Source organism: Scyliorhinus torazame, chromosome 5, assembly GCF_047496885.1.
Source record: "Scyliorhinus torazame isolate Kashiwa2021f chromosome 5, sScyTor2.1, whole genome shotgun sequence".
Lineage (NCBI taxonomy): Eukaryota > Metazoa > Chordata > Chondrichthyes > Carcharhiniformes > Scyliorhinidae > Scyliorhinus > Scyliorhinus torazame.
Genome location: NC_092711.1, coordinates 70,045,968 through 70,118,056, shown reverse-complemented (window position 1 = coordinate 70,118,056; position 72,089 = coordinate 70,045,968). Strand labels below are relative to the sequence as shown.

Genomic DNA, 72,089 nt, shown 5'->3' with positions numbered 1-72,089 from the left:
TGTGGAATATAAAAGAGGCCGAACTTAATGTAATATAATCCAATGTATGGTTTTAGCATTGTATTAATTGAGTGTAGCACAAACAGAACAGTGTAGCATAGACAAGGGCAGGGTTTACTTAAATATAAACAAGGACAGGGTCTCATTCAACATGAGGATAAACAGATTTGATGTAATACAGTGCATAGAAAATAGAGCAGGAGTGGACCATTCTGCCCTTCGAGCCTGCTCTGCTATTCACTCTGATCATGGCTGATCATCCACCTCAGTAACCTGTTCCCACTTTCCCCCATATCATTTGGTCCCTACAGAATTTTGATCCCCAAGAGCTTTATCGAACTTCCTCTTGCAAACATACGATACTTTGGACATAACTTCGTTCTCTGGTACAGGATACCACAGATTCACGACTCCCAGGGTGAAGATATTGCTCCTCATCTCAGTCCTAAATGGTTTACCCCGTATCCTGAGACTATGACCCCTGGTTCTAGCTCCCCCCCCCCCCCCCCCCCCCCCCCCATCGGGAAGATTCTTTCTGCATCCACCCTGTCTAACCCTGTTACAATTTGATAGCTTTATAATCATAGGGGGGAAATTAATATTTCAGAAAATAGTATCTGCTGATTTCTGACCCTCCTGCCTTTGAACGACGTTTCTTCCTAATTAATCAAACAAAATCCTTCAGAATTTTGTACGTCTTTAATCTATGATTGATCTAGGACAAAGGTTCGGCACAACATCGTGGGCCGAAGGGCCTGTTCTGTGCTGTATTTTCTATGTTCTATGTACCACGCCTGCCCATAAACTGCTAGGTTCTTAAGAAAACAATCCCAGCTTCCAACCGCTCTGACCGTGCAGTTCATGCAGTGGGAAGATCAAGTTGTATATATTTTTCTGCCTTGCTTGTTTTTAGATGCTATTTTTGGAATTATTGACATTTTATATGGAGCCAGTGGAATTCCCATTCACCATTACCATCGTGTCAGAATAATACACAAGACTAATAAAAGACCAGCCTCTGAAAATTAAATTAAAGAGTTTGAACTTTAGATACACTAAGCAATATTTCAGAATGTAATGTCAAAATGCAAACCATGATAGGTTAACAGTGTTCTTTTAGTAGAATCAATATCACCTCTGTCGTCTTTTAAAATCTTTCCTCCTTCAAGACTGTGAAAAAAACAACTTTACACCTTGGTTTCGATAAAACTAACTTCGTCTTTATTGACCAAAGTCTGCATGTAGATGGCTACAGGTTAGAGAGAGAGAGAGCTGTTAAGGTAAACCTGCTCATTCTTTCTCAAGCTCGCAAAGACATGGAGAAAACGTTCAATATTTATACAAAAGCTGTATCATTTTACAAAAACAGACCTTGTTCAAAAATGTCAATACAGTCATAATTTCTGATCAAACATGTTGTCATGGAAAGACCCTGACTCGGCTTATTTGCAGTATTTTGTCTTTAGAGGATTTAAGACGTGGTCCTATTTTGTTTTTCACCTCTGCCCTCATGATGCCTTGACGCAGATGGACCTAGGTCATGAGGAGGTTGTGTTATTAGGACATTCCTAGATCGTGGCTTTGTTATCAGGTTTTAATAAGGTCAGGCACTATTTTCCCTCTTCTGGCCTTGTATGATACGATTATGTGGATTCTTAGCTTTGTCTAGATTGTCAGGGTCTGATCTTGGCACTTAGCTGACACAGCTGTCTTACACTTGGTTACATAAGTTGGCTATTTTTCCCATCATGCTATTGCTGAGTTTGTACTCTTTTACATTCCCTCCTGTTGTCCCATCAGGACAACCACTCAATTTGTTCAAATAGGGATATTCAGGAGACAGTTGTAAATACATTGACACAAGCATCCAAGCAATCCTATTGCTAATAGTAATAATAGTAATAATATGAAGGCCTTAAAGATCCAATCGAACAATCCGTGTCCCAGCCAACCTAACCAACCTGGTGGGTTATAATCGTGAAATTCTTGGCCAATTTCTTGAAGTTGATCCGCCTGTCTTCTTATATGGCCAGCTAGGTTGGTAATATTTTCAGAGGCATCTGGGATATAAGTACAGCATTCCTGACCTATAATGGCACACGTTCCTCCCTGCGAGGCTAACAGATAATCCAGAGCCATTCGATTTTGTAATGCCACAGTCCGGACAGCCACCAGCTCAGCCGAGACCTCGGCTAGTGCCCGTCTGGTTGCCCTGGATTCTGCTGCTGTTATGTTCGACAGTTGTTCCAATGCCGAGGCCATAAGGATCAATTCGTTTGCTGACTTGCCTGTTCCGTATTGTGGAAAGGCGATCATAAAGAACTCCTCGGTTTTACTAATGGTCCTCCTGATTCGTGAGGAGTGTTGTTTAAGGGAGAGTAGGTGGTGCATGCAGGGTACGACATATCCTAGATAACAGGACCCTGTCCAATTTCTGGGAAGCCAGGAGTATGCTTTAGTGCCACATATGAAATAGGTCCCGTTATAGGCCGTAAAATTCTCAGCCATTGTCATCCAGGGTACCTGGGAATTATGCGTCCATGAGCTATTTGATGTTTTATTCCACACCCTGGACCAATCAAGAACAAACATACCCTTGTTGGAGAGGTTTGGTATCGGTCCCTGTCATTCGGTTGTAAGATTACACCTACTCTGCCCCATTGATGGTCCTTCTCCTGATTTACTAAAACATAGGGATCCTTGTGCAGTGCTCAATGGGATGGTAAGGGCAGGGGGATTCGAGACATGGGGATATCCAGGTTGATACCAGGCTGAAAATCTAGTCATCCCATAGCCAGCCGATCTCCAAATTTTCATATCTCCACCGAACCCCTGTGTTCGGTTTTGACGCAGTATCCACTCAACTGTTTCTGCTAAGTGGAATGGGAGTGATTGGAGAGGTAGCCCCTCCTTGGAATGGATGGGGATACGGGTACAAACCCAACAGTTACTTACATTCAATCTGTCAGCATAAATATATGACATATATAGAAAGCTATTAGCACGCAGCTCTTTGTCAGTTTGTTCGCTTACTGTCGAATGGCCATTAAGACCAATTAGTCCAAATAGTCCAAATGTGATAATGAAAATCCTCATTCTGCGTCCTCGTTGGGGCTGGAACCAATCTTCTTACAATCCGATAGGTGTACCCAACTCGAACGTCCTTCGTGTTTAACGGCAGTCGGTGTAGTCAGCAATACTTGAAAAGGGCCGCTCCAGCGTTGCCCTAACTTCTCTCTGTCCCAATTCTTTATCAGCACGTAGTCTCCTGTTTTGACTACTGGATATCGAGGGATCTTTGTTCCGGCTGCTGCTGGGAGATGGGCCTGTTTTACCTGCGAGTGGAGAAACTTCAAAGAAAATGTTAATTGCTTCAAATAACTCAGCATTTTATCTCCCATAACGTGGAGGTCTACTCCCTCTAGGGGTTCTTCATGGGCATCCCAGGGAGTCCTCATTGGCCGACCGTAGACTATCTCTGCAGCTGACAGTCCGGACCGCGAATGTGGAGTAACCCTCATGTGAAACAGTGCCAAAGGCAATACCTTTAGCCAATTTAATCCAGTTTCTTCGGTCAATTCAGATAATTTTTCTTTTAAGGTCCCATGTGCTCTTTCTACAATTCCTGCTGCCTGTGGATGATACGTGCAGTGCAGTTGTTGTTTAATTTTGAGTGCTTCGCATAATTCAGAATTGATTCGAGCCACAAAATGTGTTCACTTGTCTGAGCTCATCATTCTGGGAATCCCAAATCGGGGAATAATTTCTGTCAATAGTAATTTTACCACCGTATGTGCAGTACAGTTGGTGGTGGGGAAGGCTTCAATCCATTTACTAAATACATCAATGATCACTAAACAATATTTATAGCATTGTACTTTAGGTAATTCAATAAAATCAAGCTGTATGCAGGCAAAAGGACCATCTGGCAAGGGGGTTGTTCCGGGAGGGCATTTAATGCCTTTACCCTTATTATTTTTCATGCAAATAAGACATCGATCCAGCCGCATTTGTGCTGCTGTATTCAGATCTGGGCGCCACCAAGTTTTCAAAAGTAGCTGTACCATTCCCTCCTTGCCAAGATGTGTACAAGAATGCAAATAATCAATAAGTATCGGCAATAACGAATCTGGAACACAAACTTGACCTACTGGGGTAAGCCAGAGGTTTTGTGTCAACGAGTGCGAACACCCCATTGACTTCCATAGTGTGTGCTCAGAATCAGAGGCGTCCCTCTGTAACCTTTGAATTTCAGCTAACTCTGGCATGCCCTTTTTTGCGAGAATACGTAGCTGATTTAAAGCCTGTGTACCCCCTGCGGGAACAATCAGAGGGGCTGATGCAGACGCTGCCTTAGCGGCTGAATCAGCACGGGCGTTTCCTAATTGCACAGGAGTACCCCCGGAAGTGTGCGCAGCACATTTAATGATAGCCAATTGACGAGGAAGTTGAATAGCAATAAGGAGATTTTTAACCCAAAGAGCATTTAGAATGGGAGAGCCTGCAGAGGTAAGGAATCCACGTTGCTGCCAGAGGCGGCCAAAATCGTGGGCGACACCAAAAGTGTACAAAGTGTACACATTCGCACTTTGGTCTTTGGCCAGAACACAAGCTCTAGTAAGGGCGAATAGCTCAGCTTTCTGCGCCGAGACTGGAATCTGGAAAGCAGCTGCTTCCAGAATGTCAGTGTCTGTAACAATGGCATATCCCGATTGCGGGACACCCATTTGGGAAATAGAAGAACTGCCATCAATATAAAAAGTGAGATCAGGATTATCAAGAGGGCCAGTTAAATCGGGACGAGGTGCGGTAAGGAAGTGATTCCTAAGCAAACAATCATGTGGTGGATCAACAAGTACATCAGGGGGATGTTCGAGGAATGCTGCGGGATTTAAAGTGGAACAGTAATGGAAAGACAGATATGGGTTCTGTAATAGTGAGACCTCATATCGGCTCAAGCGGGCCTGTGTCAGATGCTGGGTCTGCTGAGATGTAAGGAGAGCCACAACAGAGTGTGAGGTATACACATGCACGGGCTGATGAAGGGTTAGATTAGAGGCTGCCTGAGCTAACACATGTACAGCAGTGAGAATTTGAGTGCAGAGGGGCAAACCACAAGCTACTGGATCCAATTTAGTAGAATAATAGGCAACCGGATGGCGTTGGTCACCATGTTCCTGTGTCAAGACACCCGTGGCACATAGGTCAAGGACATTAACATACAACTGGAAGGGCCTGTCGTAAAGAGGTCGTCCTAAAGCCAGGGCGGAAGCCAGCGCGTTCTTAAGAGTAACAAAAGATTGCTGTGCTAAATCGGGTAGTTCAAACTTAAGGGGTGAATTCTGGGAGGAATAAGGAGTAAGCTCCTTAGTATGAGCAGTAACATTCGGAATCCATTGTCTGCAAAAGTTCACTAAACCTAAAAAGGCTCTCATCTGCTTTGGCGAGGTAGGAAGTGCGGTTTGCAAAATGGGAGTAATACGATCCTGCGTAAGGGAACGTTCAGTAGCGCTTATCAGAACGCCCAGAAATTTAACCTGCCTCTGTCCTTTGTGTACTTTATTAGGTGGTATTACATATCCCCAGGAATGGAGACGGGTGAGCAGATAAATGGAGTCGCGTTCGTTAGAAGCAAAGTCAGGGCTAGCAAGGAGTAAGTCATCGACATACTGTATAATAGTAGATCCCCCCGGGGGTGTCAAAGTAGCTAATTGGGAGTGCAGTGCCTGTGAGAAGAGTGTCGGTGAATGAATGAAACCTTGCGGTAGCCTAGTCCAAGTGTACTGGTGCCCTTTGAATGTGAAGGCAAACAAATACTGGGATTCAGCGGCAAGGGGTATCGCAAAAAAGGCATGTTGTAAGTCCACAAGGGTAAAGACAGCTGCCTCAGGCGGGATATTACTGAGGATTGTAGCCGGGTTAGGGACCAGGGGATGCAAGGGTTCAACGATCTGTTTGATATGGCGGAGGTCCTGGACCAAACGCCATTCAGACGGCCGCCCAACCTTAGGAACGGGAAGAATAGGAGTGTTACAGGGCGATTGGCACAGAACCAAAATTCCCTGTTGAAGGAAGGATTGTATCATGCTGGAGATTCCTTCCTCAGCGTCAGGGCGAATAGGGTACTGAGAAATGGAGGGCAGGGGCACACCGGACTTAACCTTAATGAGAACTGGAGGCACATTAGTAAGACCAACTTCGTGTTTGGCCGCAGCCCATAAGTCTGCAGGAATCTCTGGGGATGGGGAATGGTTGGACCGATGGTGGTTCAATGTACCATCAACACAAAAGGGCTGTGAAAAATACTGTAACGTGCCTTCAGGGAAGCTCTGTCGTCCAGTATAAAAAGGATCACATTTTCCTTGGAGGGTAGCAACCAGAAAGTCCAGTGACCTGGCACTGTAGCCTGCATTGACAGTGAGGGTAACGTGAGGTGCCACTAGTCCAGACTGTTTCCAGAATACGAGGGGCACTTCAACAAGAAATGCAGAGCCCTCTTTTCCCTCAGCATGAGCGATGAAAGTAACTGCCACCGTGGACCCGAGGGAGTCCCGGTAGATGGTCTCCAAATCGGGCGAGCACCCCGTGTGGTCATAGCAAAGGGTCACGTATGGATGAGGAACATGCAAGGGAGGTGAAAAATTGGAGGGATCAAAATCAACGGACCACCATTGGGGAGTGAAAAAAAGGGGTAAATTTCGAGGCTGGACTTGTGGAGCCGTGGAGATCGTGACGCCGTCGTCAAGGCAAACAATCTCAACTTGTAAGGGACATAACAGATCACGGCCAGCAAGATTAACACCGAGGGTACGCGTGACAGTGAAGGGAATACAACATTGACGGTCATTAAATTGAACCAGAAGGGGTTTCGTGAGTTGGTATGTAGCCCCCTCACCCATAAAACCAGAAAGTTCCACATATTCGTCTGAGAGAGGAAAACAATACTGTTTAACTAACGTCAAATTCAACGTAGAAGCAGTTGCCCCTGTATCAATGAGGAAGGGGACGGGAATACCCTCAATGTGAATTGTAGCTGTGGGTTCCTCAGAGTGGTCGCCAGAGAGAACCGGGAAATTGGAGCGGGCCAGTCAATAGGGGTGGGAGTCAGTGAAGGGAGCATACCGCCATGGAGGGGGTGTCCTGTCTCTGCGTGATGCAAGGCAATCCCGAGCGTAGTGACCCGTCCGTCTGCAATTAAAGCAAGTGACACTGTCTCGGGTTGGAGGACAAGGCCGGGGAGGGCCTTGGTGACGTTCATAAGGTGGGGGGTTCCTGCGAGGGGGTCGCTGGACAAACTCCAACTTTATTTTGGGTGTAGTAGGGTCCCTTCCGAAAGCTTCGCGGTCCCGGCCATTGCTCCAGTAATAAGAGATAGCACGTCGCATGTGGGATTTGGAGCTATCAGACCAATCCATATTATTAGTTTTAATACTGGTCGCTATGCGGTCAGGCACGACCTGCATAAGCAGCACATTGAACTGGGGAGATTTCAAGCCCGCATTAAAAGTCTCATCACCGGAATAAAGAGTGTAAATTCCACAAAAGCGGTCAAAAAATTCAGGACCCTCCTCCTTAGGAGTGGGTGTACAACCAAGAATTTTGGAGATATCTACAGGTTTACGGAGAGTACGCTTAAGTGCTGGGAACATTAAAGTGAGTTGAGCCTCATCTGATGGATTGTTGGTTTTAAATGCATCCCATGTGGTTCCATGATCCCCTAATTCTCGTTTCCATTTCTCACCTAAATCTGGGGGAAGGGATGAAAAAATAAGGGAATACTGCTCCCTAGGGGTAGCACCATACACAGTCGCAGTTCTCCTCAGGTATTCAGTAAAGCCCTCTGTGTCCGTTTTATGTGACGGACAGTGAGCCATGATCAAACAGAGCTCCTGAGGTTTAAAAGCCTGCCATGTCTCAATAAATTGGTCGTCGTCATCAGTCGCTCGAGGGTTAACGAGACGTCGGATTGGAAAATTTGCAGGGGGAGGCGGTGGTGGAAAAGGCTCCTCTACCGGTGCTGTGCGGATAGTTAATTCTTGGAAAGCCTGACTAACAGAGGTAATGGGCTGATCAAGGAAGGGGGTTGGTGCTTTTGAGCGAGTGCATGTTGCAATGGGAGTAATAGGAGCAGGGAGATTATCGGCAGCAAGGTTGTTACAAGGGGGAGGGTGAGAACGGGGCTGCCGCACCGTGTAACTGGGAAGATGTGGCCATGGGGGCATCGTGGGATTTAATTCCTCCTCCTCTGTATCAATCAAATAGGGAAACAACGGCATGCCAGAGGTAGTGGGAGGATCCTCCTGATTTTTAATCTGATGGGCTATTCCGAACTGCTTACCACCCGATGCAGTATTATCCCCCCCCCCCCCCCTGATTCTTAGGATCTTTCCTGTCCCATAGTTCACATTCGAATTTCAACGTTTCCCAGTCTTTGGTTTCTCCGTCTATATAATCAGCAATCCCTCTCCTACGGGCATTGTCCCTCCAACTCATTAACAAGGACAGTTTGTGTCGTCTGTCTGATTCTTTTTGCCATTTGGTAAGTAATTTCTTCCATTTGGCTCCGGCATTCCGAGACCAAATGGCTGTCTCTGCCGCGGTGCAGTTTTCTCAATTCCAGGTACCACCTAGTGGCCAAATTTCAGATCCGAATTTCTTATTTAAAGCTGAAGACAAGAGGCGTAAATTGCGTTCCTTATCAGGGAACATGGTGCACATAAAAAGCAAGGGAGAATTGTCCTCCGTTTTGTCCAGGCTCTGGCCCATGACTTTTAAGGAGTGGAAAAAAAATTAAAAGAGAGAGAGAAGAGAAAAAAAATGGGGAAAAACTGCCTTGTAAATTTAAAAGTCAAAAATCCAAATCTGGTCCCTGACCTAGCCAAGCCTGTGTATCCCTGTCCTGGGGGGAAAAAAACAAGAGCAGGGGGTCCCTGACTTTAGGCTTTGAACGACAACCGAGTCCCAGACCCTAAGAACATTACTCACAGTCAAATTTAGATTCGAACACCGTCACCTGTCAGCGTTATCTGTCAGGGACGAGGGGTCACAGCACCGATCCGAGAGAGAGAGAGAGACCAAGGTTAAAGCTTACCTTGTTGCGCCGTCCGTCTCCGCTCTCCGGGTTCGTGCTCGATCACTTGTTTGGTCCCCCACGGAAGCCACTCAGAGTATTGGTGAGGGCTCGCAGCGCCACTGTCGTCTTTTAAAATCTTTCCTACTTCAAGACTGTGAAAAAAACAACTTTACACCTTGGTTTCGATAAAACTAACTTCGTCTTTATTGACCAAAGTCTGCATGCAGATGGCTACAGGTTAGAGAGAGAGAGAGCTGTTAAGGTAAACCTACTCATTCTTTCTCAAGCTCGCAAAGACATGGAGAAAACGTTCAATATTTATACAAAAGCTGTATCATTTTACAAAAACAGACCTTGTTCAAAAATGTCAATACAGTCATAACTTCTGATCAAACATGTTGTCATGGAAAGACCCTGACTCGGCTTATTTGCAGTATTTTGTCTTTAGAGGATTTAAGACGTGGTCCTATTTTGTTTTTCACCTCTGCCCTCATGATGCCTTGACGCAGATGGACCTAGGTCATGAGGAGGTTGTGTTATTAGGACATTCCTAGATCGTGGCTTTGTTATCAGGTTTTACTAAGGTCAGGCACTATTTTCCCTCTTCTGGCCTTGTATGATACGATTATGTGGATTCTTAGCACTTAGCTGACACAGCTGTCTTACACTTGGTTACATAAGTTGGCTATTTTTCCCATCATGCTATTGCTGAGTTTGTACACTTTCACACCTCTCACAACAGGTACTTGAGACCATGATCCAGACCTGTGGTCCAAAGCAGAAGGAGCGTTTTATGTTCAGTTGCTCCATCTTTTGGATGTGATGATATTACAATCTTAGAGATGCTTCGCAATATTATTACCAGACTGGTAATCTGGAGACCTGAGCTATTACTCCACAGGCAGGAGTACAAATTTCACCAGGGTATACTGCAATGATTTGAGCAGTTTTGGACTCCTTACCTAAGGATAGATATTTTGGAGGCAGTCCAGGGAAGGTTCTTTAGGTTAATCTCGAATACGGATGGATTTTCATATGCAGCTGGAATTTCACAGCACAGAAAGGGGTCCTTCGGCCCATCATTACTGCGCCTGTCATCAAACAGAGAAGAATCCGGCCCTAGATGGTTTGAAGCACAGACCTTTCGGTTTACAGCCAAACACGTTGACCAATTGCACCAAAGTGACTGACAGGAGGAGAGGTTAAGTAGTAAGGCCTACACGCATTGGAGTTTAGAAGAATGAGAGGCGAACTTACTGAGATATTTGGTATTCTCAGGGCACTTGACAGTGTGGATGCTAGAGGCTGTTTCTGCTTGTGGGAGAGTCTAGGGCCATAGGGCACAATCTCAGAGTAAGGTGTCACTCATTTCAGAAGAGGATGAAGAGGAATTTATTCTCTCAGAGGGGAGTGATTCTATGGAATTCTTTCCACAGAGAATTGGAGAGGCCGGGTCAATAAATATGTTCAAGGCTGAGACAGTCAGATTTTTCATCAGTAAGGTAATCAAGGGTTATGCGGATAAGGCGGAAACGTGGAGTTGAGGATTTTATCAGATCAGCCACGATCTCATTGAATGCTAGATCAGATTCCATGGGCCGAAAGGCCAACTGAACATATAACATCCAGTGCAGAAGGAGACCATTCGGCCCATCGAGTCTGCACCGACCCATATTAAGACCTCACTTCCACTCTATCCCCGTAACCCAATAACCCCTCCTCACCTTTTTTGGACACTATGGACAATTTAGCATGGCCAATCCACCTAACCTGCACGTCTTTGGACTTTAGGAGGAAACCAGAGCACCCGGAGTAAACCCACGCAGACACGGGGAGAACGTGCAAACTCCGCACAGACAGTGACCCAGAGGGGAATCAGACCTGGGACCCTGGCGCTGTGAAGCCACAATGCTATCCACGTGTGCTACCGTGATGTCCCAACTGCTGCTCCTCCCTCTTATGGTTTTATGGCACCTGGGGGAACTTTCAATTAAATGAATTAATAAATCAGAAATAAAAATCGTCGTGTCATTCATAATGCTCATGAAGTTATCGAAATTTCCCAAAGCTCAGCAGGTTCACCAACATCCTTCAGGAGAAGAAATCTTCCCTCCTTACCCTGTCTGGCCTATATCTGACTAGTTCAGCAGTGATGTGGTTGACGCTTATCTACCTCTGGTATTGCCGAACAAGCAAGTCAGCCGAAGAGAAGCTGCTACATAAAGTCAAATGTGAATTCAACCGTCCAATGTGCCCCTTATCTAAAAGGTGGTTCACATCCGGCTTCTCAGGATGGACAGTAAATGCTGACTTTACCAGTAACAGTCATAGGCCGAGAATGGATGTTAAAAACTGTGCAAAGTGATGCAGATTCCGGAAATCTAAAACAAAAACAACAAAAAAGGCTGCTCAGCAGGTCAGTGAGCATCAGCAGAGAGAGAAACAGATTCACATTTCAGGTGGACCACCTCATTGACATAATTCTAAAGAGTCGAGCTGATTTTCCCGGTATCCTCGATCAATGTCCGTTCTTGAACATAAATCACAGATTAGCTGGTCACTTATTACATCTCAGTTTGTGGGAGCTTGCTGTGCACACATTCCCTGCTCCGTTTACAACATTCCAGCAGTGACTAAATTCAGCAAAATATATCAGTGGGGTTTAAGGGCGTTGGGATGTCCTGAGGTCGGGTAAAGGGTTTTATAAAAGCAAGCTCTTCCCAAATGTTAACATTTTAAAATGCAGGTTGTAATATGTTGAAAGATCTGAGATTACTGTGACTATCGGTCACTCCTCTGCCTGATGTTTTAATTTATCTAGTTTAAATCGGTTACTATTTCAATCAAATTAACATTCAGTGGAATAACAGCCTGGTTAAAGATGCTTCATTAATTGAGGCATCAGAACTTTCAGAATGAATACTTAATTTCAATGTATTTTTTATTTCAATTAAGTAACATCTGTTCTAACGGAAGTTTCTATACATTTTAACCAACTGTCAATATTCTTTAAATTAACCACTATTTTGAGTTGAAACTAATCAATGTGACTGTGTTTATCTCGTTTTGCTGACATGAACATTTCATTGTGACCAGTGAGGTGTTTATGTAAATAAACACAGAAATAGAAGTCTCAGATTAGATGATAGACGGACAAAAACATAACAACTATTTCCCCACCGACATAGCACAGAAATAGAGGCAAAGATGTAAATAGATCAACGGATTCCAGTAGTGATTGTTTTTGGACATTTGTTTCTTTATCAGCTTTATGAGAAAAAATTCATGATGACATCCATGTTCACAATTAGGAAAGTGTCCTTCTAATCTCGAAATATAATGACATGCGAAATGTGTTCGTAGAGTTTTCCTGTATCTGATATCTGTGCCTTTCTCCTAACTGGTTCTGTCTCATGTCTCTCCACGATGGGACATTTCCTTTAATCGACATCATGAAGTCAACATGCGCCCAATATATTCTCTCAGCCCAATCTCACCCCATTGGCTTCCAACTAAATGGATCGAATCCAATTAATTGGAATATATAGAGGGAGTTTTACTCTAAAATGTGGTTGGGGTATTCAATTACTTTGTAGGGTTTAATGAGAACTGTAGAGAAAAAATTACCCGTATCTAACCTGAGCTGCACAGAGTGGTGAGCATTTGATGTGGCAGTGCCGAAGGATCTTTCCCTTTATCTAACCAGTCTGACAGAGATAGATAGTTTTTTGATTAATAAGGGGATCAGGGGTTATGGTGAGAAGGCAGGAGATAGGCTATTTGAAACATAACAGTCGTTATTGAATGCGGAGCACATTCGATTGGTCTAATCATCGAATTCTGCTCCTGTATCTTATGGTTTTATGGTAGGAAGACCATCTATGGAGGATCTTAGAATAGAAAGGTGCTTGATTGCCATCGCAGATATGGTGGGTGAAGGGCATCCTTCTGTATTGTAAACCGCTAATTCTCCATGACTCTATGACAAGGTCTAAAACGATTATCACTCATATAGGGTGGAGATTAACCTAAACTAATCCAATAATATTTTTGTCACAAGTAAGGTGACATTAGCACTGCAATGAAGTTACTGTGAATAAATCCGAGTCGCCACATTCCAGCACCTGGTTGGGTACACAGACGGAGAATTCAGAATCTCCAAATTACCGAACAGCACATCTTTCGGGACTTGTGGGGGGAAACCGGGGCACCCGATGGAATCCCACGCAGACACCGGGAGAACGTGCACAGTTGGGACTCTGGAGCTGTGAAGCAACAATGCGACTGAGATTGGATCTAGTGCAGTGATTAGTGATGCAAGGTCTAGACTAGCATAAACCGAGAAAGGTTCTGGTGCAGAAATCACTGATACAAAGTTTGATTACCCCTAAATGATATTGGATATAGAGCAGTGATTGTTGATTCAGGGTCTGGAATATTATAAACTGAGGTACAAAGAACAAAGAACAAAGAAATGTACAGCACAGGAACAGGCCCTTCGGCCCTCCAAGCCCGTGCCGACCATACTGCCCGAATAAACTACAATCTTCTACACTTCCTGGGTCCGTATCCTTCTATTCCCATCCTATTCATATATTTGTCAAGATGCCCCTTAAATGTCCCTATCGTCCCTGCTTCCACTACCTCCTCCGGTAGTGAGTTCCAGGCACCCACTACCCTCTGCGTAAAAAACTTGCCTCGTACATCTACTCTAAACTTTGCCCCTCTCACCTTAAACCTATGCCCCCTAGTAATTGACCCCTCTACCCTGGGGAAAAGCCTCTGACTATCCACTCTGTCTATGCCCCTCATAATTTTGTATACCTCTATCAGGTCGCCCCTCAACCTCCTTAGTTCCAGTGAGAACAAACCGAGTTTATTCAATCGCTCCTCATAGCTTATGCCCTCCATACCAGGCAACATTCTGGTAAATCTCTTCTGCACCCTCTCTAAAGCCTCCACATCCTTCTGGTAGTGTGGCGACCAGAACTGAACACTATACTCCAAGTCTGGCCTAACTAAGGTTCTATACAGCTGCAACATGACTTGCCAATTCTTATACTCAATGCCCCGGCCAATGAAGGCAAGCATGCCGTATGCCTTCTTGACTACCTTCTCCACCTGTGTTGCCCCTTTCAATGACCTGTGGACCTGTACTCCTAGATCTCTTTGACTTTCAATACTCTTGAGGGTTCTACCATTCACTGTATATTCCCTACCTGCATTAGCCCTTCCAAAATGCATTACCTCACATTTGTCCGGATTAAACTCCATCTGCCATCTCTCCGCCCAAGTCTCCAGACAATCTAAATCCTGCTGTATCCTCAGACAGTCCTCATCGCTATCCGCAATTCCACCAACCTTTGTGTCGTCTGCAAACTTACTAACCAGACCAGTTACATTTTCCTCCAAATCATTTATATATACTACAAAGAGCAAAGGTCCCAGCACTGATCCCTGTGGAACACCACTGGTCACAGCCCTCCAATGAGAAAAGCATCCCTCCATTGCTACCCTCTGCCTTCTATGGCCTAGCCAGTTCTGTATCCACCTTGCCAGTTCACCCCTGATCCCGTGTGACTTCACCTTTTGTACTAGTCTATCATGAGGGACCTTGTCAAAGGCCTTACTGAAGTCCATATAGACAACATCTACTGCCCTACCTGCATCAATCATCTTAGTGACCTCCTCGAAAAACTCAATCAAGTTAGTGAGACACGACCTTCCCTTCACAAAACCGTGCTGCCTCTCACTAATACGGCCATTTGCTTCCAAATGGGAGTAGATCCTGTCTCGAAGAATTCTCTCCAGTAATTTCCCTACCACTGAAGTAAGGCTCACCGGCCTGTAGTTCCCGGGATTATCCTTGCTACCCTTCTTAAACAGAGGAACAACATTGGCTATTCTCCAGTCCTCCGGGACATCCCCTGAAGACAGCGAGGATCCAAAGATTTCTGTCAAGGCCTCAGCAATTTCCTCTCCATCCTCCTTCAGTATTCTGGGGTAGATCCCATCAGGCCCTGGGGACTTATCTACCTTAATATTTTTTAAGACACCCAACACCTCGTCTTTTTGGATCACAATGTGACCCAGGCTATCTACACCCCCTTCTCCAGACTCAACATCTACCAATTCCTTCTCTTTGGTGAATACTGATGCAAAGTATTCATTTAGTACCTCGCCCATTTCCTCTGGCTCCACACATAGATTCCCTTGCCTATCCTTCAGTGGGCCAACCCTTTCCCTGGCTACCCTCTTGCTTTTTATGTACGTGTAAAAAGCCTTGGGATTTTCCTTAACCCTATTTGCCAATGACTTTTCATGACCCCTTCTAGCCCTCCTGACTCCTTGCTTAAGTTCCTTCCTACTTTCCTTATATGCCACACAGGCTTCGTCTGTTCCCAGCCTTTTAGCCCTGACAAATGCCTCCTTTTTCTTTTTGACGAGGCCTACAATATCACTCGTCATCCAAGGTTCCCGAAAATTGCCGTATTTATCTTTCTTCCTCACAGGAACATGCCTGTCCTGTATTCCTTTCAACTGACACTTGAAAGCCTCCCACATGTCAGATGTTGATTTGCCCTCAAACATCCGCCCCCAATCTATGTTCTTCAGTTCCCGCCTAATATTGTTATAATTAGCCTTCCCCCAATTTAGCACATTCATCCTCGGACCACTCTTATCCTTGTCCACCAGTACTTTAAAACTTACTGAATTGTGGTCACTGTTACCGAAATGCTCCCCTACTGAAACATCGACCACCTGGCCGGGCTCATTCCCCAATACCAGGTCCAGTACCGCCCCTTCCCTAGTTGGACTGTTTACATATTGTTTTAAGAAGCCCTCCTGGATGCTCCTTACAAACTCCGCCCCGTCTAAGCCCCTGGCACTAAGTGAGTCCCAGTCAATATTGGGGAAGTTGAAGTCTCCCATCACCACAACCCTGTTGTTTTTACTCTTTTCCAAAATCTGTCTACCTATCTGCTCCTCCATCTCCCGTAGGTAGGGTCTATTGCAGTCATTCCTGCTGCAGGGTCTGGATTAATATATGTGTCAAGACTTATTAGGTCAGATGATTAAAAACTTGGTCGACGAGGCAGGTTATATGGGATGATTTTATTAAGGGAATTGAGGTACAGAGGAGTACGGATTGCATACCAGAGATTAGGGCCGAGATGCATGAAGACATCGCAAAGTGAAACAATTGATTCTGACGGTAACATTACGCCGTGATCAATTACAGTTGCAAAACTTGAGAACAATATTTTATATAAACACCTACACGAACGGTCAATACCTTTTTGCAGAGAATTCACTTGCTCTTCTTAGCCAGATGAGAGTTCTATGATTGGGTGGACATTTATACTGTGGGTGCCAATCTGGGGATTCTGTGAGAGCACTGATCTGTCTAACACTGCCAGTGTGTCAGATGATTGGTGAATATAAAACGAGGCTGGAAAATAATCCTCACCATAAAACAACTTTCCAATGGACAGAGTGTAACACAAGAGTAAATTCATCATTTTGAACAAAACAGAGATTTCCATTAACTTTTGGAAAGTGCTGAGCACCGATGTTCGCATGTAGACCTGTCCCTCAAGCCCAGTTCATTACTGGGACGTTGGTAAAATATTAAACTCAATATTACCCACATGATAGCAGAGCAAATACAAATTTCATCGAACTAGTTATAGGTATTAACAAAAATGAATATAATCTCCAAATCAACAATGATTGTACTCGTACAAACATGCAAATATATACAATCATTCATTATATCGAGACAGGCAACAGGAACATGGTCCGGTAAAATATCAATAGAGTTAGGCCCTAGTGTGATGTAAAGAGACAAATTCCTGTGGAACATTAAAGAGGCGGAACTTAATGTAATATAATCCTATGCATGGTCTAATGTAGTATTAAATGAGTGTAACAGAAACAGAACAGTGTAGTATAGACAGGGACAGGGTTTACTTTAATTTAAATAAAGACAGAGTCTCATTCGGCTTGAGAACGGATTTGATGTAATACAGTGACATAAAAATTGAGCAGGAGTAAACCATTCTGCCCTTCGAGCCTGCTCCGCTCTCCCCCGTTTCATTTGGCCCCTTTAGCGCTTTGATCCCCAAGAGCTATGTCTAACTGTTTCTTTAAAACATGCAATACTTTCGACTCAACTTCGTTCTATGGTAGAGAATTCCACAGATTCACGGCTCGCAGGGTGAAGATATTGTTCCTCATCACAATCCTAAATGGTTTACCTCGTATTATTAGATGGTGACCCCTCGTTCTAGCTTCCCCCACCATCGGGACCATCCTTTCTGTATCCGCCCTGTCTGGTCCTGTTGCAATTTGATCGGTTGATAATTAGAGGGGGGGGGAATTAATTAATATCTAATTAATCAGTGTCCTCTTTTTCTGACCCTCCTGCCAGTGAATCAAGTTTCTTCCTAATTAATCAAACAAAACAATTCTTAATTTTGAACATTTTTACCAGGCCTTGCCATAACCTGCTCGGTTAAAGGAAAACAATCCCAGCTTCCAACCGCTCTGATCGTGCAGCTCATGCAGTGGGAAGATCAAATTGTACTTATGTTTCTGCCTTGCTCTATTTTTGGAATAACTGATATTTTGTATGGAGCCAATGGAATCCGATTCACCATTAGCATCGTGTCAGCATGAGACCCAAGACTAATAAAAGACCAGCCTCTGAAAATTAAATTGACCCATGTAAGACTGGACCCTGAGTTTGAACTTTAGATTCCCCAAGCAATATTTCAGAATGTCAAAATACAAACCATGATAGGTTAACAGTCTTGTCTCAGTAGAATCAATATCACCTCCCACAACAGCTACCTGAGCACATGATCCAGACCTGTGATCCAATGCTTCACAGTGTTTCATGTTCAATTGTTCCACCTTTTAGATGTGATGATATTCCAGTCTTTGGGATAGTCTCGCAATATTATTACAAAACTGGTAATCTGGAGGTCTGAACTAATACTCCAGACACAGGAGTACTAATTCACCAGGGCATATTGTAATGTTGTGAACAGTTTTGGTCTCCTTATATAAGGATAGATATTTTGAAGGCAGTCCAGAGAAGGTTCTTTACGTTAAGCCCGAGTATGGAGGGATTTTCAAAGCTAGGTAGCATTTCACAGCACAGAAAGAGGCCTTTCGGCCCATCGTTACTCTACCTGTCAGCAGAAAAAGAAGAATCTGGCCTTGAATCACAGGCCTTTCGGTAAACAGCCAAACACGCTGACCAATTGCACCTCAGAGACTGACATGGGCAGAGCTTAAGTTGGTTAGGCCGACACGCATTGGAGTTTAGAAGAATAAGTGGTGAACCTTCTGAGATATATAGTGTTCTTAAGGGGCTTGACAGTGGAGATTATAGGGGTTGTTTCGGTTTGTGGGTGAGTCTAGGGACATAGGCCACAATCTCAGAGTAAGGTGCCACTCATTTCAGACGTTTCAGATGGAATGCTTTGCCGTAGAGAGTTGGCCTGATCAATAAATATGTTCAAGGCTGAGACAGGCAGATTTTTCATCAGTAAGGCAATCAAGGGTTATGGGGATGAGGCGGCAAAGTGGAGTTGTGGATTTTTAAAAAAATATCTCTTTGTTAAAGTTTTTTAACACACTTTTTCTCCCTTACAAACAATAACAATAAGCATTCCATAGAATCACTACCCTCTGAGAGAAGAAATTCCTCCTCATCCTCATCTGAAATGAGCGGCACCTTACCCCGGTAACAAAAGAGCAAGAAATCGCGCGGAGCAAGATATACAGGACAAGATGATATATTTACATAGCTTTGTACACTGGCTCTCTCCCGCACGTGCCAGTTTCCCCAACCCTTCATGTTAACTCTTGCTTGTCCACCCTCCCAGGCAGTCCCCCCTTCCCCCCCTCCCCCCCCTCCCAGGGAACCCCCCCCCCCAGGTTGCTGCTGCTGCTGACCGACCCTCCTCTAACGCTCCGCGAGATAGTCTAGGAACGGTTGCCACCGCCTGTAGAACCCCTGCGCCGACCCTCTCAAGGCGAACTTAATTCTCTCCAACTTTATGAACCCAGCCATATCATTTATCCAGGCTCCCACGCTGGGGGGCTTCGCCTCCTTCCACATTAGCAAGATCCTTCGCCGGGCTAATGGGGATGCAAAGGCCAGAATGCCGGCCTCTTTCACCTCCTGCACTCCCGGCTCGTCCACTACTCCAAATATTGCTAGCCCCCAGCTTGGCTTGACCCGGACATTCACCACCTGAGATATTGCTCCCACCACTCCTCTCCAGAACCAATCCAGTGCCGGACATGACCAAAACATATGGACATGGTTCGCCAGGCTCCCCGAGCACCTTCCACATCTGTCCTCTACCCCAAAGAACCTGCTCAACCTCGCCCCTGTCATGTGAGCTCTGTGAACCACCTTAAATTGTATCAGGCTGAGCCTGGCACACAAGGAGGAGGAATTAACCCTACCTAGGGCATCAGCCCACAAACCTTCCTAGATCTCTTCCCCCAACTCCTCCTCCCATTTACCCTTCAACTCTTCTACCAGCACTTCCCCCTCTTCTTTCATCTCCTGGTGTATTGCCGACACCTTGCCCTCCCCGACCCATACACCCGAGGTCACGCTGTCTTGAATTTCTTGTGCCGGGAGCAACGGGAATTCCCTCACCTGTCGCCTCACAAAAGCCCTCATCTGCATATATCTAAAGGCGTTTTCCGGGGGTAACTCGAACTTCTCCTCCAGTGCCCCTAGACTCGCAAACGTCCCGTCAATGAACAGGTCCCCCATTCTTCTAATCCCCACCTGATGCCAGCTCTGGAACCCCCAATCCATCTTCCCCGGGACAAACCGGAGGCTACCACTGATCGGGGACCACACCGATGCTCCCATTGCACCCCTGTGCCATCTCCACTGGCCCCAGATCCTTAGCGTTGCCGCCACCACTGGGCTCGTGGTATACTTTGACGGCGAGAGCGGCAGCGGTGCCGTCACCAACGCCCCCAGCCTCGTTCCTTTACAGGACGCCATCTCCATCCTCTTCCATGCCGCCCCCTCTCCCTCCAGAACCCACTTGCGGATCATCGCCACATTTGCTGCCCAGTAGTAGCTCCCCAGGTTTGGCAGCGCCAACCCTCCTTGGTCCCTACTGCGTTCCAGGAACCCTCTCCTTACCCTCGGGGTCTTGTTCGCCCACACAAACCCCATAATACTCCTACCTACTCTCTTAAAAAAGGCCTCAGTGATCACGATGGGAAGGCACTGAAACACAACAGAAACCTCGGAAGGACCACCATTTTGACCGACTGCACCCTACCCGCCAGCGAAAGCGGTAAAATGTCCCATCTTTTGAAATCCTCCTCCATTTGCTCCACCAGCCTCGTCAGATTCAGTTTAGGTAGGGCCCCCCAACTCCTGGCTATCTGGATCCCCAGATACCGAAAACTCCCCTCCGCCCTCCTCAGCGGTAGGTCCCCTATCCCTCTTTCTTGGTCCCCCGCCTGTAATACAAAGAGCTCACTCTTCCCTACATTGAGCTTATAGCCCGAAAACTCCCCAAACTCCCTTAGAGTCTGCATGACCTCCATCATCCCCTCCATTGGATCAGCCACGTACAGCAACAGGTCATCCGCATATAGCGACACCCGATGCTCTTCTCCCCCTCGGACCACCCCCCTCCATTTATTAGACTCCGTCAATAACTTGGCCAATGGTTTGATCGCCAATGCAAACAACAGGGGGCACCCCTGCCTCGCCCCTCGGTACAGTCGAAAGTACTCCGACCTCCGCCGGTTCATCACTACACTCGCCACCGGGGCTCTGTAAAGGAGCTTAACCCAACTGATAAAACCTCCCCCAAACCCAACCCTACGCAGCACCTCCCAGAGGTACTCCCACTCTACTCGGTCAAAGGCCTTCTCCGCGTCCATAACTACCACTATCACCGCCTCTCCCTCCACCGATGGCGTCATCATCACGTTTAAGAGCCGCCGCACGTTACTGTTTAATTGCCTGCCCTTTACGAATCCCGTCTGGTCTTCATGGATCACCTCCGGTACACAGTCTTCGATCCTCGTGGCCAGCACTTTTGCCAGCAACTTTGCATCCACATTAAGGAGCGAGATCGGCCTGTTTGATCCACATTGCTGTGGGTCCTTGTCCCGCGTTAGGGTCAAAGAAATTGTCGCTTCTGACATTGTCGGAGGCAGTGTCCCCTCCTCTCTTGCCTCATTAAAGGTCCTCACTAATAGCGGGGCCAACAGGTCTACGTACTTCCTGTAGAACTCCACCGGGAACCCGTCCGGTCCCGGGGCCTTCCCCGCCTGCTCAGCTCCTCCAACCCAAATCGGCCTCCCCAAACCCTTGCTCAGCTCCTCCAACCCAATTGGCACCCCAAACCAGCCACCTCTTGCTCCTCCACACTCGGGAATCTCAGCCGGTCTAGGAATCGTCTCGTCCCCTCTTCCCCCGCTGGGGGCTGGGATCTGTACAGCTCTTCATAGAAGGCCTTAAATACCTCGTTTATTTTCGTCGCACTCCAAACCGTGGCACCCCTTCCATCTCTGACTCCCCCTATTTCCCTCGCTGCCACCCTCTTACGGAGCTGGTGTGCCAGCATCCGACTAGCCTTTTCCCCATACTCATAGGTCGCCCCCTGCGCTTTCCTCCACTGTGCCTCCGCCTTCCCTGTGGTCAACAGGTCAAACTCCGTCTGGAGCCGTCGTCTTTCCCCAAGTAATCTTTCCTCCGGGGCCTCTGCTGTCCACTCTCAAAATCTCCCCCACTAACCTCTCCCTTTCCATGCCCTCTGTCTTCTCCCTATGGGCCCTAATGGAGATTAGCTCTCCCCTGATCACCGCCTTCAACACCTCCCATACCACCCCCACCCACACCTCCCCATTGTCGTTGGCCTCCAAGTACCCTTCGATAAACCCCCTCACCTTCCCACACACCACCTCGTCCGCCAGCAGTCCCACATCCAGCCACCACAGCGGGCGTTGGTCCCTCTCCTCTCCCAGCTCCAGTTCCACCCAGTGCGGGGCATGGTCCGAAACGGCTATGGCCGAATACTCCGTCCCCTCCACCCTCGGGATGAGCGCCCTACCCAGAACAAAGAAATCTATCTGGGAGTAGACTTTGTGTACATGGGAGAAGAAAGAAAATTCCCTGGCCTGCGGCCTTGCAAACCGCCATGGGTCCACTCCCCCCATCTGATCCATAAACCCCTTAAGTACCTTGGCCACCGCCGGCCTCTTTCCAGTCCTTGATTTGGAGCGGTCCAGTGCTGGATTCAACACTGTATTGAAGTCCTCTCCCATTATCAGGCCTCCTATCTCCAGGTCCGGAATGCGCCCCAACATGCGCTTCATGAATCCTGCATCATCCCAGTTCGGGGCGTATACGTTTACCAACACCACCCACGTCCCTTGCAGCCTACTGCTCACCATTACATATCGCCCTCCATTGTCCACTACAATAGTCTTGGCCTCAAATGACACCCGCTTTCCCACCAATATTGCCACCCCTCTATTCTTCGAGCCCAGTCCTGAGTGGAATACCTGTCCTACCCATCCCTTTCTTAGCCTGAACTGGTCTGCCACCTTCAGGTGTGTCTCTTGGAGCATGACCACGTCCTGGAGCATGACCACGTCCGCCTTCAGTCCCTTTAAGTGCGCGAACACTCGAGCCCTCTTCACCGGCCCATTCGGGCCCCTCACATTCCACGTTATCAGCTGGATTGGAAGGGCTCTCACCCCCCCCCCCCCCCCCCCCGCCGACTAGCCATCTCCTTTTCTGGGCCAGTCTCGTGTCCACACCTCCCTCACCCTCCAGTCCCCCAGACGGGGACCCCCGCCCCGACCACCTCTTCTGTGTCCCATTCCCTTTCGGCCAGTGCAGCAGCAACCCTTTCCCCCCACCCCCTTCCCCCTCTCCCCTCCCCCCCCCCCCCCCCCCGCTAGACCCCTGTCTAGCTTTTTTGCTCCCCCCATGTCACTCCCGTAAGTCAGCTGACACCTGCTGACCCCGGCTTCCCCCGGTGTCCCATTGACCTCCCCGTGTGGGTGTCCCCCAATCTATCTGCATTCCTTCGTTCCCCTTCCCGCCTTTCTTCCCAACACCGCGCTTTCCACAGCCCACTCTGCCCCCTCTGGCGCAGCTCCTGTCGCGGCCTTGTCTCTCTCCCCCAGACCATGTAACATTCCTGCGCGTGGTTGACCCCCTATATACACCAACCATCACACATCAAACCTCAAACGTCCCCCCCACCCTCACAAACCCTCAGTTAGAGTCCAACTTTTCGGTTTGAATAAAGGTCCACGCCTCTTCAGGCGTTTCGAAGTAATAGTGTTGGCCCTTGTCTGTGACCCACAGTCGCGCTGGCTGCAGCATTCCGAATTTCACTTCTTTCCGGTACAACGCCGCTTTGGCCCGGTTGAAACCTGCTCTCCGCTTTGCAACGTCCGTGCTCCAGTCCGGGTATATTCGGATCTCTGCATTGTCCCACTTACTGCTTCGCTCCTTCTTGGCCCATTTCAGGACCCACTCTCTGTCCGTGAACCGGTGAAACCTCACCACCATCGCCCTTGGCGGCTCATTTGCCTGGGGCTTCCTCGCCAGCACCCGGTGTGCCCCGTCCAACTCCAGCGGCCTCGAAGGGGCCTCCTTGCCCATCATCGCCCCGAGCATCGTGCTCGCATATGCCCCAGCATCGGCCCCCTCCAATCCTTCAGGGAGACCCAGGATCCGCAGATTCTTTCTCCTCGACCTGTTCTCCAGGTCTTCGAGTCTTCCTGCCCACCTCTTGTGTAGCGCCTCATGCTGCTCCACTCTCACCGCCAGGCCCAAGAGCTCGTCCTCGTTCTGACTGACTCTTTTCTCTACCTCCTGGATCTTAACATCGTGGGCCTTCTGGGTGATCCCGAGTCCTTCAATTGCCGAAAGCATAGGCGCCAGCATCTCCTTGTGCATCTCCTCGCGCTGCTCCTCGAAGCAGCCCTTGATGAACCCCTGCAGCTCCCCTTTGTCTCTGGCCGCCGCCATTTTGTTTTCTTTCCCTCGCTTCTCCCGCTGCTCCAGTGCCGATTTTTTGGCCGTTACACTTCTGGTTTCTTTCATAGAAGTTGGAGGGGGACCTCTCTCTTCCCTTCCCCACGGGTTGACGTCAAAAAAAGTTCCGTTGGAGCTCCTCTAGCGAGCCCGAAAGTCCGTGGTAGCGGGAGCTGCCGAATCGTGCGGCTTAGCTCCGCATAGCCGCAACCAGAAGCAGTTGTGGATTTTATCAGATCAGCCACGATCTCGTTGAATGGCAGATCATATTCCATCAGCTCAATGGCCAACATCTGCTCCTCCCTCTTATAGTTTTATGGTAGCTGGGGGAAATAGCAATTGAATGAATTAATAAATCAGAAATAAAAATCATCGTGTCATTCATAATACTCATGAAGCTATCGAAATTTCGCCAAGTCCAGCAGATTCACCAATGTCCTTCAGGAGAAGAAAGCTTCCCTCCTTAATCTCTCTGCCCTATATGTAACTCTAGTTCAACAATGATGGGTTGACTATTAACTATCTCTGATATTGCCGAGCAAGCAAGTCAGTTGATGGGACGATGCTACAGAAAGTCAAATGTGAATTAAACCGCCCGAAGTGCACCTTATCAAAAAGGTGGTTCACATCCGGCTTCTCAGGATGGACAGTTAATGCTGACTGTCATTGATGGCCTTATGGCGAAAATGAATCCAAAACTGTTCAAAGTGCTGCAGGTTCTGGAAATCTAAAACTAAAACAACAAAAAAGGTTGCTCAGCAAGTCAGTGAGCATCAGCAGAGAGAGGAACAGATTCACATTTCAGGTGGATTACCTCATTGACATAATTCTAAAGAGCAGAGCTGCTTTTCCCAGTATGCTAGACCAATGTCCGTTCTTCAACTAAAATCACAGATTAGCTGGTCACTTATCACATCTCAGTTTGTGGGAGCTTGCTGTGCACAAATTCCCTGCTCTGTTTCCAACATTACAGCAGTGACTAAATTCAGCAAAAATATATCAGTGAGTTGTAAGGGCGTTGGGATGACCTGAGATCGGGTAAAGCGTTTTACAAAAGCAAGCTCTTTCCAAATGTTTACATTTTAAACTGCAAGTTGTAACATGTCGAATGGTCTGAGATTAATGTGACAATAGATCACTCCTCTGCCTTACGTTTTAATTTAAATACTTTAAACTGGTTAATATTTCAATCAAAGTAACATTCAGTGGAAAAGTAGCTGGTTAAAGGTGCTTTATTAATTGAGGCTTCATAACTTTCAGAATGAATACTTAATTCAAATCTATTTTTCTTTCAATTAAGTAACATCTGTTCTAATGGAAGTTTCTATTCACTTTAACCAACTGTCAATATTCTTAAAATAAACCACTATTTGGAGTTGAAACTAATCAATACGTGAATATGTTTATCTCGTTTTGCTGAAATGCACACTTAATTGTGACCAGTGAGGTGTTTAGGTAAATAAACACAGAAATAGAAGTCCCAGTTTAGATTGTGGACTGAGAAAAACAAAACAAATGTTTCCCCAACAACACAACACTGAAATAGAGTCAAGGATGCAAATAGATCAACGGATTCCAGTAATGCTTGTTTTTCGACATTTTTTATTCATCAGTTATATGAGAAAAATTTCATGATGATATCCATGTTCAGAATTAGGAAAGATTCCCTCTAATCTCTAAATATAAGGACCTGCAAAATGTGTTCGGAGAGTTTTTCTGTATCCTATCTCTCTCTGTGCCTTTCTCATAACTCTCCACGATGGGTCATTGTGCTTAATCGACAACATGGAGTCAACATGTGGCGAATACATTCTCTCAGCCCAATTGCACCCCATTGGTTTCCAACTAAATGGATTGAATCCAATGAATTGGAATACGTAGAGGGAGTTTAACTCTAAAATGTGGTTGGAACATTCAATGATCTTGGAGTGTTTAATGAGAACTGTAGGACAATTTTACTCTATGTCTGATCTGGGTTGCACCTGGTGGCGAGGATTTGATGTGGCAGGGCCGGAGAATCTTTCCTTGTACTTCACCAAGCTGCCGCGACCTTGGAGCATTTGTTTGCCCAGGGTGGAGCAAGCTTTACTTGCATGTAACCTGCACTAAACCTGCCCTGTGAGTGTTTGTTATGAATGTGCACAGGGAGATTTACTCCGTATCTGAACTCTGCTCGACCTGACCTGGGTGAGTTTGATGGAAAAATGCAGAGGTTTCTTTACCAAGTAACTAACCCTACTGTCAACCTGCCTTGGGGATCTCTGAAGGAAGAGTGCAGAAGAGCTTTTACCTGGTATAGAACCCTTGATTTCCAGGCCTTTAATGTGTCTAGGCGAGTTATGTGGAGGGAATTTCATTCCATATAATAATAATCGCTTATTGTCACAAGTAGGCTTCAATTAAGTAACTGTGAAAAGCCTCAAGTCGCCACATTCCACCGCCTGTTGAGAGAGGCCGGTATGGTAATCGAACCCGCACTGCTGGCATTGGTCTGCATTGCAAGCCAGCTATTTAGCCCGCTGTGCTAAACCAGCCCCTCATGCAATCTGCAGCTGCTCTGGGAATGATGATGGGGACAGTATGATTGAAGAAGTCCTGGCGACATCTTGCCTCCAACCAATGATGCAACTGTCCTGCGAGTGTTTGAAGGGTCAGTAGGCCCTGCCTCTGTATTGTACCAGGCCGTGAACCCACCTCTGTTTATGTTATACTACCTCATACCCTTGTCAGTTTATATTCAATAAGGATCTGTTTCTGATTGTTCATATTAAACTAGGCCACCAATTAGAGGACATGCCTTGATCAATAAGGAGTTGAGGGGTTATTGGAAAAAGGCAGGAGAATGGGGATTCGGAACATATCGGCCAGGATTTAATGGCGGAGCAGTCTCGATGGGTCGAATGGCCTAATTCTGCTCCTATATCTTATGGACACATGGAACCTGTTTGTCTCTGTTTACATTAACCTAGAACCTGACTCTGTTTCTATTAATTTAAACCTGTCTCTGTATTAAATTAGACACAGCCTCAGTTCTGCATTGGGCCATATCTCTGTTCATATTACATTGGGCCCGGCCTCAGTATTTGCTGCGGTAAACCATGCACAATAATGTTGAAAGTGGCTGGGGTGGAAATTGTGAAGATAAAGAAAAACTGAGTTAACAGTAATAATGTAAAATTCTTCAGCGAGCAATGCTGATCTATGCCCAGATACACGTCGCCATCTGTCTTGTCAGCACCCGAGCTGTGTGTACATACAACCGCAGATCTCCCTGATCTTCTTGCAGCCATTTCAAATTGTGCAACTTAACTTCTATTGCCTGGGCCTAGTGCAATAAACTAAGGGAATGGACCAGTTGTAATTGTGCAACATAAGCAAAGGACCATTAGATAAATAATTGAGTACTTAATGTTACAGCAACATTTATTCTCTTCACAGCGGCCACACAGTAGCTGCAGTGTGTAACATCGACGGGATGCACTGCAACAACTCGCCAAGAATTCTTCAACAGCACCTTCCATACCCGAGACCTCCGAGAATCACAAGGGCAGCAAGCTCATGGGAACACAATGCTCTGCATCCTCCTACACATACAGCTCTCTGGGGCAGAAATTGGTCTTTGGCATTGGAAAAGAAGAAATTCCAACTGAAATCTAATTCCGCTAACTGCACTGAAAATGAATATCAAATGTTGCATCGCACACACTGTAGACACTATACATCCCGTTTCAGGCTGTTGCCATATACTGATTTCTTGTCCAAAATATGTACTTAATATATTATATTTCCATCTCAAAGACATGTGGAATAATGCGCCCATAGTTAAAAACAGAGGCATCATCTGGTGCATTAATAAAAGTGAGCAGTTCTCGGAAAAAATAGGCAGATTCAGGATCAAATATAGAATCCATATAGGGCAGAAGATCACTCGGTCCATAGCATCTGCACCTACCTATGAAAGATCACCCTCCCCCATCCCCCGCCCTTGCACCATGACCTGCGCAATTTTGAATGGCCAATAAATTTAACCGACGCATCTTTGGACTATGGGAGGAAACCGGAGCACCCCGGAGGAAAGCCACTCAGACACAGGGAGAAAGTGCAATCTCGGCACGATAGTCAAGAATTGAACCCTGGAGCTATGAGGCAGCAGTGCTAACCTCTGTGCCACCGTGCTGCCGGCACCATAAGCAGAGACTGGGTCTAGTGCAATCTAAACTGAGTTCTGGTCTAGCGGAGTGTCGACTGATTCAAATTGAGACACAAACAATGCAGCAATAAGAAGGATATTGTACAATACAAGAATAACAGACAGGGCCTACTGTTGTGTAAACAGGGACATGGGCAGGTGCAGCATTAACTAAAGCAGGATTTACTTTATTAGAATCTAACTATCTAGTCGAGTAATAACTGAGACGGAACCACATGTGATGCAAAAGAATGTTGTTCCAGTTTACGATGCACAGATAAACGTTCTGATGCAGTAACGATTGTGACGCATTTCTTACCAGATTAACCTAGACATGGGTCAGTGCCGTCATAATTAATGATTTGTAATATAAACAGGGTGTGGGCTGGTATATTAACAACTGATATTCAGCCGAGTGCAGGAAAACTGAGACAGAGCCTGTTGCAATGTGATAGAGACACGGCCGAGTGTACTTTAAACCGAGGCGGGGGCTAGGTGAATGTAAGCTGAGCGATATGTTTAAAATGATTTAATAGGATCTTGGCGTCACCAGTAACATCAACATTTGATGCCAATTCCTAATTGCCCTTGAGAATGTGGTGTTGAGCCCTCTTATTGAACCATTGCATCCCATCCTGAGCAAGTGCACTCACCGTGCTGATAGGAAGGGATTCCAGGATTTTGACCAGTGACAGTGAAGGAACAGAAACATAGTTCCCATCAAGATGGTGTGTGGCTTGGCGGAGAACTTGCAAGGCCTGCTGTTGTAATGCATCGGTCGGGCCTGGTCCTTTTAGATGGCTGAGTTTGTGGGTTTGGGAGGAGGCAGTTGCTGCAATAGATCCTTGAATATCGTTCACGCTGCTAGAATTGTACACCCGTGATTCAGGCAGTGAATGTTTAAGCTGGTGGATGGGGTGTTCGTCGAGTCGGCTGCTTTGTCGTGGATGGCGTCGCGATTCTCGAGTGTTGCTTGATGGGCACACTTCAGACAAATGGAGAACATTCAGTTAAACTCCTGACTTCTGCCTTATTGGTGATGGATCTGGGTTAGGAGGTCAGGAGGTGAAATGCTCACCGCAGAATTTCCAGCCACTGAGCTGCTGTTGTAGCCATAGTATTTAAAATATTCAGTTATTAATCAATGATAATACAGAGGATGTTGATAGTGAGTGATTCAATCACGGTGGTGTCATTTAAAATCCTGGCGAGATGGTTAGAATCTCCCTTTTTGGGATAGTCATTGCCTGACACTTGTCAGCCCAAGTCTGAATGTTGTCCAAGTCTTGCTGTATATGAAGACAGACTGCTTCAGTATTATAGGAGTCGAATATGGTGCAGAACACTGGGTAAGCGAACATCCCACTTCTGACGTTATGATGAATTGTGAAGCTGTGGCCGGGGACATTATGCTGTGGAGACTATATGTGACAGGGTGATCCTTGAGACTTCTCATGAAGTTGCTGATAATCGAATGCGGACTGATAGGGAAATAATTAGCTGGGTTGGATTTATCCTGCCTTTTGTGGACGGGTCATGTTTGGCAATGATACACATTGTTGGGTACATGCCAGTTCTGTACCTGTACTGGAGGAACTTGTCTGGGGCGCAGCCAGTTCTGGAGCACAAACCTTCAACATTGTTGCTGGAATGTTGCCGAGGATAATGCATTTGCAGCGCCGTCTGCCATTTCTTGATATCGTGTGGAGTGAATCAAATTTCCTGAAGACTGACACCCATGATGATGCGGACCGCCGGAGGAGGCCGAGATGGATCATCCTCTCGGCACCTCTGGCAGAAACTTTCAGTCTTGTTTTTTGCTCTGACGTGCTGGGGTCCCCCATCATTGAAGAGGGAAATTTTATTGATGCTCCTATTCCGGCTACTTGTTTATTTATTCATTAATATTCAGGACTGGATGTGGCAAAACTGCAGAGATAGATCCTGTATATTGAAAATAGGATCACATTGATTGTGTGATATAAACATTGACAAGTACTGGTGCAGTACTAATTGAAACAGAGAGTCGCGTATTATAAACAAAGACAAAGTCTAGTCTGACAAAAATGCAGATGGAGTCCAATTTAAAATGAGCAGAGACAGCAGTAATTATTGAGGCAATGTCTGCTTCATGTAATGCAAGGCATTTCGATTTAAATTCCATCTGCTGGCCAAACTTTGCAATTGCAGTTACTGTGAAAATGTCGCTGTCAGGTATAATCTATGATGTTGATGTATCCATAATCCATTCCCACAAATGTAAAATCACATCGCCTTCTGCGGGAGGTGCCAACATTTAAAGTGTAACTAATTGCAGGTGTCGCTGGCTGATTCTCCCACATTGAGATCAGCACCAGAGCAAAGCGGCTCAATTCCTGGTCAGGCATTTTTGTTCATCTTTGTTAAATGGAGGAATCTTTACCTGGGCGCTTAATGGAGTCCGTGGGAAATGTAACATTCATCTAACAAACATAGTGTTGGGGAGAGTTTATTGATTCATTATACCACCTGGAAAATGGTTGGGGTCATTGTCTCCGACGCTTCCCAGGAAGTTAACATGGGATTTTAATTTTAAAGGGGAAATGTGGGTGTGCGTGTAAGGCAGAGAGAATGCGTGTGTGAGAGACTGTGTGTGTGTTTGTGTGAAACACATGTTGCGTACAACTAAATTTCACAAAGGCCACGGCATCCTTCTTTTTCCAATAGATACACAGCAAATATTGCCACAAATGTTGCACCTGAAGCTCCCAATTGTCGTTCTGGGTTGTCATTTTCTCGGTTTGTGTCTATTTCAAAGCTGCTAAATCCACTGGTCCTGGTGGTTCACACCAGCCCGCCGGAGGTGTCGCCATTATTTTCAGTTTGCAGCTGGTGACACCCAATTGTGATGATCAATGTTTAGGTTTAGGGACATTATGTCACACTTGGAAGAATCATTGAAGCGGAATATCGGGCTTCCCACTGGATGCGTGGCTCCGGCAACTTCGCAAAGTGGAAATTCCTTGGTCGTGTGACCATGTCACATTTAGGGACCATACTGGAAATGTGCAAACCACCTATTTTTAATTGTCTTGGAGAGACTTGGAAGCTCTGTCTTTGAGAGAACTGCCGCATTTCTGATTTTGTCCCGCCAGTAAATATCCATAATGCATTGCGGACAACAAAGATGAAATTGGCTGAGCTATTTTTCTTGACAGCTGTAAGTCTTTGTTTCACAGCCATACAACAAGGTTCTGAGAGCTCGGGCCTTATAAACCATCAGCTTGTTCCAAAGGGTCAGCTTGATATTATTCCATGGACATTCAATGAGTAAAACAAAGGTCGGATCTGCTTTCTCCATGACAGCATCACATTCTACTTCCAGGCAGCCTCTCAGCGCGGAAACTCGGCAGCAGAAATTGCTCGCCTGCTCTTATTTTGCGTGACCATTGGCGAAATTGCAACACCTTGTCCCACGACCACGGTTTTCCTCATACTACTCATTGGTAAGGAAGAACAAGTTACAGGCACCGGAGACATAGTTTCTGTAGATGATGTTTTGTTTGGATGATTCCGCGTAGAGGAATTCTCTGTGGAGGATGTATTGTGATTATGTCTCCGTTTTGATGACTGGAAGGTTGTAGAGGTTGCAGCCTGGCCTAGTGTGCAAGTGGACTTCATCCATATCTTCAGGGAAGACGAAGATCAGCAGGATGCTGTCCAATAAAGTTGGGTGTGGGACACGGTCCTCTTTCATTCAATTATTCACTTAGAATCTGTCGGAAGTGGAATCATCAATCTGTACAGTGTTTTGCCAGGGAAAGAGTGAATGAAACAGTGGAGCTTTAGCAGACAGCCAAATGTCTCCAAATCTTATAGTCCCTGCTCTGCTGCCGGTGTCGAAAGTTTATTGAGATTGATGAAAGTAAGGTGAAGAGGTCGACGTGTGGCAGAGGGAGCAGATCATGTCCAGAGTAAATCTTGCGACATAAATACCGCACCTTGCTTCGAGCTACATTCGGCCTGCAAGCAGATGAAGTGTTTAAAGTGTGAAACTAGCAAAGGCCTTCCCAGTGCTGCTATGAGTGAGATATGTCAATAGTTGCTGCAGTTTCCTCTGTCCACTTTGCTTTCACATATTGGTTATGATTTTACATCATGAATCTCCTGTGGGATGGTTTATATTTTCCAGCAGAGAAGGAGAAGGCCATAAATGTTCAGAAACATAGTAATTATATTCACCATTTTTCATTTATTTATGAACATAAATAATTAGATTCACCAACTACCATCGTTTCACAAAGATTACAACAGTTTTAAATTAAGTTATACGGTGTGGGCGTCGCAGGCTCGCCATGATTTATTGTCCATCGCTAATTACCCTTCACAAAGGGCGGTGAACTGCGTGTTTGAACCTCTGCCGTCACTCTGGTGCAGGCACACCGACGATGCTGTTAGGGAGGGAGTTCTAGTCATTTGAACCAGCGACAGCGAAGATTCGGCGATATATTTCCAAGTCAGGATAGTCAGTGATTTGGAGCGGAATTTCCAGGTGGTGATGGTAGAAATGAAAATGTCTGTACCTAATGTGACGTTATTGCACCTTTAAATCCCGATTTGTTATTACACTGTTTTGGAAAGTAATTCAAAGTCTGCAGCTGTCCACTGAGTTTAGCGGTATTTCTGTTTTCACATTAATACGTTTTTAGTCTGGTGTCTTCATTAATTTGGGTGAGGACATCTTGAGTGACTTATTGTACATGAAATGACCACATGTTCCAAATATTACCGTCCCTCCTCAACCTAATCATGTTCCAGCTTTCTGTCATTGAGATGAAGATTCACCATCAGCAGAGAAGAACACCAGCACCACAGGAGTATCTCCAGTTTCCTCCTAGTAACGCCCAGCTGGTCTGTTCCCAATAGTCTGGGGATGGAATTCACACAGAAAATCTTGAGCCACCGATTGTATCATTCTGACGCAAATTATAAAGGACCAGCTTTAATTTGTGAAGTCATCAAGCGCAAAATTGAGAATGTAGAACAGCATCTTTCAGGACCATCTATCCATCCATCCATCAACCCCATTCACTGATTCCTCAATCAACATATTTAGGCATCCAACCAACATCCATCCCTACATCAAAGCAGTAATCTTTTTATCTTTTGGTTGGGTGGTGGTGGGGGAGTATTAATGTCATTGAACCAATAATCCAAAGGCTCAGGCTAATTCTGTGGGAACTTGCGAACAAATCCTACCATGGCCGGTGGGGGAATTTGAGTTCAATTAATAAATCTGGAATATAGACTAACTGTGTCCATGGAATCCCCTCTGCTTCACCAATGAAGGAAATGTGACATCCCTCCCTGGTCTCACCTACATGTGGCTCCAGTCAGACAGCAACATGTCTGACTCTTCAGTTCCTTCTGAGCTGCCCCAGCAAACCACTCAGTTCAACAGCAATTAGGGACAGGGAACACATGGTGGTCTTGCCGGTGAGTCCCACATTCCATGGAAGCATGTAGGAAAAAATACAGAATATCCATGTTGATCTGTTACAAATGTCTGATAGTCTAATTGTATTTCTATCCATCATCACAATGTTATGAGATGTGGGAGAGATCTCCAGCCGGCTGTTGTTGCTAAGAGAGGCTAGAAAAGCTGGATAACTCTCCTTTCCTGAGATGGGAACAGTTCAGATAGGTTCGCAATTTAAAACGTAAAATGATGTCCAGTACTGTTGCTGGGTAGATTTGTTGATAAATAGTCCTCATTGACAATGTTAAGAGTTTGAAGTTGGCTTGCAGCCAAACGGTCAGTACTGAGGAAACAGATCTCTGAAAAAAAATCCAGATGTTTCCTGTAAACAACTTTGAACATTCGAGCCTGCCTGCTGCAAGCGGTTGGATTGCTGCCAAATACTGTGTGGGGCAGATTAGCCTGAATATGAATGGACAAAATGGGATTTATCCATTCAAACAATAAATGTTTCAGTCGCACATGAAGTAAACGTTTTAAATGGTGTTCCATCGAAATAAATATATTCAGTGAATGCTGTGATCACGCTGAGGTTAGACGCGATCGGAACATTGTAAACTGACCAGATGCTATTTAATTTATATTAGTTCCGAGTAAAGGTCACTGTAGTTATTGAAGTCCGTTTGTTAAAAACCTAATGAAGTGAGAGTGAGTGGTGTTGATGGACCCAATCCACAAGCCCAATAAGACGAGGTACTTAAATAAAATCATAAAACTGCCTTGAACCCGCCTGAATTCCTGGAATATTCTCCGAGTTGTTGACTTCATTTAAACGGAGCCGTCTCTTATACCTGATTCGCACCGTGTTCTGTGCAGTTTAATTTGTGCTGATTTCCATTATTATTTAACAGTCCCTCTCATTGCTGCCAATGAGTGGAGAAATGACCAGTTCATGACCTGCTTCAGTGGAAGATAAAACATTTATTCTTGTGATATTGTGTAATATTCCGCAAAAATCCTGATATCCTGTGTTCCCAACATAGCGAATGTTAGACAGCCGGTGCTCAGTGAAATTAGCGGCTTTGATTTGGATGCTGAAGGATAACTTTGCTGATCGCCCTGTCCGTTCTGATTCATTCTGTCAAATGTTAATGTCAATTTTATGTTTGCAAGCGGGTTTCTTTTACCGCCTATTTTCACAGGTCTGTCTGAGGCTCAGGGACAGTTCCAGAAATGTAAGGAGAGTCATTGTGTAATGTTAGGAGCCTTGTCTGCAGACCCGCAATGCTCAGTGATAGCCATCCGCACTGCAAATGGAATCACCTTGTTCATTCCCGCATTCCGACATAAATCGTCAACAATTCCTCTGATAAATGATATATTTTTACAAATGAAATGGGGACCCGGAGTGTTGCAAATCAGACTGACACACAGCCTATTCCCTGACAAAATAATTAGTCTTTTTAAGATCATCTCAATATATTGGAGTAGAAATAAAGGGACTGAATTTGCAATGGAATAGTTATTTTCTTAACAGATGAGCAAAAGTAATTTCGCAATGGGGACATTATAAAGAATCGATTCAGAGAAACAAATATCCCGCTACAGATAAATGTCTATTTAATAATAACCCATAGTAAATCTCTGGGTCCATTCTGTTGGGGGGGGGGGGGGGGGGGCGTGGATCCAGTCGCCGCCTCCACCAGGGAATCAACAGGCGGCGCCTGGAAACCCGCCCCTTCTGCCGGGTATTTAAATGCCGCTCACTGGGACCCGAATCCAACAGTCCGGGAGCTGGTTTGTTCACTGAGTTCCTGACACAACCATTTCCCCCAAATGACCAGAAGGATGAGGTGGGCCGTTTCTCTCAGTTTGTTGCTGACCTTCTTATCCCGTGAGTAGTTTTTATTGTCCAAGTCTCTCACTGTTACTGTCTCAGTGTTAGTCTCTCTCTGGAATGTTCCAGAGTCACCAATCATTTCACCAGCATTAATCCTCGGGCTTTTTGATATATTTTTACAGGTGTCCAGTCGGAGGTTGTGTTGACTCAGCCAGAGGCAGAGACCGGGCGTCCCGGAGGCTCCCTGAGACTGACCTGTAAAACCAGCGGGTTCAATCTTGGCAGCTACTACATGTACTGGATCCGCCAGGTGCCCGGACAGGGGCTGGAGTGGCTGCTTTACTACTATAGTTCATCCAACAACAACTACGCTCCAGCAATTAAAGATCGATTCACTGCGTCCAAAGACACTTCAAACAACATCTTCTCTTTGGCCATGACGAACCTGAAGACAGAAGACTCCGCCATCTATTACTGTGCAAGAGACCACAGCGAGAGGAACCAGGGCTGGACCCGCACAAGAACAGCTCGAGAGGGAATTCAGCAACTGCAGCTTAACCTGAAGGTCAGTACTTGATTCAAATGTAATATTGATGTCAGTGATCAGAGTCAAAACACAAGCTGCTTCTTACATAACTGACACAGGGAAAATTAAACAGTAAAACCGAACAAACCAATCGATCTGAAAGTATTAGCTTCTGTCTGTTGATGTTTACTGTTAACAGTTTCAGTAATTACAGGCCTGGATATACTCATCGTTGTATTATTTCTGATACTTGGAGAAAGTCTATTTGCATTGCGTTTTCTGAACTGCTGTCTAAATTGTAAATTCGATCAGAAGTAATCGTCTATTTGAAGTGAATATTGAGCGGCAGGGCTGAACAGGGAGTGAGTGCAGTTTTTGTGCGGGTGTCTGTCACTGTGACTACAGCAGTGGATCACAGTGCTGTGCACAGCGACATCCTCATACAAAAACCTCAGTGAAAGAGTTTGTCCAAATTGGTGATCAGGGCCACAGCAGGATTGTCAACGTAAATGAGGCTTAAATAAAACACAATATTAGTTTGTGAAAAGGTAGAACAATCTTCCACTTTATCTCTGTGGAACGACACGCTAAATGTTTAAAAGTGTTCCGATCCTCTTTATAAATATATTGACCAGGACAAGCTGAAATAACTCAGATTCGCTCTTGGAAGAGACAGAGTTAGTTTTTTGAACGCGCAGTGAAGTTAAATCTCTGTATTTTACAGTTAACAGTCTGCCGCAGTATTTGACACGCTGTGTCTCACTGTGATAACTGGATCACAGCAGTTACTGTCAATACAAAAAGCCCCTCAGCACTAATTAACTGAGGCTGGCTCAGTGATCGCTTTTACAATCCAACTTTATTTACAGTGAAGTATTATTCATATCCAGCATTGACAAAATGACAATAATTAACATGGAAATCTGTGACAATTATTCACTCGTTAGTTGGTGATTTCAAGAACATGATCATGTGTTATTCTGAAATATAAAACATTAGGGTCATTTCTGAACAGCAAGCGATCTCCACAAGTACAATTCTAGTTTAATGAAAATTTACCGTGCCTTTACCTTGTCTCTGGTTTGTGAATATTTAAAATAATGGTGGATTTCTGTCTATTTTGTGCAGGTGCGGTTATTGTACGGAGCTGCCCAGGGAATGTGACACTGTGACGCTATGGACTACTGGGGACAAGGCACCATGGTGACGGTGACTGCAGGTAAGAACAATTCCATTATTTATGAACTGTTTTACTTGAGTCTTTGTTTTATTTATTTTTTCTATTTTAACTACGCATTCGTTCACTGAATTGCGGGTTTGCTGGATTCTGTATTGAGATTTTGTTGGAATGCTTTATGTGATTCAGCTGAAAAAGGAATTATTCTGCCTCTTGACAAAAGGTTCTGCTGAGGGATTCAGTCCCTGGTTGTTGTGATTTGATGTTTATTTGCTGAGGATACTGTGGCCGGGTTACTTTAAATACCTCACGCCTGTTAAACAGTTTGGTATTTCTGCAATGTTTAATCTCGGTGACATCTGGTGGCTGCAGATTTTACCACCTCCTGCACAAGTGTTAGAAATCTACCCAATATTCACAAAATATGCTGAAGTATCTGTATCAATTTATTGAACACTTCCCGCGTATTGACAATGCTGATGATATTCTTCCATATTTCTGTTTGTTTTAATTGTTCATTCACTTGCTGAAAGGCGAATTTGGTGGGTTCTAGATATAAATTTTCTTGAAATGCTGTTTGATTCTATTGAAAGTGTTTGAAGAATTGAGCTGGTTCTGCATGAGACGAGTTTCAGCCTCTCGGTGATGTAATTTGATGTATTTCTGCTGAGGAGATTGTGTCTGGGTGATTTTGAATTAGTAAAATTTGTGAAACGATTCTGGCGTTTCTATATTCTTTAAACTCGGTGATATTGAGCGTTTCCATGTTTTGTAATTGAATGAAATAAGATACGTATTTGAAACTGTTTGGCACACGATTGTGGGTGGAAAACAGTTAGGATTTTAGAGTGTTTTTTAAAAGTGATGATTGCAGATTAAACTAAGCCACAGTTTAAAATGCTCTTTCCGAACATAATTTGTTACTGAAATCACAGTCTGGCTTTTCTTCAATGTTCCATCTTGGTAGGATTGATGGATGCAGCTTTTATCTCTCCTGTCAACTGTTTAAATGCGTTTGAAATATGGTCCAACATGAATAAAATGTGGTAAAGTTTCAAAAATATTTTGCACATACCCCACATCCTCACAATGATGTTACTGTTGTTCTGTATTTATATTTAGTTTGATAATTCACACATTTGGTGTCGAACTGGTTTGCTGGATTCGATATTCAGCTGTTTTTGAAATGTTACATTTGATTCTGTTGAATGTAGAATTGAGCTGCTTCTCAATGAAACGGGTTCAGTCCTTACAATGAGTTTTGGTGTTTTGCTGCTGAGGAGATGGTGTGTCTGGGTGACTTTGAATAAGTACAATTTGTGAAGCGGTTTTCTGTTTCTACGTTGTCTCTGCATTGTTCAAACTGGGTGACATTGAGCAGTTACACGTTTTCTGGTTAAATGTAAAAAGGTTTGCGCGTTTGAATCTCCTTGAAACACAATTGTGGGGAGTAAACGCGTCAGGTTTCGAAAATAAAGAAAGGAATTAAAGATTTGATAGACATTTTTAAATTTTACCTACTGATTACTGATTAAACTAAACCATGGCGTCATTAAGAACGCAATTCGTTACTGCAGTCTGAAACTATTTAATTAAACCGTTTTCAAATTCGTGAGTAAAATTAATATGACAAACAATTATAATGCGGTATTATCACCATATTATCCAAATATATTGTCATATTAATATCATTCATCATCAATCTCCTTTCACAATTCTGCTGTGCTTTGTACACCATTAGCATGACCGGAAAAGTTTCTCGGCTGGGAATATTTTGTGATTATTTCTGAAACTGTTTTAATAATAACATATTGATTTTACAGCACTGTTCAGTTACAAAAGATATATTTGAATTATTTTTTATTTCTCTGATTTCGTTTGCAGTTACTTAAATATGAGTTTTATATTGCAGTTTGGCAATTTATTTACCCGGTTATTGTATTAATTATGTGCAGCAGCAAGAATATTATCTCTTCAATCTTTGTAGTTGTCTCTAACCTAATCATAGAGTTTTCTGAGAGGCGGAAGTCGCTGACAGTGCAGGAATTGTTCTTATGATTTTATTTAAATTGTAGGAATATTCATACTGCACAGTGCTGGAGATTGACAAGTAAAAGCTTGAAATTCAAAGAGATTAATTTAATTACAAAAGGAGAATATTAGCTTTTGCAATAATAATAACATCGTGTCTCGCAGAGCTGTGCTGTACACAATATAACATTATAGAAATAAAACAAATTATACAATAGAAGAATAGATTATATCTGAGCCTCAAGCTCGTAAATTGAACAAGAACATTTCTCGATCATTTTCTCACCATGTTTCAGGGCTGTGGAGGATCTGACTGAACTGTTTTCATTAAGTTGTGCACTGATTAATTTGGATCTCCTTTTCTTCAGCAATATTTTCAATAATAAAGTTACTCGAATTGCCTGAATGATTAAATCTCAGAAACACTTTATTGATCACAAACTACCATGGACTTTATTGTTTTATATATATATAGTTTCGAGTTACAACAGTTTATCAATTCGGGAATACCACTTTAACAAACAGATGAGATATTACACATGTCTGAATTATTCCATCCGATAATTTGAAGTTTAATATTTAATTAAATCCAAATTATTTATCAAATTTCAGGCAGGAGCAGGTTTTGAATTACAGAGAACCATGTTTAATTATTTATATTATAGAGTACAAATCAGCTGACAGGTCAACTAATTGACAATTGGCAATAACTTGCAATGCGACATTAGTACTAACTAATTCAACATAAATTAACTGCTACAATTGAGTAGCATACTGGTGTGTGATATCAAAGCTATTGGAGAATGGTTAATTGTGCTGAAAATAATTTAGAAAACAATACATTTATTTGCTCCGGTTGAATAGGTGGCCCGCCTCCATTGTTTTGTTGATTGTGTTTAATTAAGACATTGGATCAAATCAGGTAATCAGTTTCCAATGTGAATGTTTCCTGGTTTGTTTATTTCTTATCAAACACTGGATCTCTGTCACAGACATTAAACTCCCCTCAATCTGTTATATTTAATGGGTTCATTCTCAGTGAAAATATATTTTGCCCAGAAATGTCTGAAAGGCGAAGGGAGTTTGAAATTAATATGAGTTTAATTTCAAAGAGGTTATTAAATTTCTTTTGTCGTAAGTTGACTATTTATCAATTAGAATCAAGCAGTTTGAATGATTCGTTCCCCTGTGTTTCAGAGTGAAATTTGACACACTAGGTACGCTCTCATCCGCACACTCTTTCTCCCTCACACACTCCCTCTCTCCCAGAAACCCGGACTATTCCTCAAACACACAGACACTCTCTCTCACAGAGACTCTCACATACACGATAGCTCTTCAAAAACACACAGTCTCTCACACACACTCGCGGTCACACACACGCACTGCCTCACACATTCATTCTCTTACATACTCTCTGTCTCCAACTTTCTCTCTCTCCAACTCTCCCTCACACACCAACAGACTGTCACTCACTCTCTCACATACACAGGCACATTATCCCTCTCTCTCTTCACAGACAATCTCCCTCTCTCACACTCTCTCACAAACACACTCTCTCTTTCACGTTTTACCAATCTCACTCACATACACAATCATTCACAGACACACTCTCACACACATGCACTCTCGCACACATTATCTCTTGCACACACATGCCCTGTCACACACATCTCTCTCACACAAAAACCCTCTCTCACACATACACACCCTCACGCATACGCTCTCTCTCACACACTCTCTCTGACATGCATGGTCTCTCGCACGCACGCTCTCTCACACACATGCTCTCACACACACGCTCTCTCACACACACGCTCTCTCACACACACGCTCTCTCACACACACGCTCTCTCACACACACGCTCTCTCGCACACACGGCCTCTCACGCACACGGCCTCTCGCACACACGGCCTCTCGCACACATGGCCTCTCGCACACACATGCTCTCTTGTACACCTGCTCTCTCACACATATATCCTCTCTTGCATACATGCTCTCTCATACACATGCGCTCTGATACTCACACTCTCTCGCACACACTCTCTCACTCACTTGCTCACTCACACTCATTCTCTCTTGCAGACACGCTCCCTGACACACAATCCCTCTCACTCACATGCTCTCTCATACACTTGCTCCCTCACATACATGCTCTCTCAAACACTCACTCTCTCACACACACACCCTCTCTCACTCACAAGCTCTCTCACAGACACGCTCTCTCATTCTCTCTTGCACTTACGCTCTCTGACACACATGCTCTCTCACACATGCTCTCTCGCACTCATGCACTCACGCACACATGCTCTCTCACACACATGTTCTTTTGCACACATGCTGTCCCATGCACACATTCTCTCACGCACATGCTCTCTCGCACACATACTCTCACACATGTTCTGTTACACCCTCTCTCACACACATTCTCACACACATGCTCTCACACACGTGATCTCTCGCACACATGCTCTCTCGCATACATGCTGTCTCACTCACATGCTTTGGTGCATACATGCTCTCTCACACATGCTCTCTTGTGAAATCACTCTTTCACACACATGCTCTCACACACACAATTTTGCGCATACAGTCTCTCTCCTGTGCACACTATTTTGCTCCTCACACACACACACACATCCACTCGCTCGCATAAATACACACAATCGCGCTCTCACACACAGATATTCTCTCACGCAGATATTCCCTCACACACAGATACACTCTCACACCCACACTCACACGTGTACTCTCTCTCTCACACTCTCTTGATTCATCTCTTGCAGAAACACACACGCATTCACACACATGCATGCAGACACATGCATAGACACACTCACAGGCTCTCAGACACATACCCCCACACTCCCTCACACACACACACACTCAGATACGCACACACTTTCACATACACAGGTGAGAGCAACTGAACTAACATCAATAATAAAAATAATAATCTTTATTACTGTCACAAGTAGGCTTACATTAACACTGTAATGCAGTTACTGTGAAAGGCCCCTAGTCGCCACACTCTGGCGCCTGTTCGGGTACACAGAGGGAGAATTCAGAATGTCCAAACCACCTAACAGGTCGTTTTTCAGGACTTGTGGGAGGAAAGCGGAGCCCCCGGAGAAAATCCACCCAGACACGGGGGGAACGTGCAGACTCCACACAGGCAATGACCCAAGTGGGAATCGAGCCCGGGTCCCTGGTGCTGTGAAGCAACAGGGTTAACCACTGTGCAGCCGTGCCGCCAAATCAAGGCAGCATTGAAACGTGTGACCTCAAGCAACCCAACCAAAGAATGAATGGATAGGAATCAGGGGAAGAATCTCCGCTGGTTGGAGTCACAACCAGCACCAAGGTGGATGGATTCCATTGCTGGAGGCCAATCAGCTCAGTTCCAGGACATCACTGCGAGACTTATTCAGGGCAGTGTCCCAGGTCCAACTATCTTCAGCTTGTTCATCAATGACCTTCTTTCCATCATCAGGTCTGAACAGGGGTTGTTGGCAGATGATTGCACCATGCTCAGCACAATTTGCAACTGTGCAGTCACTAAATAAACCTGTAAATAAAGCAACATGGAGGCTCTATCCGGTTCTGGCTGACAAGTGGTAAGTAACAGTCAAGTCACCCAATTGAAGGCAATGCCCACCTCCAGTAAGAACGGACCTAACCACCGCCCCTTGACATTCACTGGCAATACCATCATTGAATCCCCACTAACAACCTCCTGGTGATTAACATGAACCAGAAAGTGATCTGGGCGAGTCATATAAATGTTGAGGCCAGAAGAACAGATCAAAGGTGAGGAATCCTGCGGTGAAAAACTCATCTGCTGACTCCCCAAAGCCTGTCCGCCATTTAAAGATCCGCTGCAGAAGCTCATCATGTCTCCCTAGACAGCACCTTCCAAACCCATGACAGCGGCCACCTGGACAAGGACAGCAGAGACATGGGAACACCACCAACTGGAAGTTCAATCCCAAGCCATTCAGCATCATGACTATAAAATATATCACCGTTCCTGCACTGCCGCTGGTTCAAAATCATGTAACTGGCTCGGGGAAACACCACATGGACTGCAATGGTTGAAGACGGAAGCTCGCCACCTTCTCAAAGGCAATGAGGGATGGAAAATAAATGCTGGCCGAGCCAGAGACGCCTCCATCACAAGAATGAATAAACACAACACACTCTCTCTGACACAATATGACAAGAATGTTGCAGGCAGAAAAATCCCATTTGCAAAATGAAAATCCGTTAAGTCGCAGGAATGCTCATTGTCCCAGTTCTAAATGGTTTTGTGAAAAATGAAATTATATCGGCATTAAAGCAGCTGCCCAGTGATCTACACTGCTGTCTGACTGTACACAGCCGGTGTTACTGAAAGTATTAAAGCAGCTGCCCAGTGAGCTACACTGCTGTCTGACTGTACACAGCCGGTGTTACTGAAAGTATTAAAGCAGCTGTCCAGTGATCTACACTGCTGTCTGACTGTACACAGCCGGTGTTACTGAAAGTATTAAAGCAGCTGTCCAGTGATCTACACTGCGGTCTGACTGTACACAGCCGGTGTTACTGAAAGTATTAAAGCAGCTGCCCAGTGAGCTACACTGCTGTCTGACTGTACACAGCCGGTGTTACTGAAAGTATTAAAGCAGCTGCCCAGTGATCTACACTGCTGTCTGACTGTACACAGCCGGTGTTACTGAAAGTATTAAAGCAGCTGCCCAGTGATCTACATTGCTGTCTGACTTTACACAGCCGGTGTTACTGAAAGTATTAAAGCAGCTGCCCAGTGATCTACACTGCTGTCTGACTGTACACAGCCGGTGTTACTGAAAGTATTAAAGCAGCTGCCCCGTGATCTACACTGCTGCCTGACTTTACACAGCTGGTGTTACTGAAAGTATTAAAGCACTGTCCAGTGATCTACACTGCTGTCTGACTGTACACAGCCGGTGTTACTGAAAGTATTAAAGCAGCTGCTCAGTGATCTACACTGCTGTCTGACTGTACACAGCCGGTGTTACTGAAAGTATTAAAGCAGCTGCCCCGTGATCTACACTGCTGCCTGACTTTACACAGCCAGTGTTACTGAAAGTATTAAAGCAGCTGTCCAGCGATCTACACTGCTGTCTGACTGTACACAGCCCGTGTTACTGAAAGTATTAAAGCAGCTGCTCAGTGATCTACACTGCTGTCTGACTTTACACAGCCGGTGTTACTGAAAGTATTAAAGCAGCTGCCCAGTGATCTACACTGCTGTCTGACTGTACACAGCCGGTGTTACTGAAAGTATTAAAGCAGCTGTCCAGTGATCTACACTGCTGTCTGACTTTACACAGCCGGTGTTACTGAAAGTATTAAAGCAGCTGCCCGGTGATCTACACTGCTGTCTGACTGTGCACAGCCGGTGTTACTGAAAGTATTAAAGCAGCTGTCCAGTGACCTACACTACTGTCTGACTGTACACAGCCGGTGTTACTGAAAGTATTAAAGCAGCTGTCCAGTGATCTACACTGCTGCCTGACTTTACACAGCCCGTGTTACTGAAAGTATTAAAGCAGCTGTCCAGTGATCTACACTGCTGTCTGACTGTACACAGCCGGTGTTACTGAAAGTATTAAAGCAGCTGTCCAGTGATCTACACTGCTGTCTGACTTTACACAGCCGGTGTTACTGAAAGTATTAAAGCAGCTGCCCAGTGATCGACACTGCTGTCTGACTTTACACAGCCGGTGTTACTGAAAGTATTAAAGCAGCTGTCCAGTGATCTACACTGCTGTCTGACTGTACACAGCCAGTGTTACTGAAAGTATTAAAGCAGCTGCCCAGTGATCTACACTGCTGTCTGACTGTACACAGCCAGTGTTACTGAAAGTATTAAAGCAGCTGCCCAGTGATCTACACTGCTGTCTGACTTTACACAGCCGGTGTTACTGAAAGTATTAAAGCAGCTGTCCAGCGATCTACACTGCTGTCTGACTGTACACAGCCGGTGTTACTGAAAGTATTAAAGCAGCTGCTCAGTGATCTACACTGCTGTCTGACTGTACACAGCCGGTGTTACTGAAAGTATTAAAGCAGCTGCCCAGTGATCTACACTGCTGTCTGACTGTACACAGCCGGTGTTACTGAAAGTATTAAAGCAGCTGTCCAGTGATCTACACTGCTGTCTGACTGTACACAGCCAGTGTTACTGAAAGTATTAAAGCAGCTGCCCAGTGATCTACACTGCTGTCTGACTGTACACAGCCAGTGTTACTGAAAGTATTAAAGCAGCTGCCCAGTGATCTACACTGCTGTCTGACTTTACACAGCCGGTGTTACTGAAAGTATTAAAGCAGCTGTCCAGCGATCTACACTGCTGTCTGACTGTACACAGCCGGTGTTACTGAAAGTATTAAAGCAGCTGCTCAGTTATCTACACTGCTGTCTGACTGTACACAGCCGGTGTTACTGAAAGTATTAAAGCAGCTGTCCAGTGATCTACACTGCTGTCTGACTGTACACAGCCAGTGTTACTGAAAGTATTAAAGCAGCTGCCCAGTGATCTACACTGCTGTCTGACTGTACACAGCCAGTGTTACTGAAAGTATTAAAGCAGCTGCCCAGTGATCTACACTGCTGTCTGACTTTACACAGCCGGTGTTACTGAAAGTATTAAAGCAGCTGTCCAGCGATCTACACTGCTGTCTGACTGTACACAGCCGGTGTTACTGAAAGTATTAAAGCAGCTGCTCAGTGATCTACACTGCTGTCTGACTGTACACAGCCGGTGTTACTGAAAGTATTAAAGCAGCTGCTCAGTGATCTACACTGCTGTCTGACTGTACACAGCCGGTGTGACTGAAAGTATTAAAGCAGCTGCCCAGTGATCTACACTGCTGTCTGACTGTACACAGCCGGTGTTACTGAAAGTATTAAAGCAGCTGCTCAGTGATCTACACTGCTGTCTGACTGTACACAGCCCGTGTTACTGAAAGTATTAAAGCAGCTGCTCAGTGATCTACACTGCTGTCTGACTGTACACAGCCGGTGTTACTGAAAGTATTAAAGCAGCTGCCCCGTGATCTACACTGCTGTCTGACTGTACACAGCCGGTGTTACTGAATGTATTAAAGCAGCTGCTCAGTGATCTACACTGCTGTCTGACTTTACACAGCCGGTGTTACTGAAAGTATTAAAGCAGCTGCCTAGTGATCTACACTGCTGTCTGACTGTACACAGCCAGTGTTACTGAAAGTATTAAAGCAGCTGCCCAGTGCTCTACACTGCTGTCTGACTGAACACAGCCGGTGTTACTGAAAGTATTAAAGCAGCTGTCCAGTGATCTACACTGCTGTCTGACTGTACACAGCCGGTGTTACTGAAAGTATTAAAGCAGCTGCTCAGTGATCTACACTGGTGTCTGACTGTACACAGCCAGTGTTACTGAAAGTATTAAATCAGCTGTCCAGTGATCTACACTGCTGTCTGACTGTACACAGCCGGTGTTACTGAAAGTATTAAAGCAGCTGCTCAGTGATCTACACTGGTGTCTGACTGTACACAGCCAGTGTTACTGAAAGTATTAAAGCAGCTGCCCAGTGATCTACACTGCTGTCTGACTGTACACAGCCGGTGTTACTGAAAGCTGATCAATGTGGAGAATCAGGACAGGATCGATGGAGAGGAAGAGGAGGAGGTGGGGGTGGTGGACCCGAATGGAGGAGCCCCAAGCTCGGCTGTGGACAACAGGCAACAGAAAGCTGAGCCTGAGCGGAAAATCATCCCAAGAAACATCGTCCCAATGGGCTGGGAGCACCTGGGAATGATCACTCACCCACACTCACTGACGTACCCTCACTCACCATTCTCACCGTCCCTCATTGACCCTCACTCAACCATCCGCAATGATACACCTTTCCTTAACCACCCTCACACGCAGACTCACACTCCCACCCTCATTCACCTACCGTCATTCACCCCCCTGACACACTCTCACTGACCCGCCCTCACTCTCACACCCTCACACACACACATCCTCATTCAGCAACACTCACTGTCATTGACTCACCCTTAGACGCCCAAACTAACTCTCACCCTCACTCACACACTCTCACCCACTCATCCTCAAACACCCACCCATCCTCACTCATCCTCACCCATTCTCAATCAGGCTCTCACCCTCACTCAGCCACCCACCCACACTCATTCGCCCACCCTCACCCACCCATCCAAACCCACCCTCACTCCCCATCATTCAGGCTCTCATCCTCACTCAGTCATTCACCCCCCCCCACTCACCCGCCCTCACAAGCCCTCATTCTGTAAACCAACCTCACACACCCTCACTCACCCACCCTCCCTGACACACTCTCACTCACCCACCCTCACAAACCCTCAATCACCCACCCTCACACACCCTCACTCCCCCACCCTCCCACAGCCTCAATTACCCACCCTCACACACCCTCACACCCCCACCCTCACACACCCTCACTCACCCACCCTCCCTGACACACTCTCATTCACACACCCTCACACACCCTCCCCCACCTTCACACACCCTCAGTCACCCATACTCCCACACCATCACTCACCCACCCTCCCTGACACACTCACTCACCCACCCTCACACACCCTCACTTCCCCACCCTCATGCTCCCTCACTCCCCCCCCCCCACCCTCACACAACCTTACTCACCCACCCTCCCTGACACACTCTCACTCACGCACCCTCACACACCGCCCCCACACGCCCTCATTCTGTAAACCACCCTCACACACCCTCACTCCCCCCTTACTCACCTTCACTCACTCACCCACCCCCACTCACCTTCACTCACCCGCCCTCCCTGACACACTCTCACTCATCCACCATCACTCACACACCCTCCCTGACACACGCTCACACACCCACCCTCACTCACACGCCTCACACACTCTTGCTCACACGCCTCGCAGACTCTCACTCGCCCACCCTAGGTCACCAACCCTCCCTGACACATTCTCACTCACCCACCCTCACTCTCACCCTCACGCACACTCACCCATCCTTATTCAGCACCACTCACCGTTATTGACTCATCCTTACACGCCCAACCTAACTCGTTCACCCTCACTCACACACTCTCACCCACTCATCCTCAAACACCCACCCATCCTCACCCATCCTCATTCAGGCTCTCAACCTCACTCAGTCACCCACCCACGCCCACTTGCTCACCCTCACAGACCCTCACTCACCCACCCTCACACATTCTCACTCACCCACCCTCACACACCCTCACTCACTCACCCTCACACACCCTCATTCAGTAAGCTACCGTCACTCACTCATCCTCAAACACCTACGTATCCTCACTCGCCCTCATTCAGGCGCTCACACTCACTCACTCTCCCACCCACACTCACGTTCTCTCACTCACCTACCCTCACTCAGCCGCCCTCCCTGACACACCCTCACTCACCCACCCTCACTTGCCCACCCACCCTGACACACTCTCACTCACCCACCCTCACTCAATCGTCCCTCAACCACCCTCACTCGTTCACCCTCACTCACCCACGCTCACTGACTTCCCCTCATTCATTCACCCACTACATTCACTCACCAGCAGTCGACCCCCTGACTCACTCACCCTCATTCAGCCACCCTCACTCACCCACCCTCACTCACTCACCCTCACTCACTGACCCTCGCTCACTCACCTTCACTGACTCTCACTACACAACCTCACTCACCCAGAGTCACTCATTCTCTGCGTCTCACTCACTCTCCCTCACACACCCTTTATTCGTCCTCGGTGACATACCTACTCTCAGTCAGTCACCCCTGATCCGCCACTTATCAACATTCATACATCCTCAATGACCCAACTCACTCACCCTCACTCAGTTACTCACTAACCCACACTCACTCTCCTACCCTCACTCAGTTACTCACTCACCCACACTCACTCTCCTACCCTCACTCAGTTACTCACTAACCCACACTCACTCTCCTACCCTCACTCAGTTACTCACTAACCCACACTCACTCTCCTACCCTCACTCGGTTACGCACTCACCCACACTCACTCTCCTACCCTCACTCAGTTACTCACTCACCCGCACTCACTCCCCTGCCCTCACTCAGTTACTCACTCACCCACACTCACTCTCCTACCCTCACTCAGTTACTCACTCACCCACACTCACTCTCCTACCCTCACTCGGTTACGCACTCACCCACACTCACTCTCCTACCCTCACTCAGTTACTCACTCACCCACACTCACTCTCCTACCCTCACTCAGTTACTCACTCACTCTCCCACCCTCACTCAGTTACTCACTCATTCTCTCTCACTCATGCTCAGGAAATGGGCAAGGGAGCGGCTGTAACGAGAGAGGAATGGAGAACTGGAGCGAAACTGATGACGAGTGGCGCCCGAATGTGGCTGCAAGACACGGGACTGCCGGGAGCCGGGAAAGTGCAGAGAGCCGGGGAAAGACCCCGGAGCCGGGAGAAAGCGCCGAGGCGGTGGAAAAGAGCAAAGAGGCGGCGAAAAGGCAGAGTTGGGAGGAAAGCACAGAGATGCAGGGGAAAGGACAGAAATGCGGGGGAATAGACCGAGATGCAGCGGAACACACAGAGAGTCGTAGAAAAGGACAGAGAGTTGGAAAGAAGTGGCGAGAGCAAGGGAAAGGTGCAGAGAGCCGATGGGGATGGGGGGCGGTGGGGGGGGGGGTGGTGGTGGTGAGAGTGCGTGGACCGGGGAAAGTGAAGAGAGCCGGGGGATGTGTAGAGAGCCGGGAGAGGGGGAGGGGGAGGGGGACGCGGGACGGGGAGGGGGACGTGGGGGGGGGGGGGGGAGTGCAGGGAGCCGGGGATGTGCAGAGAGCCGGGTGAAGGAGCACAGAGCCGGGGGAAGTGCTGAGAACCGGAAGAAAGTCCATGGAGTGGGCGATAAGCGGTAAGAATCGGAGTAAAGCGCACAGTGCTGGCGAAAACCTCAAAAAGCCCGCACAAAGTGCCAGGAACCGGGAAAAGCACAAAGAACTGGGAAAAATGCAGCACACCTGGGCAAAGCACTAAAGGGCAGGAAGAAAATGCAGAGTCGAGAGAAAGTGCAGAGATGCGGAGGAAAGCGCAGAGAGCCGTGGAAAAGAGCAGAGAGCTAAACGAAAGTGAAGGGACCAGGAGAAAGGTACAGAAATCCAGCGGGAGCCGCAGAGAGATGGGGGAACGCATAGGGAGCGCGGGGCGGGGTGCGGGGGGGTTGCAGACAGCCCGGTCTCAGTGACAGGCGGAATATGGAGTTAACACCACAATCAGCACAGCCAGGAGCTTGTTGAATGGGGGAGGAGGCTCGACCGACTGAATGGCCGCCTCCCTCATGATCTTAAAATTAGAGAATGTTGCAATTACTCAAATGTAGAACCTTATTGTAATTATATAAATGTGCATTCCGAAGGTATTTTTGAAGCAATGCCACTATTCTCTAGTTTGGAGAATGGGGGTAGTGAAATGGAGAGAGGAGGTGGTATCAGTCAGTTTGAACAAAGGGAATTTCCCAAAACTGCAAAGATACAAATGAAGAGACAACATCTTTAACACAAATTGATTGTGACGTACACAGCTCTGTGAGCTGGATTGTGACGTACACAGCTCAGTTAGCTGGATTGTGACGTACACAGCTCAGTTAGCTGGATTGTGACGTACACAGCTCAGTTAGCTGGATTGTGACGTACACAGCTCAGTTAGCTGGAGTGTGGCGTACACAGCTCAGCTAGCTGGATTGTGACGTACACAGCTCAGTTAGCTGGATTGTGACGTACACAGCTCAGTTAGCTGGAGTGTGGCGTACACAGCTCAGCTAGCTGGATTGTGACGTACACAGCTCAGTTAACTGGATTGTGACATACACAGCTCAGTTAGCTGGAGTGTGACGTACACAGCTCAGTTAGCTGGATTGTGACGTACACAGCTCAGCTAGCTGGATTGTGACGTACACAGCTCAGTTAGCTGGAGTGTGACGTACACAGCTCAGTTAGCTGGATTGTGACGTACACAGCTCAGTTAGCTGGAGTGTGACGTACACAGCTCAGCTAGCTGGATTGTGACGTACGCAGCTCAGTTAGTTGGACTGTGGCGTACACAGCTCAGTTAGCTGGAGTGTGACGTACACGGCTCAGCTAGCTGGATTGCGACGTACGCAGCTCAGTTAGCTGGACTGTGGCGTACACAGCTCAGCTAGCTGGATTGTGACATATACAGCTCAGTTAGTTGGATTGTGACGTACACAGCTCAGCTAGCTGGATTGTGACGTACACAGCTCAGTTAGCTGGATTGTGACGTACACAGCTCAGTTAGCTGGATTGTGACGTACACAGCTCAGTTAGCTGGATTGTGACGTACGCAGCTCAGTTAGCTGGATTGTGACGTATACAACTCAGTTAGCTGGACGGCTGGTTTGTGATGAAGAGCGATCCCAGCAGCGCGGATTCAATTGTTGTACCGGCTGAGGATATTCATAAAGAGGGTGTGGTGACCCTCAGGTTAAATCACCACCAGTCAGCTCTCAGAAGGAAAGGGCAGTCCCCGGGACTATGGCAACATTTCTATTTTATTTTACATGGTGGCTGAAATAATGGGGGAAACTCTCTGCTCCTCTCCTTCAATCCAATGACAGTTACATCATTCAGGCGGCATCAAATGTTATTTTTTGTATGTGTTAGAAACGGAGAAAGGGATGCGAGTTTCTAATGAGGCGGCAAAGAGATGGTGATTCTCAAATCATAGAACTAATAGACGCTGAAATATGGATGTAACAGTTAATGAGAACATGTTAGGTTAAATGCATCGTCACATTTTGATGTGCTTGGTAACTTATAGATCACAAATAACAGAGTCTAACTTGTTGAATGGGCCATTCTTTCCCAGCAACACCGTCTCCGCCCACTCTCTACAGCCTGGTCTCCTCCTGTCAGCAACACAACAATGACGGCTCCGTGATCTACGGCTGTTTGGCGATGGACTACTCCCCAGAAATCACCAGCCTTACCTGGAAGAAAGATGGGCAGCTGATCACCACTGGAGTTAAGAAATACCCGTCAGTGAGAAACAAGAAGGGAACCTACACCCTGAGCAGCCAGTTAACCATCACCGAGTCAGAGGGGGGATGCAGCGAAATCAGCTGTGAGGTTCGACACAGCGGCTCAGACAAGAGCATTGGAATTCCATGTAAGTTTTGTGGAATCTGTGAGAAACAGATGCTTTGATTACTTTATTTACATCTTTGGTGATTACACATTTATGGTTCTCTGCATAGTTCTGATTCCTGCGCGAAATAGTGACCACAGAGAAACTGTTAAAATATAATTCGTCATTTTATTCGTTACAACATCTTCCTCAAGAAATGTCTAACTTGTGTTTCTTGAAGGCCCTCCACCTGTCAACATTCCAAATGTTCTCCTCACCGTGAGTTCCAATGAAGAAATCTCAAGACAGAAATTTGCAACCATGGTCTGTTCAATCAACGATTTCCAGCCAAAGTCAATGACGGTAAAGTGGCTGAAGAATGGACAACCCATGGGTTCAGGATTTGTCACCTCGCCCCCCTGTGAAGTGAACGGGAACTTCTCGGCGAGCAGTCGGCTGACGGTCTCCGCTCGGGAATGGTTCAGCAAAGCCGTCTATACCTGCCTGGTCACTCATCAAGAGGTCACCCAAAGTCGCAACATCACCGCGTCTGGTAAGAGACTCAAACAGAGGAAACAATAAATCATCCTGCACTCTGATGTTAATCCAAATCAGGAATTTACTGAAGTTAGTGCAAAGCACAGAATAACTTCTAATTTACTGCCATGTCGTTTGTGTTTCATTCTGATGTAAGAGCTGCATGAGGGTTGCTAATCATTCACGATTTTATGAATATAGAAATAAATGTATCCGTATAATTTGAAGTCATTTAGTGAGTGAGGTGAATGAATGAAATGAAAATCGCTTCTTGTCACAAGTAGGCTTCAAATGAGGTTACTGTGAAAAGCCCCGAGTCGCCACATTCCGGCGCCTGTTCGGGGAGTCTGGTATGGGAATTGGACCCGCGCTGGTGGCCTGCCTTGGTCTGCTCTAAAAGCCAGCGATTTAGCCCCGTGCTAAACCAGCCCCTGGTGGACTTGATGCCAGCTTTATCCTGAGACGGCTGATTATATTTGAGTCAGTGGGTGTCTCAAACACTTAACTGATAACAGCTCCGGGGGAAAGTGTTGGAAAGTTCATCCAACCTATTTATGGATCAGCCGCCAGTACTTCGTTCCTGAGATAAGGAATGGAATATTTGTATTGTAAATGCTGAAATACTGATTCGTTAGAACGATATCGGGGCTGACTGTATTTCACAATGAGAATAGTTTTCACAAACCAAACTGGTTTTCCATTGCTTACAGAAGATTAAAGGCGGTCTTTAGAGGTTGATGTTTCTAAGTTGATTTATTCCCATGTAGAGTGAAGGCTGAGTACTGCTGCCCTGATTCTGAAGATCAAACTTGGGTTAATTTCCACTTTTTTCATTCGCAGATCCTTCCGGTTGCACTGATGCCTCAGTAACAATACTGCCACCACCAATAGAACAGGTCTTACTGGAGGCGACTGTAACCTTAACCTGCGTCATTTCGAAGGCTCCTTATGGAGTCAACGTGTCCTGGAGTGAAGCGAAGAAGCCGCTGAAATCAGAGATTGCCGACCAGCCTGGGGCAGATACTGAAAGCGTGGTCAGCAAATTAAACATCTCGACACAAGCCTGGCTGAGTGGGGCTGTGTTTGACTGTGTGGCGAGCCATCAGGACCTGCCAACTCCTTTAAGAATTTCAATCCACAAAAAAATAGGTGAGCGGTGAGACTGAAGCAATAAGTGAGTCATTGTGTCTATTTCTAGTGTCAGTGCAGCGGTCAGTATTTAGCATTCAGGGTATTTATGGTCCATTCTGATTGGGAATTCCACTAACTAAATACTCTGGGCGATTAGAGTTTAAGGGGGAAATTGATATGCAGATGAACGAACAATGAATTGAAAGCAGTGATATTGGGTTTAGATGGAGCGAGACCATAGACCACAAGACTTAGGAACAGACATAGGCCATTGGGCCCATCAACACCGGTCCAGCCGGCAGTGAGGTCATGACTGATCTGATGTGATAATCTTCAACTCCTCTTTCCCGACTTATCCCCATATCTCTTGACGCCTTTACTGATTTAAAATATTTCTCTCTCAACCTTGAACATATTGAACAACCCAGAATCTACTGCCCCCGGGTTAAATAATTCCACAGCTTCACTACTCTCTGAGAGAGGAAGTCCACCTCATCGCTTTGTTAAATGGGAGAACCCTCACTTTGTGATCCTGCGCTCTGGTCCTAGACGCTCCCACAGGGGAAAACAACCTCCCAGCGTCTATCCTAAGAAGCTCCCTGAAAATCTTTCATGTCTCGATTAGGTCGCCTTCATTCTTCTAAACTCCAATCAGTACAGCCCAGCCTACTTACCCTCTCCCCATAAGAAAATCCCTCCATACTCGGGATCAACCTCGTGATCCTTCTCTGGACTGCCTTCAAAACCAATCTGTCTTCCTTAGATAAGGGCACCGAGACTATTCAAAGTATACCAGGTGTCGACTAACTAGTGCCTTGTATAGTTTTAGCCAGACTTCCCCATGTTTATATTCTATTTCCTTTGAAATAAATGTCAACATTCAATTTGTCTCCATATTACCTGCAGAACTTGCTTTGTGTGGTTTCTGCACGAGGGCCCCCAATTCCCCCGTTACTTCAGCTTTATCCAGTATTCCTCCATCTAAATTTGTTCGGCACTGATTTCGCCTTCACGAGGCCGCGCTGACTCTGTTGATTATATTGTGTATTTCTAAATGCTCAGCGATTGGATCCGTTATAATGGACTCTAACCGTTTCCCACTGACAGATGTTAAGGTCACTGGCCGATAGTTACCTGTTTTTGTCTCCCTCCCTTTTGAATAAGGGTGTTACATTGGCAGTTTCCCAATCCTTTGGGAGTAAGGTGGGATGAGCTTGGTGTGGAGCTTATACACCAGCACAGAACAGGCGGGCCGAATGGCCTGTTTCCCTGCTGTACACTTTCTGAAACTTTCGAATCCAATATCCGTAAATTCTCAGGGAAAAGGCTTGTGTCCGCCTCAGCTCCGAGCTCGGAAACCGGACAGATCCCAAAGTGGAAAATGGAAACCTTTAAAATCCAACACAAAACACATTTCTCTCACATCTAACCCGCGGTTCCAATGTCTCCCGAATTCCCCATTTTACTGACATCTATTGTACATCTTCTGCAGATCCCAATCCGCGGGAACCGTCCGTCTCTGTCCTCCTGCCCTCGGCTGAAGACGTCTCCGCTCAGAGATTCGTCTCCCTCAGCTGCTTAGTGAGTGGTTTCTCCCCCCGAGAGATCTTCGTCAAGTGGACCGTCAATGACAAGCCGGTGAATCCCGGGAACTACAAGAACACCGAGGTGATGGCGGAGAACGGCAATAGCTCCTTCTTCATGTACAGCCTGTTATCCATTGCAGCGGAGGAGTGGGCCAGCGGCGCTTCTTACTCCTGTGTGGTGGGACATGAAGCCATCCCCTTGAAGATCATCAACAGAACGGTTGATAAATCCAGCGGTAAACCGAGTTTTGTGAACATTTCCCTCGCTCTGATGGACACCGTTAATTCATGTCAATGAGAATCTATCAATTGCATTTCGAACTAAATTAAAAATAATAAAGTTTTTTTTCCTCTAATTGTGATTTAAATGCACAGCCGCTTAATTAATGGAGCTTCGACTTTGCTGATATTAGATCTGTTCAAGGAGATCAAGATTTCTACAGGCCTCAGCCCCAAGTCTGATACGACCAGAGCTCCGAGCTCAGATACACCCTGGGTCAGAGACAGAGTAAAATTCATTCATTGCAGTATTCACAAAATATATTCATTGACTTTCTTCCCGCTGAGGAGAAATCGGACAATTTCCCATTTCAGACAGACAAACACATCACATTTAGATCTCGGTGTTCCTGCTTCTCCCATTGCCCATCCCTTTAAAATTGATGTCAGCTTAAAATTGCTGCATCACACCCACTGGGAACTGAATTGAGAATCAAACAGAAACAAGGACCAACAATCGCCCATCACGGAGAGGGGAAAGAGAAATTGTTAATCCATTATATCTCCACCTCTCCTACAAAATCAGGAGGAGGGGCGTTAGTTAATCCACTGTCCCCCCACCTCCCCAACAGAGACAGGAGGAGGGGCATTAGTTAATGCACTCTACTGCCACTTCCTCAAAAGAGAGAGGAAGGGGCATAAATTAATCCACTGCAACCACACTTCCCAAACAGAGAGGGGGAGGGGTTATAGTTAATCGACTGCACCCCCACTTCTCCAACAGAGAGTGGGGAATGGACGTTCGCTAATGCCCTGCACCCCAACTCCCTAACAAAGAGGAAGGGACTTAGTGAACCCACTATACCCCTCACTTCCACACCAAAGCATGGGGGCAGTAGTTAATCCAGTGTATCACCACGCCCCAACAAATAGTGGGGGAGGAGCATTAATTAACCCTGTACCCCCACTTTCCCACCAAAGAGCTGGGACATTAGTTAATTCACTGTACAGCCGCTTCCAACAAAGAGAGGGGGGGGGGGGCCTAAATAAATGCACTGTCAGCCCACTTCCCCAACAGAGAGAGGGGGATGGGCATTATAAACCCATTTTACCTCCACTTTCCCGACCAAAAGAGAAGGAATGTGATGAGTGAACTCTCTGTATCTCCACCTCCTCAGCAGGGGGAACCCAAAGAGAATTTGTTCAGCTGGCCAGAGAGGGAGAGACTATTAAATCACTATCCACCTACTCCCCAAGCAGGGAATTTGGGAGTGGATGTGTCTCTACACTAAGGATTCAGTTACTGACATTACAAGATGGCTTGTAGCTTACTGGCTGAAGATTTTAAAAGCCCATCATGCTAAATATGTTCTTAAACTATCTATTCACGCAACATATTTTTCTTTAGCACCCTTGTTCCTCTTATCCATATGCGACAACTGATTTCCCAAAATCCAAATCCAGATGGTGATTGAATTCTCCCTGGGTTTTCACTGTTCTCTCCTGAGGCACTTCCTTGTATTTTTGCATTCTGTCAATGATGTCAGCTTGCACCTCACAGAAAACACATTTATAAGCAGAAAGTTCAACATATTCCACATCGGTACCAATAATACCCACAACTGGCAAAGCTACAGGCAGCTGATACAAATACACAGACAGATAAAGACACAAACACTAAACATACATGCACACGTACACACACCCACAACCATATACATGAGCACACATAGACACAAACACACACATAGATGTACACATAGAAACACATGCATACATATACACACAAACAAACAAAAATTTACAAACATGCACATAAACACAAACAAGCACACGTTTATGTACACAAAGACACTCGTGTACACACACACAAATCCACACACACAAGCCGGCATGCACAAACATGCACATACATCCACATGTCCACACAGACACACAAATATGCAAACACAAACATATAAAACCATACACGCAGACTGACCCAAGAATATGAAACACAACTGTAAGCAATAACATATACATAATAGTAAAAATAAAGTTTATTGTCACAAGAAGGCTTACATTAACACTGTAAGAAGTTACTGTGAAAAAACCCTAGTCGCCACACTCTTGGCGCCTGTTCGGGTACACAGAGGGAAAATTTTGAATGTCCAAATTACCTCACAAGCACATCTTTCGGGACTTGTGGGAAGAAACCGGAGCACCGGACGAAACCCACACGGACACAGGGAGAACGTGCAGACTCCGCACAGACAGTAACCCAAGCCAGGAATCGAACCTGGGACTCTGGCGCTGTGAAGCAACAGTGCTAACCACTGTGCTACCGCGCCGCCCGTAATCGCACAATTTCACAATGACAGAAATATTTCCATTAAAACAGAGACAATAATCCACATTAACACACTAATGGGCGCATGTAGTTACATATTAACAGATTCGTACTCACGCTCATACAAACACACATGAATACACATGGAGGCATCAATACATAGCAATAGATATAAACAAACATCAACGCACAAATAGCACTGCTGCCTCACAGCGCCAGAAACCCGGGTTCAATTCCAGCCTCGGGTGATTGTCCGTGTTGAGTTTCCACATTCTCCCGTGTCCGTGTTTCCTCCGCGTGCTCCAGTTTCCTCCCACAGTCCAAAGATGTGCAGGTTAGGGGGATTAGCCATGCTATATCACCCCTTCGCGCCCAAAACGTTAGGTGGTGTTACGAGGTTCTGGGGATAGGGGAGGGCGTGCACCGTGCACCTCGGTAGGGTGTTCTTTCGGAGGGTCGGTGCAGACTCAATAGGCCGAATGGCCTCGTTCTCCACTGTAGGGATTATATGATGATGATTCTGTGATGAAATACGCGCATTGACACACACAAACGCATTTATCCAGACACAAACATTAAGACACTGGCATGCATGTTGAACGCAAAAAGACACATTAACACATATATTACTGGACAGGAAAGTATAAACACATATTAACACAGGCAATAATATATAAACATAGATTTCAACACATACACATACAATATATCACTCATATATACACATTGACAGAAGGCAAACAAAGTTCACACACAGGCGCTGACACACAAATACACAGACCAATACTCATTGACACGATGAACACACAGTGAACCTACACAGACATCTGGACACACAACAGAGGAGTAAATCAAAACACGGAATTTCGCATCGACACAGACACAAAAGCTAAGGAACAAACAGAAACGGCAGGCAATGGCGGCACGGTGGCATAGTGGTTAGCGCTGCTGCCTCACGCCACCATGGACCTGGGGTTGATCCCGCTCCTGGGTCCCTGGCCCAGTGGAGTTTTCACATTCTCCCATGACCCGTGGGTCTCACCCCGACAACCCAAAGATGTGCAAGGTAGGTGGATTGGCCAGGCTAAATTGCCCCTTAATTAGAAAAAAAAAGTTAAAGACATCAATTTCTGAGTGTCACGAACTCAACAGTAGATATGCAATGACAAATATATTAAAGAATGAATTAGCAGCGGGAGAAAATGAAACGAGAATATTAAAAATATATCCTGGATTAATAAACAATCTGATTATATTTATTTGCTCTATCCCCGTAGATACCACAGATCACACCTGGACTGAAGACGATGAGGATAATAACGGGAACATCTGGACAACCGCTTCCACATTCATCACCCTGTTCTTCCTGAGCATTTCCTACAGCGCTGCAGTCACTCTGGTGAAGGTGAGAAGATTCAATCCACTCACACTTCAAACTGACAGAAGCCGTTTCAAAAATCTCTAAATGTTTGCTTGATTAAAAACTCTAACATCAATGTCCCCGATCATAAACATCTGCTTCATCATTTTCTCTCTCTTTTACAGATCAAGTGATCGGTTGACGTTCGGACGCTGTAGATTTTCCTCAGCTGTTTATTATGATCTGTGTGTGACACAAATACAATATCTCCTCTTGGTGACTCTAACAGTAAAATTCTCTCAGTTTATTATTCTGCATCTGTAACTGAGACAATCATGGACAATATTTCTGTTTCCCAGTTTGAAATGTACGAGATAATTTTGGCTGTAATGTAACTGTAGCTAATAATTTCCCTCAATATCATGTCTAAATAAAGTAACTTATCTCGTTCCTTACTCATAACTTTGGCCTTCCCTTTATGTTGAGCTCCTGTCCTCTCTTTCTGGTGTCTGTTACAGTTGTACATACATTTGGCAGCTCAGAAGGCATGTGTTCTGTTCTCAGTGTGACCCTCAATCATTATGTTCCCTTTCGCCAACTTCAAAATAAACTTTTGTGTAATATGTTCTCTGAAATTTTAATAAATATTGAATGAAAAATGAAGAAAATAAGACTTGTCTGAACTCCTTTCTTTCAGGTCCATCGGCACCGCTCCATTTCCCCGATTATCCAGTTTTCTCCCCTTTCCCAGACAGATATTTCTCACCAGTCCTGTTTGGGATGTGTCTGAATTCAAGGCCCCTCAATGAAAGAGCCACTGCGCCACCAAGCGGCCCATCCGGGTAAACACACCTTCACCGTTGCCTTTGCCTTTTTATGGTTAAACTCCAGCGACAGGATGATTGCACAGCTAAAGAATTCCACAGATTCACTGCGCTCTGAGAGAAGAAATATCGCTTCATGTATGTCTTAAATTTGAGACCCCTTACTTTGAGATTATGCCCTCTGGTCCTGGACTCTCCCACAGGAGGAAACGTCCTCTCAGCATCTACCCTGTCAACCCCCCTGAGAATGCTTATGTCTCAAAAAGGTCACCTCTCATTCGCCTCAACTCCAATGAGTACAGGCCCAAACAACTCAACCTCTTCTAATAAGAAAATCTCTCCATATCCGGGACTAACCTTTAGTTAATTGGATTAGGCCAGTTTTCAGAGGCTAGATTCACAGTATAAAAGTGATCCACCGACAGTGCAGACTTTGTTTGCACTGAGTGCTGAATTTGGTGCATTTGAGTGCTATAGTGAGAGTTTGGTGACTGAGGGAGTTGGGTGAGGAGGGAGTAAGGTGGTCCTTTCATTTTGTTTCCTACATTTCCTCAAAGAGCGAGAAGGGAGCCAGGTGTTTACAGTGAGTGCAACTGACTGGGAGCAGAGTCGGAGGGCGGGGGTCCAGTTGGTCCACAGGGCAGCTATATTCTGTAAGGTAAGAGGGGATGGAGGCTAGGCCAGTTGCATGCTCCTCCTGTAGGATGTGGGTGGTGAGAGATACCACCAGTGTCCCCGCTGACTATACCTGCGGGAAGTGCACCCAACTCCAGCTCCTTGGAGACCGTGTTAGGGAACTGGAGCTGGAGCTGGATGAACTTCGGATCATCCGGGAGGCAGAGAGGGTTATAGAGAAGAGTTACAGGGAGGTAACCACACCAAGGTACCGGACAAGAGTAGCTGGGTTACAGTCAGGGGAAAGGAAACAAACAGGCAGACAGTGCAGGGATCCCTCGTGGCCATTCCCCTTCAAAACAAGTATACCGTTTTGGATGCTGTTGGGGGGGGGGATGACCTACTGGGGGAAGGCCCTAGTGGCCAGGTCTCTGCCACTGAGTCTGACCCCTTCTGGGGCTCAGAAGGGAAGGGGGGAGAATGGAAAAGCAATAGTAATAGGAGATTCAATGGTTAGGGGAATAGATAGGAGATTCTGTGGTCGCGAGCGAGACTCCCGGAAGGTATGTTGCCTCCTGGTTGCCAGGGACAGGGATGTCTCGGATCGTGTCTTCAGGATCCTTAAGGGGGAGGGGGAGCAGCCAGAAGTCGTGGTGCACATTGGTACCAACGACGTAGGTAGGAAAAGGGGTGTGGAGGTAATAAACAAGTTGAGGGTGTTAGGCTGGAAGTTAAAAGCCAGGACAGACAGAGTTGTCATCTCTGGTTTGTTGCCGGTGCCACGTGATAGCGAGGCTAGGAATAGGGAGAGAGTGCAGTTGAACACGTGGCTGCAGGAATGGTGTAAGAGGGAGGACTTCAGGTATTTGGATAATTGGAGCGCATTCTGGGGAAGGTGGAACCTGTACAAGCAGGACGGGTTGCATCTGAACCAGAGGGGCACCAATATCCTGGGAGGGAGGTTTTCTAGTACTCTTCGGGAGGGTTTAAACTAATTTGGCAGGGGAACGGGAACCGGATTTGTAGTCCAGCAACCAATAACCCGATATTCAGGACGCCAAAGCGTGTAGTGAGGCAGTGGGGAAGGGAACACTGACAAAGGAGAGTACTTGCAGGCACGGAGATGGGTTGAAGTGTGTATACTTCAACGCAAGAAGCATCAGGAATAAGGTGGGTGAACTTCAGGCATGGATCGGTACTTGGGACTACGATGTGGTGGCCATCACGGAAACTTGGATAGAAGAGGGGCAGAAATGGTTGTTGGAGGTCCCTGGTTATAGATGTTTCAATAACATTCGGGAGGGTGGTAAAAGAGGTGGGGGGGGGGGTGGCATTGTTAATTAGAGATAGTATAACAGCTGCAGAAAGGCAGTTCGAGGAGTATCTACCTACTGAGGCAGTATGGGTGGAAGTCAGAAATAGGAAAGGAGCAGTCACCTTGTTGGGAGTTTTCTATAGGCCGCCCAATAGTAGCAGAGATGTGGAGGAACAGATTGGGAAACGTATTTTGGAAAGGTGCAGAAGTCACAGGGTAGTAGTCATGGGTGACTTCAACTTCCCAAACATTGAGTGGAAACTCTTTAGATCAAATAGTTTGGATGGGGTGGTGTTTGTGCAGTGTGTCCAGGAAGCTTTTCTAACACAGTACGTAGATTGTCCGACCAGAGGGGAGGCCATATTGGATTTGTTACTTGGTAATGAACCAGGGCAAGTGATAGATTTGTTAGTGGGGGAGCATTTTGGAGATAGTGACCACAAATCTGTGACTTTCACTGTCGTAATGGAGAGGGATAGGTGCGTGCAACAGGGCAAGGTTTACAATTGGGGGAAGGGTAAATACGATGTTGTCAGACAAGTCTCCTACCGTGAAGACTGACTCGCAGTATTTATTTAACTCCTCTGCCATTTCCTGACTCCCCATCATTCTTTCCGCAGTCTCATTCTCTCAGGAACCGACGTCCACTTCAGTGCCTCTCTTCATTTTTAAGAATTTAAGGAAACTCTTGCTGTCCATTTCTATATTACTTCCTAGTTTATCCTCATGGTATATGTCCTCCCTGTTTTTGCTCATCTATTGTTTTTTTTCTGAAAACTTTCCCAAACCTCTGGGAATATATTTGCCAAGATACGTTTTAACTTTGAGTTTAACACTATCTTTAACTTGGCAGAGCTGCCTCACAGACTAGTTAAGCAACAACCTGACATAGTCATACTCACAGAATCATACCTTACAGACAATGTCCCAGACAGCACTGTTACCATTCCTGGGTATGTCCTGTCTCACCGGTAGGACAGATCCAGCAGAGGCAGCGGCACAGTGGTATACATTCAGGAAGGAGATGCCCTGGGGGTCTTCAACATGGACTCTGTTGAGAACATGAAGACAACATGAAGTCCCACGGCTTCAGGTTAAATATGGGCAATGTACCGGCCACCATCCGCTGATTACAATGTACCGGCCACCATCCGCTGATGAATGATGTACGCCTCCATGTTGAACACCACTTTGAGGAAGCACTGAGGGTGGCAAGGGAGCAGATTATGCTCTGGGAGGGGTACTTCAATGTCCATCACTAAGAGTGTCTTGGTAGTACCACCACAGACCGAGCTGGCCGGGCCCTAAAGGACATAGCCGCTAGACTGGGACTGCAGCAGGCGGTGAGGGGACCAACCAGAGGGAAGAGCATACTTGACCTCATCCTCACCAATCTGCCTGCTGCAGATGCATCTGTCCATGACAGTATCAGTAGAAGTGACCACCGCACAGTCCTTGTGGTGACAAAGTCCCGTCTTCACATTGGGGATATTATCTCCATCGTGTTGTGTGGCACTACCACTGTGCTAAATGGGATAGACTTCGAACAGATCTTGAAACTCAAAACTGGGCGTCTATGAGGCTATGTGGGCCATCAGCAGCAGCAGAATTGTATTCAACCACAACCTGCCACCCTCATGGCCACCACTCTACCATTACCACCAAGCCAGGGGATCAACACTGGTTCTATGAAGAGTGCAGGAGAGCACGCCAGGAACAACATTAGACATACCAAAAAATGAGGTGTCAATCTGGTGAAGCTACAACACAGGACTTCTTGTGTGCCAAACAGCATAAGCAGCAAGTAATAGACAGAGCTAAACCGTTCCATAACGAACACATCCGATCCAAACTCTGCAGTTCTGCCACATCCAGTCACGTATGGTTGTGGACAATCAAACAATTCACTGGAGGACGAGGCTCCACAAATACCCCAATCCTCAATGATGGAGGAGCCAAGCACATATGTGCAAAAGGCAAGGCTGAGGCATTTGCAACAATCATCAGCCAGAACACAGCGTGAACCAAGCCATCGCGGGAGCTGCAAGGGAGAGGAAGCATTGCTTGTTTCTGACCAGAGTGGTAACCAGATTAAGCAGACCAGTGCCTACGTGCTTACCCTGCCCACCCCCAATCGCCCCACTCTAACAACCCTGCCGAGTACCAACAATTGCCCAATCTGTCACTTTTCTGTGCTCCACATCACCGTGCGGCATCAAGGATGTCTTGATTTGATCTAAGAGTTGGCAAAGTCCCCTCTTGCATTACCTAGATATGTGGTGGGGATGTTGTACGACCTGCACTGTGGCCCGACCTCTCTGTGGTAGACACTCTGCTACGTACGGAGCTCTCTAGATATAACCTCATGGAGGATACTGTCATTGTGGCGGAATCCTCTAGCACCCTGCGAGATCTGGTATCTGAAACTTGGATTCCTTGAGCTCCGATATTCAGCTGTTCCCTCCAGCTTGGCTCGCCCTCTCTCAAGATCGCACTGAAATTTATTTTTTTGAAGATACCGAGGAACCAGGATATTGAAGAATCGCCTGTTACCGATGAGAATGCTTTTGCTTCAAGAGTTCACGGACACTGGACATTATACTTAGAAGACTTTACTAAACATTATTGGCAAAACTCACCTCCAGGATCAAATCGAATGGCTCGAGAATGTTGTGACTCTTGTGCCTGAAGGTTTAATGTCTCTGGTGATATTTTAATTTGCGCCCATCCTGCACATTGGTGAACGCGATTGACACTTTTTTTGTTTTGGACAACTGTTGCTTAAATCTTTCATCTTGCCCGAGTCCCCCTCATGTTGAATTTGCTGTTTTGGGAGCTGAGGTTACAGGAAGAAGTGGGGGGGGGGGGGTGAATGTAACTTTGAACATGTTTAATGTGCTTCAAGGCCTTCTCCTTTGTTTCTGTTTCTGGTCTTTACTGTTACGTTATTATTAATATGGGTCAAATAGTTATTTCCATTCCAGTCGAGATCCTAACCTCGCAAGAAAACATCCGCTGGCAGTGAGGTGGGTTCACTCGGCTTCCGTGGCACGGGAAACATCTCCAAGATAGATGTTTCTCTGCGCCGTGCACGGTTAACACAATTGCTTCACAGCTCCAGGGTCCCAGGTTCGATTCCCGGCTTGGGTCACTGCCTGTGCGGAGTCTGCACGTTCTCCCCGTGGCTGCGTGGGTTTCCTCCGGGTGCTCCACAGTCCAAAGATGTGCAGGTTAGTGGATTGGCCATGCCAAATTGCCCTTAGTGTCCAAAATTGCCCTTAGTGTTGGATGGGGTTACTGGGCTATGGGGATAGGGTGGAGGTGTGGGCTTGGGTGGGGTGCTCTTTCCAAGAGCCGGTGCAGACTCGATGGGCCGAATGGCCTCCTTCTGCACTGTAAATTCTATGAAATCTATGAAAGTACCCAGTGGATGATCCATCTCGGTCTCCTTCGGAGGTCCCCAGCATCACAGATGTCAGTCTTCAGCCGTTAAATTCACTCCACGTGATATGAAGAAACGGTTGAAGGCACTGGATACTGAAAAGGCTATGGGCTCTGACAATATAGGGACAATAGTACTGATGACTTGTGCTCCTGAACTTGCCGCACCCCTAGCCAAGCTGTCCCAGCAGAGCTAGAACACTAGCATCTACACTGTCGCAAATTGCCCAGGTGTGTCCTGTATACAACATGACAAATGCAATCCAGCCAATTATCACACTGTCAATCTACTCTCCATGATCAGCAAAGTGATGGAAGGAGTCATCAGTAGTGCGATCAAGTGGCACTTACTCAGCAATACCCTTCTCTTGGATGCTCAGTTTGGGTTCCGCCAGGGTCAATCTGCTCCTAACCTCATTACAACCTTGGTTCAAACATGGACACAAGAGCTGAATGTGAGAGGTGAGAATGACTGCCCTTGACATCAAGGCAGCATTTGATAGAGTATGGCATCAAGGAGCCCTAGGTAAACTGGAGTCAATGGGAATCAGGGGGAAAACTCTCCACTTACTGGAGTCATATCAGGCACAAAGGAAAATGGTTGTGGTGTTTGGAGGTCAATCATCTCAGCTACAGGACATCACTGCAGGAGTTCCTCAGGGTAGTGTCCTAGGCCCAATCATCTTCATACCCAGGTCCACAGGTCATTATCCTGGGTATCTGGATCATTAGTCCAGCGACAAGACCACTACGCCACCATCTCCCCTATACACTGCCTCTGAAACTGGGATAACTGAGTGAATCGCTTCTCACACATGAAGCAAATGAATGGTCCCTCCCCAGTGTGAACCCACTGGTGATTCAGCAGGATGGATGACTGAGTGAATCTCTTCCCACACACAGAGCAGTGAATGGTCTCTTCCCGGTGTAATCTGGTGTTTCAGCAGGCTGAATGATTGAGTGAATCCCTTCCCAGACACGGAGCAGGTGAATGGTCTCTCCCCAGTGTGAATTAAGTGGTGTTTCAGTAGGCTGAATGAGTGAATCACTTCCCGCACACGGAGCAGGTGAATGGCCTCTCCCCACTGTGAATTCGCTGGTGAGTCAGCAAAAGCTTGTTACTTTTAAAGCTCTTTTCCCAGCTGGAGCATTTAAACGGCCTCAAGTCAGAGTGAAGAAGTCAGTTTGAAGTGAGGTCAGTTAGTTGACAATCCCTTCTCACAAATAGAGCAGATGAACAGTTTCTCGCCGGTGTGAGTTCTCTGGTGTTTATGTAAGTTGGATAGCTGAGTGAATCCTTGACCACATTCTGAGCAGATGAATGGCCTCCCCCGGTGTGACTCCATTGATGAATTTCCAGCACAGACAGGGATCTGAATCTCTTCCCACAATCCCCACATTTCCATGGTTTCTCCATGGTGCCAGTGTCCTTGTGTCTGTCCAGATTGGCTTCAAGAAGACCACCATCATACCGGTGCCAAAGAAGAACCAGGCAGCGTGCCTCAATGACTACCGTCCTGTGGCCCTGACTTCAGCCATAATGAAGTATTTCGACAGGTTGGTCATGAAGCGCATCACCTCCATACTCCCAGAACGCCTTGATCCACTGCAATTCGCATACCGCCACAACCGGTCCACAGCAGATGCCATTTCTCTGGCCCTACGCTCATCCCTAGAGCATCTCGACAGCAAGGACTCCGACATCAGTCTCCTATTTATTGACTACATATCCGCCTTCAACACCATAATCCCAGCCAAGCTCATATCAAAGCTCCAAAACCAACAGTCTATCCCTCAATGCCAGCAAAACTAAAGAGCTGGTCATTGACTGCAGGAAGCAAAGTACTGTATACACCCCTGTCAGCATCAACGGGGCCGAGGTGGAGATGGTTAGCAGTTTCAAATTCCTATGGGTGCACATCTCAAAAAATCTGTCCTGGTCCACCCATGTTGACGCTACCACCAAGAAAGCACAACAGCGCCTAAACTTCCTCAGGAAACTAAGGAAATTCAGCATGTCCACATTAACTCTTGACAACCTTTGCAGATGCACCATAGAAAGCATCCTATCGGGCTGCACCACAGCCTGGTGTGGCAACTGCTCGGCCCAAGATCGCAAGAAACTTCAGAGAGTTGTGAACACAGCCCAGTCCATCACACAAACCTGCCTCCCACCCATTGACTCCATCTACACCTCTCATGGCCTGGGGAAAGCGGGCAGCATAATCTGACGAGTGATATAAAATAGTTACTTTAGAGATACTAGTTAATGTAATGTAGAAATAAGCCACTTTGATTTTTGCAGTTAGGGACAAAGGAATTTGGGACCGCATGGAAAAAGCAGGAAGAGGTGTGTCTATAAGAGTGAGGATGCATTGATAGGGGCCAGAGAAAGGGATTGGAAGTGAGCCAATCAGAATGGATTAAACAGGTCAGGAGGGACCTAGGCTGACCTATGTCCGTCGAGTATGTGAAACTTGATACCATTTGAACTGATTTTGCAGAGATTCCTTTGTCTGTTAGTTCAGTCGTTTTCTGGAGTGTAAGAGGCAGGACGTCCTGTTACATTCTGTAAGATGATAAAGCTTGCAAGCTAAATAAATAACTTCTGTTTACGTGCGAATCCGTCTCAACTTTTATTGAGGCCAGACTGACAGAGAAAGAAAATAGGAGATCAACATTTGGTGCCGAAACCTGGGATTTCTCTGGGCGATCCTGTTCCAACTGCGAAATCAGAATTAGACTGATTATGAACAGGAGGACGGGAACAAAGGGCCCTCAATGTAGAAATGGAAAACGACCAGCATTGATTGTTCCCCTCTTCTTATTGTCTGATTAGTCTGGTCACTCGCGGTTGGCACAGAAAGACCGCCTCGACGAAATCACAGGTCAGTCTGGGGATTAGCACTTTAATTGATGGGATTTCATATTGTTGTTTCGGCTTGGGTTAGGGTTTTGGGCTGATGTGACTTTAAATAATAAAGGTTCAGTCTATTATTGGGGTTCAGAGGCTGATGTGACTTTAAATAATAAAGGTTCAGTCTATTATTGGGGTTCAGAGGCTGATGTGACTTTAAATAATAAAGGTTCAGTCTATTATTGGGGTTCAGAGGCTGATGTGACCTTAAATAATAAAGGTTCAGTCTATTATTGGGGTTCAGAGGCTGATGTGACTTTAAATAATAAAGGTTCAGTCTATTATCGGGGTTCAGAGGCTGATGTGACTTAAATAAATGGGGGTTCAGTCCAGTATAACTGTTTTTAAATCTGAAGATGGTTCAACTCTATGTGTGAGTGTTTTAAATATATAGTTGATTAAGCTAAAATTGTCTCCTTGGACTGTAAAGTTCCGAGGTCTAGTTGAGATTGTGAGGTTGAAGCAGAAGTCTCTCAAAGGGTTAACAGCAGCAGGCGGAGTTGAAAACAGACAGTGCTTCTCACTCAGGCCTTGAGATAACAGTCTGCAGTGTAATCGGATACCTTTCCTTTGAGTCAGTGAACACCAGCAAAGTTACGTTTTGAATTAATTAAAGGAAACCAGTGGGTTTCTCCACCTCTTTGATAAAAGTTATTATTTTCGAAAGCAATTGATTGAAATTGCCAGAATCTTAAGTTTTACTTACTTGAAATAAGGTTTATCTCATTTTATCTGGAGATTAATAGAAACTTAAAGAAGATCATGGACACCATTTTAAAAAGTGTAAATCTGGAAATTATAGTTGATTTTGCTAATACTTATGTGTATGTAAAAGAAAAAAAACTTGTTAAAAGAAAAATTGTTAAGATAAAGAAATAATTAAGTTGTAAATGTTGTACAAGTTTGTGTTAAGCAAATTGTAAATTTAGTTCTGAGTTGAGATCAGAGCTGAGCTTGCAAGTTGCAGTAATCCAATTTGAATTTTCAAACATTTTTAAGTTTTTTAAAAAAGCGCAAGTAGAGGAAGGACACGGGTCACACAAGAGATGAGCTACGTAGTTTAATGGCTGGCCTTGAATTGACAGAAGAAGAAAAATTCAATAATTTGGAAAAGTCAGTAAAAGTTCCGTCTGCACCCATAGCATGGTCTGCGCTCATTCCAGAACCACCAGAGTACAATAATATATACCCAGTCATTGCTCCCCAGATTTCAAATATGCCAGAAACTCAAGCCCTTTTGGGTGATAGTGTGGGTCCTGTTTTACCAACTTCACAACCGAAAGAGCAAAAGGAACTTTGTCCCACAAGCCCAGTTAGCTCTAGGACAAGATCTCGGACAGCAAGAGAGGGGCTTGAAGCTCACCAGAAACAATTAAGCATATCACCTCAGTCTCCCCAAACTAAGGAGAAATCACAAGAGTTGGGAACAAAGAAAGCTGAAACAACTTCGGTTGAAGAGAAAGAACTCCCCCTAGTGGCAGGGAGAGACGTTGAAGTCTTGGAACAACCAGGGGAAATACCTAGAGTGCCCCCTGGTGACATTCGGAGACAGTTACCGATTAGGAAGATGAGAAACCCCGATCCAGGGACGGCGGCTGCAAACCCCACAATAGACGTTTACTTCCCATGGACACCCAGTGAGATGATGGCTATTATGACTACAATCCCAGATAGAAAAAAATCTCCTGCTGCCTTTGTGGATTCATTGAGAACTACTATCTCAATTTATCAAGCTGATTCAAGGGACCTCTGGGCCCTAGTTCAGCAGATTTTAACCCCAGCAGAGTACCGCACTTGTCTTAACCACCTGAATTATGCTAGTCATGCCGCACTCCAGCAGGCCTATGCGTTAGACGACGATAGAAGGACACAGATCTTAAATGCATTGAATAGCACATTTCAAAGGCCCATAAATCTTTCTGTTATCTTAGACCTAAAACCTAAGAAGAATGAAGACCCAGAGGAATTTCTGGGGCGTTTTAATGAAATCTACCGGGGGCAGTCAGGCGATTTGCTGTATCAAAATGGTCAGAATTCCCCTCAATACTGTGCTATGTTAATGCATTGCCTACCACCTTCTGTGGTTACTGCTGTGAAATGTAATAACATGAATTGGACGGAGAACGACCCTTCCCAGATGGCAAGGGCAGTCAGATTTTACTGGAAGGAGGGTGTAGGCCCAGAAGGAGGCTCAGTTACAAAGGTTAAGACTGAGTATGTAATGAAAAAGGATGATCTACGACCCCAACAAGCGGCAGAAATGGTAGTTTACCAGCAGGAGCCCCAATATAGTGACTTTGGGTGGGTGGATCAGCGAAGAGGAGGATACCAAACCCACCCAAAGGGACCCTCACCCCCTTTATATGGCCCACCGAACGAATCAACAGCTCTACAACCGCAGCCCCCTCTGAGGGGCCATTGGTCTACTGGAAGAAGAGGACGGGGCAGCCATGTCTTCTGTGCAATCAGCACTTAAATTACCATTATCCGACCACACGCAGCAATTGTCAGGGTTCCAAGGACAGGTGTGTGAGTATCCTATTTCTGAACCTGTGACAGTCACTTACGAGAATAAGTCTGCAGAGCATCAGGTTGTAGTGACTACTGGATTGGACTGTAATTTGTTGGCCCGAGATTTACTGTGTATCTTCCAGCTACAGCTAGAATGCGGAGATGAGGGGGTAACGGTTACATCATGGAGGATGAGACAACAGTGCTATATTTCTATCACCCCCCAGTGGTGGACGTTAGACATTGAACAGCCACTATCACTGCATCACGTTACCCTGGCCTATGACAGAACTGGACGAAACAGGGAGTTGGAGGACAAATACTGGCCATTACTTGAGACCGAATGGCCAGTCAAGGTTACAGCCACAGTCACGGGAAAAGAAGGTACAGCCGATTTTGTTACAATATCACCACATTTATGGCCACAGTCAGCTTCGGTAAGCCCTCATATTACACGTCAGGTCCATGACCGGTACCATGCCAGGGATATGGGGCGAATGGTCAGCATCTTACCGCAGCTCGTCAGAATAGGTATGAGATATACCTTTTGAACAATCCACGTCTGACATTTAAATACTGTACCACTATCAATCCAGCCTGTTTTCTTAGTGGTCCCCCTATCCATGAAGACGCACCTGGCCACGACTGGTTAGCCTTGATTCAGGAAACTACCACAATAAGGGGCGATTTGAGTGACATTTCGTCAGAACAACCTGACATGATTATGTGTGGTCAAATATCCCACCGGGGTTTAGTTAATGACCTA

General features: G+C 46.0%; 1 gene segment (V, D, J or C); it reads left to right on the top strand.

Moving 5' to 3' along the window:
- The first annotated feature begins 37,285 nt into the window (after window positions 1-37,285).
- On the top strand, window positions 37,286-56,148 carry LOC140418327 (Ig heavy chain C region-like). The segment is given in 5 exon segments: window positions 37,286-37,369; window positions 52,281-52,580; window positions 52,780-53,091; window positions 53,916-54,224; window positions 55,699-56,148. Coding segments are annotated over 5 exon segments (1,356 nt in total).
- The last annotated feature ends 15,941 nt before the right edge of the window (window positions 56,149-72,089 follow it).